The sequence below is a fragment of the Sapajus apella genome, unplaced genomic scaffold (genome assembly GCF_009761245.1).
Source record: "Sapajus apella isolate SASKATOON/1434 unplaced genomic scaffold, GSC_monkey_1.0 scaffold70, whole genome shotgun sequence".
NCBI classification, from domain to species: domain Eukaryota; kingdom Metazoa; phylum Chordata; class Mammalia; order Primates; family Cebidae; genus Sapajus; species Sapajus apella.
In genome coordinates this window covers 4,800,986-4,873,074 of record NW_022437010.1, presented here as the reverse complement: position 1 = coordinate 4,873,074, position 72,089 = coordinate 4,800,986, and the positions used below count along the sequence as shown (strand labels likewise).

Genomic DNA, 72,089 nt, shown 5'->3' with positions numbered 1-72,089 from the left:
AGCTTCATCACAAACCTTCTGCTTGTATAGTATCTATCTGGGCCCATCACATCGCCCATGTGGAATTTAGAGGAAAGAAGAATCAATGCAAATATACTGATGCTCATGCTGCTCAATGTTATTTGAGCAATAAAGTCCTTTGTCTCTGACCCATGCGTCTCATGTCTCCTGTCAACATCCATCAAACACCGACAGAGTGCCTATTAGCTTGCAAGTGGAATGAAGTCTCTGAACCTTCACAGTTTTTAATCACTAGTTAAGCAAAAAATAGTGACAATGTATTGTGAGATTTACAACATATGTAGAAGTTAAATACATGTAATAGAATAAGAAATGGGCGTGGTTAAGCAGAAATGTATTATTGCAAGCTTCTTGTATTATTCTATTATATTCTAATTATTCTATTATATTTTATTATTACTAATCTATTATAATATAATTATACAAATTAATATGTTAATTATATAATTATTGATAATTATATAATTAATAATATAATTGTACAATAATTATTATATGGTTTTAATATCTCTTATATTCTCTTATTAATATAATCCTTGGAGAGCACTACTCTCCAGAATTATAATACAAACCACAAATACAAGCCATGTATCTACTTTTAAATTTTCTAGAAGCCACATTAAGAGCATAAAAGAAATAGAGGAAATTAATTTTAGTATTATGTTTAACCTAGGATCTTCAAAATATTACAACTTCAATATATAATCAACATAAAAAATTACTAGTGAACTATTTATTTTACACTTTTTACATTAATCCTTCAAAAGCTAGTATGCGTGTTAAACCATCCACACATCTCAAATCATTTCAGCCATATTTCCCATGCTAATGTAGCCAATGGCTAGCCTACTGGACCATGCACTAGAGCAACCACTAACAATATAACATAAGGAGGTATAGCTAAAAAGCTGCTAGAGGAGATAAAATGGAACACCAATGGAATAATATATTAATCCAGAAGGAGGTGGGAATGAAAAAAAGCAAAGCGTAGACAGTACAAATAACATTTCTAGGCATGACAGATTAATCTCTTATCTTCTCCAGCTGGAATAGGGAAGAGCAAAGGAAGGCAAGGTAAATGGAGTAATGCAAACAGAGATTTAATTACAACCCACCAATGGTAAGCTTTGTGAATGTGGACAAGAAACCTAATCTTTCTTATACTGCATTTATTCCTTTACCATATAGCTTGTTTACCTGCTAATTTATTCATGTGGAGCAGTAGAGTGTTATAGTTAAGATAATGGATTTGGATATTAGCTTTGGATTTGAATCTTGGCTCTGCCATTTTGAGATCTTAGACAAATTGTTTAATTGCCTAAACTTCAGTTTCTTCGTTATCTAATTATACAGCACCTGTCTCAAATCCCCATAGAACACAGTGCCTAGCACCTTGGAAGCTCTCAAAAAGGTAAGTTAGTTGTTTCTTATTATTGTTGCTGAGTTAAATAACTCTTCAGTCTATGAACTATAGTCCAGACACCATTCAAGGCAGAAAGGATTCAAGGGTGAATGACAAAGTCCTTTTCCTCAACAGAGAAGCCAAACATATAATATCTGATTGCCTGTTTAAATGGCCGTTATGCAGCAGAAATAAGAAAGCAGACAGAAGCACTGGTAAAAATACAAATGTTGCTATATAAGTGTCTGTGTTATGATGTGTGATCTTTTTCCTTGGCAAAACACAGCAACCAAGCAGCCTGGAAAAATTATGGATATAGTTCTGATCCAGCCATTCTCTCCAAAAATTAGTAGGTTTTAGTCTACCAATGAGTGGGAAGTAAATTATTCTCATTTAACTTTCAAGAGTAGTTTCCTACTTGTTCACCAAGAAGCTCCAATCTTCTGAATCATGTTCAACACTGTTAGAAACTACTATTTTGTTGATATTTTCTTCACTAGCGTTTTTTCAAGTATCGTGTTTATTCACATATATGACCCAACCCCTAATTCTAATTTAGGCTGAGAATTATTTCCTAATGAGGGCTACTAGTTGTGCCTGTGTGTGTGAGTTGTGTGTGTGTGTGTACTCTTAGGCCAGGAATTAGTTTTATTCTTATTTACATGTTGTAAGCACTGCATACTTTATTAATAGCTGGCATCATCCTCAGAATAAACTTAAGTCTCTCCGTGTGTGTGTGTGTGTGTGTGTGTGTGTGTGTGTGTGTGTAAAAAGCACTCTGATACATGTACCATCTTTATCTTGTTTTGTTTTCAAATCTGAAACATGAATTTAATAAGCTTCATTTTACCAGTGAGAGGCTATGATTGCCAAAGTCATAGAGTGGTCATTGGTGAGACCAGAATGTAGACACAGGTCTCTCCATCTGACTCCACCTACCTCACACAACCACCTCCCCCTTATAAACTGTCCTCTGCTGGGGAGTGCTTGGGAGAGAGAAATTGTTGAGCAATACTATTTCATATTTGTTCAAAATATAAGAAATTGATTTTCTTATATGGTGTCTCATGCCTGTGATCACAACACTTTTGGGGGCTGAAGTGGGAGGGTCACTTGGGCTCAGGGGTTTAAGACTACAGTGAGCCATAATCACACCACTACACTCCAGCCTGGGTGACAGAGTGACACTATGTCTTTAAAAATAAAAATTTAAAAAACATATAAAGAATGGGTCACACAGCTTCAATTGCCTTTACCAAACATTCAGAAGCTTCCCCAAAAGACCATGTACTCTAATTTGCAGCTGAAATTGCAGCAGCAATCTACAATTGTGTGCTTGCCTTTAAGAGTCACAGTTAAAGCAATGTACCTGAATTCACCTTTTCCCACATGACTTCCAAGTTAGTCATCTACAAATATAGACAGATTACCCAAGCAAATGCAATGCCTTAGGTCAAGAATTATTTTTCTTTGTATTTATATATTATAAGCACTGTATATTTTATTAATAGCTGGCATCATCCATAGAGTAAATTTAAGTCTCAAACAAATCTCATTGTAGGCTTTTCTTCACCTGCACTAGGTCATAACAATGTTTATCCAAGAATAAAAGCGCTGTACAAAAAGGAGGTAACAATAAATGTGGGTTAAATTAAATTCTTAGGAAGGTCTAAACTCAACATTCTCCTATATTTTGTTTCTTTCCTTTAAAGTTGATTTCATAATAGAAAATAGGTGATAGCCTTGGACAGAAATTTACTAAGGAAGAAACACAAATGTCCAGTAATAATAATGTCAAAAAACGTCCAACTCTATTAGTGCTGAAAAAGAAAAACCCAGTGAACATAAGGAGGACCAATGTTTATGTAACATTTATCTGACAATATTTGACTAACAAAAAATATTGTAAAATGATAATGCCTAGCTGCTGATGGAATGGTTAACTTTTTTGATGTATCTGGAAAACAACCTAAGAGCATGTATCAAACTCCTGAAAAATCTGCTAATTCTTTCACCAAGCATTTCACTTTCAGGTATTTACCAGAGGGAAAAATAATCATGGCTGCACAAAAATATAACAGTAAAGCAACTCTGTAGCGTTATCTCCTATTAATTATCTTGTTATTAAGTGTCTATGTGTGAAGTGTTTAAATAAATTGTGGTCAACCCATACAGTAGAATACTATATAGTTATTAAAAGTCAAGTAATGGAAGAATTCTAAATGACCAATGGAAATACTATAGTATCTTATAGCATATTCAGTTGGTACAGTATGATTGCGTGTGTGTGTGTGTGTGTGTGTGTGTGTGTGTGTGTGTGTGTGTGTGTACTGGAAGGATATTTCACAAGTTATAAATAACAGTGATTTCTAGGCATTGAGATTATGGGTGATTATTTTTCCTATCTCTCCAGCTTCCCTGCCCCACAGAGGAGGGTTAACCTGTATATCCCCAAATCCTTCAATTAGAATATACTACTTTGAGAAAGAGAAGCAAAAAGAGGGGAAAAAAAGGAACTGTGATCTACTTTCAGGGGAAGATGACTCCCACACTCTGTTAACTTCCTGGGGCCAGACCCCTTGGGAGGGAAGCCCCTTGCCCTTCCTTACTTTGCCCTGCCTGCCAAATCCAAAGGTCCAGTGGCCCAACCAGAAAGGTAAGTTTGTGGGACTGTCCTCATCCTCTGAGTTTTGTCCATTCAGCCTAAAATATCTTGCTGAGTACCTATTGTGTGCTAGGCATGGGGCACCCAATAGTGAGGGGGGAAAGAGAGAAAGGAAGAGAAGGAAGGAAGGATGGGAAGAAGTTGTAGAGGAAGAAAACTTCCCTGGTTTATTTGCAGGAGTCTGATGTTCATCAAATGACTGATTCTGAGACATGCTGGGCAGAGGCAGGGTCATAGGGCTATAGGAGCTGAGTTTAGGGGGAGCTGCCCAGCCGGGGCAGAGCATCTTTCTTCAGGAAGCAAGCACTGAGTTGAACCCTGAAGGATGTACAGGCATTATGGCAAGAAAGGGGTAACGAAGAGCATTCCAGGACAGGCACTAGAGATGCCAGGGCAGGGAAGAGCAGGCAGCGAGGCTGGAGCACCCACAGCCAGGGAGGCTGGATGGGGAAAGACCAAAGAGTGAGAGGCCGCACAGACACATGCCGGGGCACCAAGAGGCATTGGCAAGGGCATCCCTTAGCAGATGCACCTTCAGACAGGATAGCTCTGGGTATAGACTGGAGAATGGATTTGAAAGTGGCCATGGTGGATCCCAGGAGACCATGAAGAGTCACATTTAGGGCAGTGACACATGGGGTGAAATGAAGTAGTGTATTTTCCGTTTTCACCTACAAATAAAGACATACCTGAGACTAGGTAATTTATACAGGAAAAAGCTTTAATGGACTTACAGTTACACATGGCTGGGGCTTCACAATCATGGCAGAAGGCAAGGAGGAGCAAGTCACATCTTACATGGATGGCAGCAAAGAGAAAGCTTGTGCAAGGAAAACTTCCCCTTACAAAACCACGTCTAGTGAGACTTATTTACTACCACGACATTTTTATTATGAAATTTTCACTGTCACAAGAACAACACAGGAAAGCCCTGCCCCATAATTCAATTACCTCCCACAACACGTGAAAATTTAAGATGAGATTTGGGTAGGGCACAGTCAAACCTTATCAAGTGGAAATACTATTTTTCAGTGACTTCGCCTTTGACTCTTCGAGAGGGAGTTTCCAATCTTGCACTTCCAAATGGTAACAAAGATCAGGTGCAGTGACTGTGACTCACCCCTGTAGTCCCAGCTACTTGAGAGGTTGAGCCAGGGTGTGAGGGGATTGCTTGAAGCCAGGAATTCAAGACCAACCTGGGCAAGACAGCAAGACTCTTTCTCTAGAAAATAAAAAATTAGCCATGCATGGTGGTTTGTGCCTTTCGTGCCATACTTGGGAGGCTGAGGCAGGAGGATCACTTGAGCAAAGGAGTCCCAAGCTACAATGAGCTATGATCACACCACTGCACTCCAGCCTGGACAACAGAGCAAGACTCCATCTCTAAAATGAACAAACAAACAATAACAAAAAATAAATTTAAAAAAAAAAACAATAACAAAAGAAAAACCAGCTTTTTGGGCAAGAAGTGACAGCTCAGGACCAGGGACTTCATGATATAAATTCCAGGTGAGCAGAGGTCACAGCCAATGAAGCACCGTTTTGCCTGAAAAGTACAAAGAGCTTCCCCTCCCACCCTCTGAACCCCTGCTTTGTTCATCAATAACCTTACAATTGGAGCCCACATATCCAAGTTTCAAAGGAAAAGCAAAGAGTTCAATTTGTGACTATGAAGCAGCGTGCTGTGAAATCATCTGACCCTTTGTTTCATCTGTGTACAGTGGAGACAAGAAAGGCGCCACTCATCAGGTGCCTCCAGGAGCCATCTGCCAAGCCTCTCTCTTCTGAACGGAGTCGTGTTTTCCACGGCTATTTTACATTTCTAAAGAGAAGCTATCATGTATCACGCAGGTTCATCTGTGTAGTCCCTCACTATGGAGGACCTGGCCCTGGCTGAGTCTGCACACTAGATCACAAAGAAATTTTGAGCTTTAAGGCACCTCCAGATATCTAGTTTCCTCTGAAAATAAAAATGTTAATAAAACAGTTTCCATTTATTGATTATTACTGACTTTTCTGTAAGTAAAATAACATACATTAAGGGAATATAACTTATGTGATCTACCAATACCACAGAGTAGAAGCAAGATACAGCCCAGGCCTTTCTGACCACAAAGCCCGTTCCCTTTGAGCTCCCTCCCCTCAGCCTTTCCCCTCTCCCTCCATATGACAGAGACAAAAACCTGGGTCAGACCTGCTTCTTGAAGCTACATGGTCCAAGTCCCATCAGTTTCCAAGTGCTTGGGGGTCATTTGTGGGATGTCACTACAGTGGAAGATAAGCAAACCATTGGACGTAGTAGGAAAGAGGCCATTTTCTCAGAGGCCAAGAATTTAAGACAAGAGTTTCACTGTCTGACCTTCAGTGGCCCTACTGTGTGTGTGATCCTGGATGCATCACTAACTGTGCCTTAGTTTCCTCATTAGGAGAATGAGAATCATCATACAAAAGGCCCAGAATTCCTGCTCTGAAATCCTTGGGTACAGATGTGTTTTATAAATCAGAATTTCTTTATTTCAGAAAGGTAATAGAGTTTACATTTTATAACACCCCTAACAGAATCTGGTACAATACCCATTAACCACAAATCAATCACATTAATAGTATGCAGTGAAACAAAGTAAATAGATAAAATTTTTCCACCAAAATAACTACTTTAATAAAAAAAAAAGTTCCCATCTGCAGACTTCGAAAACTTTCGGATTTACTTCAGAGTCGCAGAGCCAGGGATGGGTAGGGAGGTTGGACAAGGAGTGGAGACAGAGCTGTGTTTGCCTTGTAAGGCTGCTGTGAGGATGAAATGAGTCAGGGAATACACAGAAAGCACTTTGAAGAATGCCTGAGACATAACAGAACATCAGTGCATTTCAGATATTCTTATTCATTCCAAAAAAGGAAAAAAAAAACACAGGCTACTTCAAAGGCTATTATTTGTATGTCAAAATTACTGCTGGGGATGTTTACTACTTAAGGGAATTAGAAGAACAATTCAGGAGAATTCTGAAATAGACCTCATCAGACCTCTTCAGAAGAATTCTAGGTGGATCTGCCAGCCACTGCCAGGAGAGAGAACTCAAGAAAATCCCCGAGGGTCTGATCCAGGGAATAAGTAAGTTATTTTATTCCAGACACCACCTGCCAGTCCAGCAAAACAGGCTCTCCAATAATTTGTTTTAAATGTGACAAGTGCAAATCCCGTAATGGCAGCTGGAAGTTCTGGAATTCGACAGAACTGGAGTGACACACTGAAGCCAGAGCCTGGGGTCTTTTCTACAACAGCAAATGAGGACCCCTTCTTGATAGCATGTAAAAGAACTCTTCACATTCTTCGTCCTATTTTTGGTTCCCTCCCCAGTGTCTTTCCTTCAGCTTACTGAAATAACTTCAATCTTATTGAGACGAGATCTTGAGAGCATTCTCAATTTGAAGAGCAGAGTCGTAGCTACAAGTTGCTAATTCGTCCCATGCTGCAGAGGATTTTTATACAATGGACATTAGTCCTTTCATGCTAGAGCTCCCCTCTCTGCAGCTCAGAGCAATTTCTTCTACCTTAATCAGATGCAATGCAATGCATTGCTCTTTTCATCACTGGAAAATTGATCAAACTGATCTATAAGTGCTCACCTCTTTCCTGGCCCAGCGCATGTGTTCCTCACACCAACAAACATCATTTCTGTTCGTAGTTTGCCATAGTCTATGTAGACTTATTTGAAAACCAACTACTTTACGTAGTATGTCCTCAGAGTAATGAAATATTAATAATATTAACAAATGGGACAACAAGGAAATGAGGAAAGGATAGTGTCCCAGATTGGCCTGCTACACTTTGCCCATTGGAGCAAACAGTTATTGGTAACCCTGATGAGTTACCAGTCTGGAGCAAATTAAAGAAAAATAGTTTATTGTTATATACACAAGAAGCAGCCAGCTGAAAATATTTCAGAAAGCTTACTCCAATTTTCCATGTGAAACCCAAGAAGCTTTTCAAAAAGCAAAGTCTCTTCTCTTTTATTAAACAATTGTACTAAAAATGTTATTGTCTGTCTTTTCCCACTAGAAGGTAATCTCCATGAGAATAAAAACTTTGTTTTGCCGTATTCTTGGTGCTGGGAACTGTAGCTGTCATTTTGGGGGTGCTTAATAAATATTTGTTGGATAAATGAGTAAGAGAATCTGAAGCAAGTAGACAGATGAATTTTTCCTAGTTGTGTAGAAAGCATACAGTTGGTTTCAATATGTTTCTATCAAATATATACACAGAATATATGACACCAAGAGCCCAAGGGACTTTGGAAGCCAGCTCACACTTTCTGTGGGGTGAGTCTTCCAGAAATCTGAGAGATCATGAGAAAGACTCTACTGAAAAGCTTAGTACCAATTCTACAAAATATTTGTGTAGCCTGTATAATAAAGGGTTTGAAACTCGCTAAAGAGTAAAACCTCAGCAGTCAGCCAAGGGGTCTGTGAAACAGTGTTACACAGGAAGTAGCATGGTTTCCTGACTTCTACACAGGAGGGGAGCAGTTTTCAGGTTGCACTCAGTCTAGAACAGCAGTCCCCGACCTTTTTGGCACCAGAGACTAGTTTCGTAGAACACAACTTTTCCATGGATAGGAGGGTGGATGGGGACTGGTTTCAGGATGATTCAAATGCATTACGTTTATTGTACACTTTATTTCTATTATAATTACATTATAATATATAATGAAATAATTATACAACTCACCATAATACAGAATGAATGGGAAGCCTGAGCTTGTTTTCCTGCAACTAGATGGTCCCATCTGGGGGTGATGGGAGATTGTGACAGACGATCAGGCGTTAGATTCTCATAAGGAGTGTGCAATCTAGATCTCTCGCATGTGCAGTTGACAATAGGGTTTGCTTTCTTATGAGAATCTAATGCTGCTGCTGATCTGACAGGACGTGTGACAGGAGGCAGAGCTCAGGAGGTAATGTGAGTGATGGGGAGAAGCTATAAATACAGATGAATCTTCACTCACCTGCTTCTCACTCCCTGCTGTGCCACCCAGTTCGTAAGAGGCCATGGACCAGTATTGGTCTGTGGCCCAGGGGTTGGGGACCCCTAATCTAGAAGGCAAAAGCAGGATGTGACCAAGCCTGCCTCTTCCCACTGCAGTGTGGCAGAAAGCAAGACAGGACACAGAGAAAAAAGCAAAGAGACAATGCTATGCAAAGTGAAATTTTTGCCAAATATAATAAATATCTGAGGGAAATTAGAAGAGAGCAGCCGTAGTCGAATACAAACGACGAGGAAGGCACATTTGCCACTGGAGACAGAGTGCTACATCATCACTGTGTAGCATCAAAGAATAGTTAGGACTATCTGCCATCTACTGGCATGTGTAATGTAGATTACATTGGTCCTAATCCCCTTCCGTGTCCAAGGGAAATGGGATGCCCACCCAGATACTGAATCACTTTCCCAAGGGGGGCATATTCCCACAGCCCTCACCTCTATTACACACCAAGCACGAAGCTCTGGCCTTTTCTCCTGTGTGTGTGTGTACACACACACATACTGGCCGTGTAAGTCTCCTCTAAACTTTTGTGGGTCACAGAATGGAGAGGGCCGTCACATTGCACACTGCACAGTAAGCAATGCAGAATCTGTTCCTAAGGGACCTTTGCTCGTCCCACCTGCTGGCAGGCTGCTTCCCTCCACTCCACACCAGCCACTGACCTGCTTACCTCTCCTCCCCTCCTCTCCTCCCCTTCTCTCCTCTCCTCACTCCACTCCTTCCTTTTTTCTCCCCTCACTCCCTGGAGTATTGTATTTTCTCTTGTGGTGCAGCCACACCCTTACTTGCTTACATACATAGCTGGACTCCTGCCCCCAGAGTCTCATTTTTGATTCTTTAAGTCTCTCCTCAAACATACGTTTTCTCCTTAAGAACAGTTTTAGAGATGGTAATCTTGACAAAAGTATTTTTACTCTGCAAGAAAAGAAAGGCACCATCCCCAAGAAGACCTCTGTAAAAGGAAAGCAAGGCAGAGTACAATGGCTCACGTTTGTAATCCCAGCACTTTTGGAGGCCAAGGAAGGTAGATCACCTGAGGTCAGGAGTTCAAGACTAGCCTGGCCAACATGACAAAACCCTGTCCCTACTAAAAATACAAAAATTACCTGGACATGGTGGTACACGCCTGTAATCCCAGCTACTTGGGAGACTGAGTCAGGAGAATCACTTGAACCCGGGAGGCGGAGGTTGCAGTGAGCCACTGCACTGTAGCCTGGGCAGCAGAGCAAGATGCCACCTCATAAAATAAAATAATAAAAATATAGATATGCAGGAGAACAGCATGAGACATGGAAGAAGAGGAGGATTGTCCAGAAAGTAGAAATCTGAATGTGACCAGAGCACAGCTTCTTCAGCTGCAGCTTGCTAAGAGATTAGAAGTCAGCATCAAAGCCTGGCAGTATATTTGGTTACCATTACATAGACATAACCATATTTTAAATAACTATCATAAACCGATTCTAATTTTATTCTATAGTTAGGGAACAGGACATTCTCAAAGAACACTTTGATATCTTTATAAAGGTTCTAATTAAAGAACTCTTCAAGACATCTTTACAGGTTGATTTCTGAACTAGATGGGCCATAACTAATGATTTCAGTCAAATCCCATTTTCAGTAGACAGAACGAGTCAGTAGAATTCCTTAGAGAAAGTGGCTTACTCTTTTATCTTCTATGGGTGTGTTATATATGTGTTATATAAAATGCCATCTGTCATAAAAACAAAACATTTCATTAAGAAGATTTTTTTAATTGTACATTCTGCAAAAGGCCAAATTCTGTAAGCTAAACCAGAGGTCCTCAGAGTGTAGCCCCAGATCAGCAGCTCTGGTGTCACCTGGGAACATGTTAGAAACACAGGTTCTCAGGCCTCACCAGATACACAGAAGCAGAAACTCTGGGGTGGGGCCCAGCAATCTGTGTATTAACAAGCCTGTCAGCTGATGCTGATGCCCTGAAGACCACTCTAGCCTGAAGACCACTGTCCTAGGGTCACCATGCCCACAAGGCTCCTGATTGGTGCATATTGAATATTTCTTTTCTTTTTTTTTTTTTTTACATAGTCTGGAGTGCAGTGATGCAATCGCTGCTCACTGCAACCTCCCCCTCCCAGGTTCAAGTGACTCTCCTGCCTCAGCCTCCCGAATAGCTGGGACTACAGGCACACGCCACCACACCCAGCTAATTTTTGTATTTTTAGTAGGAATGTTTCACCATGTTGGTCAGGATGGTCTCAATCTCTTGACCTCTTGATCCACCCGCCTTGGCCTCCTAAAGTGCTGGGATTACAGGCGTGAGCCACTGCGCCCAGTCCATACTGAATATTTCTAAATGCTAGTGCAAATCCCTGAATTACGATTCCTTTCATTTCTAGGTCTTTTGAATCTCAAAAATCTGTAGCCCTGTCTTCAGATGACATGGTTTCTGGAATAAAGCCAATGTTTGAGTCCCCGCCCAAATTTATATATTGAAATCCTAAGCCTCAAGGTGATGGTATTAGAAGGACCTCGTTTTGGGAGCTGCAGATGTGGTCTCTGGAGATACAGGGAAGAAGGAGAACAGAAGTCTTGGCTTTGAAGAGAAAGTGCGATGACCCCACTAACGATCAAAACCATTAAACCAACCTCATTAAGGGTGGCTCCACCTCCCCAACCTTCCTGCTTTTTCTACCAAGCCAAACCAGAAATAAAACACGGCTCACTCTTCAGGGCTATTGCCTCTGCCTCATCTCCAGAGACCACATCTGCAGCTCCCAAAACAAGGTCTGTTCTGCAGGGGGACAGTTCACTGCTGGAATCCCAACCCTAACAGCAGAGCCAAAGCCAGAGGAGAGGAAAGTGAGAATAAGGCCAAAGCGTCACTCCAGATTCCAAATGTCATTTTGCAGCCCTCATGCTATCAACCACTGCCTGCTGGCTCCCGGCGGGTCCCTGGTCCATACACAGCCTGCATGGGGAGCCTACAGAAACACGGAGGCTGGAGATGGGAAACAGATGGTGGCCTGTGCTTCATCTTTCCCAAGTTTACATATTCACCTGGGGGTGGAGGCTGTTCTGAGGGTCCCCGAGAGGTAAGTTCATGCATCGCTACTGACCCTTTCCCTGTGAAAGCGGAAAGTCAACACGCATGCTACCCCACACCAGAACAGCCTCATCTGTAGATTCAAGGTCCCGGGAGAACAGTATTCAAATGCCTCTGCTCACTGCCTTTTACATCTGATTGTGGCTCCCGGGGAGCCTAAAATTTGAGAAGTGAAACTGAACATGCCACTGCCTTCATGAGGGTAAAGGAAGAACCTTTACGGCCTTTTTATTGGCCGGTTATTTTTCTGTGTGTTTCATACCAGCCCTCACCATGAAGGGTTTCACAGCAGCTCTCCTCCTCTGGACTCTGATTTCTCCCAGCTGCAGTGGAGGCGGTGGAGGGGGAGCCTGGCCCACACACACGGCCTGCAGTGACAGCGGCTTGGAAGTGCTCTACCAGAGTTGCGGTAAGACCTCGCAGTACAGCCATGTGTGTGTGGGGAAAGTAAGGCCCACAGATGTGAGCCGCTAGTGCTCGGTTGGGGTGGGTGAGGGGAGAGGGGAGAGGGGACGAGCAGCTGAACACTTTCTCCACCTGCAGCAGGTCTGGGAGGGCCACTGGGAGCCTTTGGGAGAAGAGGGGTGGGGCCAGGAGCAGAAGAGAGAATGGCAGAGTGACAAAGACTACGAGAAAGAGAAATTGAATCCAAATATAGCAATTTACTAACACCAGAGAACCCAAAAAAGAACAAAATGATCCGTGAGTCTACCAAATCATCAAACCTCACCAGTTGAAAATTAGGAAAAGCAGCTTCCTGTAGGCCCTTCCCCAACACTGTGTACCTGGGCTGTCTTTCCATGTGATGTCCTTTGCAAATGGGGTGAAAACGTGACTTCTGCCCAAAGAGAAGATTCCTGTCCCTCTCCGGACACTCTCAGAGCTTCCGGGACAGCAGCAGCTCTCATAAATTCAGCAAACACTTCACGCGCACCTATGGGTGCCAGGGTTTCTCAGTACTAGAGATAATAAAAGTGCATAAGCCAGGCCTGTCACCTCAGCGGACCAACCCAAATGCCAACAGATAAATTGCAATTCAGTGAAGAGAATGCAGTGAACTGCGGTAAGAAGTGTCAGAACCAACCAATCAGGCTGTGTCTAAGTCAGCTAGAGCTGCCATAACAAAGTACCTCAGACTGGGGACTTAAATAACACAGATTTATTTCCTCACAGCTCTGGAAGCTGGGCTGGTTCCTCCCGAGGCATCTCTCCTTTGCTTTAGGTGGCATCTTCTCCATGCCTCCTCGCGTGGTCTTCCCTCTGTGCACATCTGTGTCCTCATCTCTTCTTTTTACACAGACACAGTCATATGAGATTAGGGCCTACCTTCATGGCCTCAGTTTAGCTTAATCAGCTCTTTAAAGAGCCTATCTCCAACTGGGCACAGTGGCTCACACCTGTAATCCCAGCACTTTGGGAGGCCGAGGCAGGTGGATCACTTGAGGTCAGGAGTTCGAGATCAGCCTGACCAGCATGGTGAAACCCCATCTCTACTAAAAATACAAAATTAGCCAGATGTGTTGGTGCACACCTATAATCCCAACAACTTGAGAGGCTGAAGCAGGAGAACCGCTTGAACCCGGGAGGCGGAGTGAGCCAAGAACGTGCCATTTCACTCCAGCCTGGGTAACAAGAGTGAAACTCCGTCTCAAAAAAAAAAAAAGATCCTATTTCCACATATTGTCTCATTCTAAGGTACGGCAGTCCCCCCAGTCTGCTAAGAATATGTTCCAAGACTCCCAGTGGCTACCTGAAATCATAGATCATTCTGAACCCTACATATACTATGGTTTTTGAATCCAATAAATGAGACAGCTACTAAGTGATGGACAGGCGGGTAGTAGAGACAACGTGGATTCTCTAGAGAATTCATGTTCCTGGTGGGATGGAGCTGGACAGCAGGAGACTTCATCATGCTATTCAGAAGGATGCTCAATGTAAACTTATGAATTATTTCTGGAATTTTCTATGTAATATTTTTGGCCTGAAGTTGGCTGAGAGTAACGGAAACCTTGGAAAGTGAAATCTTGGATAAGGGGGCACTACTGTACTGGGGGTTGGGACATCAACACACAAATTTGAGTGTATGCAATTCATCCCATACAGGGCTCCCAAGTGGGGAGCAACTAAGGAACCCAGCCTGAGGATCACATCTGCTGTTAGAGGGACTGGCTTGTGCAAACACATGGCTTTGTGATATCTGTCACTTTGGAGGGAGGTGGGGGCAAAATGACATTTGAACTCTGGGAAGTGGGAAAGAGAAGTTGATTAAGCATCTGAATTGGTCCCACTCTAAGCTGGGGTATGACAAGGACGCAGTACTTGAGCAAGTAGCTGATCCTACAACTGCCACCCAAAGAGCTGCCCAGAGAGGTCCAGATGGTCACTCTGGTCGGCAGGGCCATTTGCTCAATTTGGACTTACTCTTTTAAAAAGAAGGGACATTGAAGTGCACAAAAAAATTAAAAATAAGTAAAAGAGGATGAATGGCTGGAAGTGCTGATCTTGTCACTCTCAGTTTTCCCATGGGATCAGGACCACTAGTATCCCATTCATTTTAGGTGCAAGATGAGAAGCAGGATGTGATATGAGGACTGGTCGGGATTGGTTTTTCCAGTTCATCCTTGCATAAAAGGTTGCCATGGCTGATCTGTCTCCCAGACTCACCCTCTGCCTACAGCCAGGCTGGCGCCTCCTTTCAAGTCACTGGCAAGAGGACTGGGCACGTCAGGGAAAGAGCAAGGACATATCACCTGTCCGTCTGAGGATGACTCTTTCCTCTGTAGGTGAAGTTGCTCCATGCAGTCAGTGAACGTCCTAGCCAAGCCCTGCTCCAGGCACTCAGAATAAGGGACGGAAGAGAGGCAGTTCTCACCCAAGGGTGGTGGGAAGCTCAGACAATTAAGCAACAAGATAAACGCTTTGTGTGAAGAGCTGTAGTGAAGGCAGGCATTGTGTACCAGGGGACGTGGTAGTCAAAAGATGGTGAGGTTGGCATCTGAATCTGCTGGGGAAGGAGTCTCCAAGCCTAAGTTGAAGCTTAAAGACTGAGGAAAATAGTAATGATAACACCTCATGTTGGTGGAGGCCACCATGCTAAGTGGTTTACACACATCATTCTTATCTTGCAGATGTGTAAACTGAGAGATAGAGATGTTATTAATAGATAACTTTTCCAAGACCACACAGCTAATAGTGGCAGAATTACACCCCCAGGGTCGCAGATAAGGTAAGGCATTGAGGAACTATTTATAGAATTAAAACAAATTGATCCCCAGCCTGCGTGACTCCAGAGCCCATGCTCCAGAGCTCCCTGAAGTCTAGAGTTTCATCAGCAGGCAAAGCGGAGTAAAGGAGGGGTGAGGGGAGAAGTTTGGCAGAGAGAACGACATGCGTGAAGGCCGGGAGATGGGACCAGGCTTAGGGTTCAGGGACCTGCAGCAGAGCTGAAGACACAAAGGGCTGAAAGAGGAAGTGGGAGATATGAGCAGGACCCCACATAAGGGTGGGCAGTGTCCCTTTGGCCAGGAGGAAATTGCATTTTGGAAAGATCCTTGGCCAGTAAACAGGAGTGTAGATTTTGAATTGGAAGCTATTTGAGGCTAAAAATAGGGTTTTCTCCAGGCAGAGCAATAATTCAGGAAGAAACCACTAAGGCCTGAGTTGGCACCATTTCCGCAGTCTTGATAACCTTGAGGAGAAAGGAAACTTCACAAGCAGTTACGGGGTTTTGAATACAAACTAGGAAGTAAGCATAATTTTCTGAAAAAGCAGAAGTCCTGGCCTGGCCAACTGCCAGTGACACAGGAAAGAAGAGAGCCACTGTCTTTACTAAAGCAAAAGGGGAATGAACACAGTAAGGGGCCTTGGGTTTGCTAAATCACAAGCCTCAAGCTTACAGAAGCCCAGGGACCCCACCCCATGCACATGCCACCAACACCCACCAATGTATTTATTTATGTGCTACCTCTAGCATATTCACAAAGATGTGAGGAGATGGCAGAGATACTTGTGATTGGAAGGAGAAACAGGCAGCAGTGGGAGAAGCAGGGTGAGGGGAAGCATAAGGGAAAGTGATATGGACTGAATGTTTGTGTCCCCTGGAGATTCATGTTAAACTCTAATCCCAATATGACAGTATTAGCAGATGGGGACTTCAGGAGGTGATTAGGCTATGAGGGTGGAGTCTTCATAAATGGGATTAGTGCCCTTAAAAGAAGAGGCCAGAGATCTCTCTCTCTTTTCACCACATGACACAATGAGAAGGTGGCTGTCTGTAAACCAGGAAGTGAGCCCTCACCAAGAACTTGCCCCTGGTGGCTCCCTGATCTCCGACTTCCAGCCTCCAGGACTCCGAGAAATCAACGTTGGCTGCTTAAGTCCTTCAGTCTATATAATTTGTTAAACCTATCTGAGCTGGCTAAGGGGAAATCATAAAAGGCAGAACAGGTTAGGACACATGTAACAGATGAGGTAGCAAGACATGTAAGAGCTCAGGATGTGGAGTCAGCAAAGCTCATTCAAATCTTGGGGCAACGTTCTAGATCTCAGGTTGTTGTTTGTAAAGGAGGGTGTATTAGTTTCCTGTTGCTGCTGTAACAAGTTTCTACCTGGTGGCTGAAAACAACACATGTATTCACTCATAGCTCTGTGGTCAGAGTCCAAAATCAATTTCACTGCGTGAAAGTTTTGGCAGGGCCTGGGCCTTGCTCCCTTATAAGCTCTGGGGGAGAATCCATTTCTTTTCTTTTCCAGCTTATATAGCTGCATTCCTTAGCCTGGGGCTTCTTCCTCCATCTTCAAAGCTGACAGTGTAGCATCTTGCTTCCTTCTGTCATCCCATGGCCTTCCTGTTCTGTTTCAAAGCCTCCTTCCTATAAGAACCCTCGTGATTAGGACCATTTCTCGAAAGTTAAGATCCTTAATCACATCTGCAAAGTCTCTTTTGCCATGTAAGATAACATTCACAGGTTCCAGGAGTTAAGATCAAGACATCTTTGGGGACCATTATTTAGCCTAATATCAATCGTGAGAATATATTACCTACCCCACAGGGCTGTGTGAGGATTATGTGAGAAGGGCTACATGAAAGGTGCTTACCATGTACTATATGCTCAATACATCTGTGCTGTTGATGACTTTACAATGTGTTTTACAACTGATGGAGGTATAACAGACTCTGAGCTTCCTTGAAGCCTAATCAAACAAGGAAATGACATTGCTTCTGAAATAAAATTAGTTTTTAAGATGCTCAGCTTTTCCTGATATAGGGATGAGCGATGAGGGGAATTTCTCCCCAGAGTAGATGACATCCTGGACAGTGTCTCTACTGAGATGCCATGGTGACTCACACCTGCTCTTTCTTACAGTGGCCCTTGGTGCAGGTCAAGAGCTCAGAATCAGGATACATTCTGCAAAGGGCCAAGGCAGAATCCTCCATGAATACAGCAATCACAGGTCAGGCTTCTTTGAGGGAGAAGATTAGATTGTGTACAGGAATGGATAAGCTGCATGTCCTGTGGGCAATCCTCCATAAATATCATTGTTGCTGTTGTTTTTGTTACTGGATTTTTGTAAGAGTCAGATAGCAGAGTTCTGAGCTGTATGTTTTTGGCAAGAGCCCAGTGTTGTAATTTCACATGCTTTGACATCAACCAGGCAGAGGAGGACCTGTGACACATGCTCAAAGGACTTATGTGCCCCTTTGGTTTCCCTGATACTCACAGGCTACCTGGACATAGGAGTGGTTCCTAGATGTCATGTGAGGCAGACACTTGAGAACGGGAGCCCATGGGCCAGACCCCACTCAGCTCCTGTTTGTGTATGGCTTGTGAGCTAGGGATGGTCTTTACATTTTTAATGTTAAAGAATTCAGAAGAAGAATAATACTCATGACACATGGAAACCTGAAATTCAGATTTCTGTGTCCATAATAAAGCTTTATTTGACACAACTGCACCCATTTTTTTAGGTGTTGTTTATGCTACTCTTGTGTTACAGTGGCAAGGTAGTGCGACAGTGACCACATGGCAAGGCTCCACAGAGCCTGGCATATCAATCATCTGGAACTGTATAGAAAGGCTTGCCAATCCCTGGTCAAAAGTAGGAAGGAATCCCTTAAGGGAGTCACCAGATCAGAACCTCAAGTTCCAGGCCTTCCTGATGATGCTGGCCATAGAGAGCCTGCATGGATAAGTGAACTCAATGGCAAACCCACCATGATTACAAGGAATTTATAAGATCTCTTTCAGAGACTTGTCATTGTCATAATAACCTCACCCTTCTGTATGCCATCTTAAAATTTATGAAGTCCTTCCATTGACAGAGCTTCATTAAATCCTTACAGAGGCAGACAGGACGTTTATCTCCATTTTCTCAATATAGAAACTGAAGTGTACACACATTAAGCATTTTAATAAAACAGTATACCTGAGCAAGGATGCAAAGCTGTATGTCCTTACGGCATGCTCAGTGACATAGAGCTGTGTCATAAAATTCTAGTAGGGGGTAAGCCATGCCATCATATCCCAGAAATACACGGTGAGACCAGGGAGAAGGCACAGCTCAAAAGATAAGTCTTCAGGTCAAAAAGTGAAAACCCCAAGCAGTCTGTGGACTGGTGAAAAAAAAAGAAAGGAGGATGGGGAGGAAGAGGAGATCAGGAAGAAAGGGAGGAGGTGAGGGAGAGGGAGAGAGAAGGAGGAGAGAAAGAGGGGAAGGAGGAGGAGGAAGAGGAAAAAGAAGAGAGGAGAAAGAAGAGGAAGGGAAAAGGCAGTAGGAGGAAGGAGGAGAACGAGAAGGGGGGAAGGGGAGAAGGAGGAGTAAGAAGAGCTGGGGAAGGAAAGAGAAAAAGGAGGAGGTGGAAGAGAAAGAGGAGGAGAGGAAGGAGAAGGATGAGAGGAGAAGAAAGATGAGAGGGGAGAAGAGAAGGAGGAAAAGAAGATGAAAGGGGAGAAAGAAGAGAAGGAGAGAAGGGGGAAGCGGAAAAAGAAGAGAGGGAGAGGAGAGGAGGAAGAGATTCCTCTGCTGATGGAAAAATTGTTTCCCTCCTGCCCCAACCCACCCCAGCCCCCTCCTCTCTACGCACATCCAGAGCTGGGCCAATTTGGCTCTTCCCAAGTATCCCTCAGGAACATACGCCGCCTCATAGGAGAAGGAGCCCCACACATCCCCATTTTTCAGCCATGTGTACCAAGTTCTTGTCTGTTTCAAGGTGGTGTCTAGAAATGACATCTTCCAAATTAAAAGAAGTTAATGCAGGGCCATTCTCTTATTGTTAAGAACAGCATATTTTATAGTCAGAGCCCTACCGCGCAGGAGGAATGGTAATTTCCTGGAGAAGCCCTAATTCTCCCACCCAACCGTTCCTCTGTAGGGTAGTCAGTGAGCAGGGAGGGGAGGGAGCCCTATTCAGCAGTGTGTGGAGGGCTGTGGGTGGTCCCTGTGGGACCTGGCAGCCCCCTGGAAGTTTCCAGGGTCAGTTTACCATGGCATCTGGTCACCAGGCTTCACACTTGCAATCAGCACCTGCTCTCCTCCCCTTAAACGCAGTCATCCTTTAAGTCCACCTCTGCCTAAATAGGCCTCCCATATTGCTGATGTTTGCTACAGGGCAGGTGCTTTAGCTGATCTCCAAAAAGCCTCTTCATTACAAAGTCTAAATCAAGTCACATGTGCCTGAATCATCCATCAAATTGGCCAAACAGGACAATTATCAGAATTCAAGAATGTAACACATCTCCATGCAGAATAGAGGGTAAGATGCAAATAGCCTCGCCATGTAGCAGAAACAACAGGGTATATTGACAAAATGTTCACAGAAAACATTTTAAAAGCTTCCCTGGGAGAAAACAGATGGGGATAATTCTACTTTTCTCAGAACCTAATAATTCTGAAGGAAATGGAGCAAGCAAGCACAAATCAACAGCATCAAAAAAAGAAACGAAAAACGTCACACTCCATCTAGCCACTTAGCAGTACTTTCGAATATTGTATACAGACAGCAGCTTCTCTCTTTATTTATTTTCCCAGATTAACAGGGATATAAAATTATAATTAGAGAAAAATAGACAAATAGAGAGACAAAGATGCAATTTCAAAGGGATGACTCTGGGTGCACAGGATCGAACAGCTGGCTGCCTTGAGCAGGGCAAGGCCTTTTGGCCCAAATTTAAAGACAGGAAGTTGATAAAGAAACACAAGAAATATCCACATTGCAGTGCAGATTTTTTAAATGCGAGATAAAAGTGAACAGTGCCAGAAGGGACACAAACCATGTAGGTGTGTTCCTGCAGCCACGCCACTGGGACCCTCCGGGTTTCCATTGGTGGGAACTTTTCACAACCCATCCTCCAAGCTGGAGTTAATTCTCCCAAGGACTTTTTAAACAAGATGCTAAGTAACTTAGTGAATAGGGACCTAGAGAGGGAAAAAAGCCAAGAGTCTGTGGTTCTAAAGAGGCCTCTTCTGCAGTCAGGAAACGTTTTCCCCAACACTGTTCACCACTATTTTCATCCTCAGGCAAAATCTCAATGGGCAGCTCTGCTCATGCTTTGGGAGGAGGCTCTTTGGAGAGGTAGAGATAGGAAGCTCTGTCCTCCAGCCCAGGAGCTATTTTTGTAGAACCTACAGCATAGCCAACACATTCCTAAAGCAGCAGCGATTGTGCGGGAGGGGGAGTGCGAAGACCAGAGCAGTTTCTTTTTTCTCCAGAGCAAGAGGAAGGCGAAGGTGGAAGAGACCATTCCCAGCTCCAGTAGTGCAGCCAGAGCTCCTGGCAGATCCGATGGCTCCAGGTGCCCCATGAGGCAGGAGCTCCAGGTGGACAAAGGTCATCGATCCTAATTAGAGCAGTCGGAAGGCACTGAATGGGAGCAGGGCTGAGGATGGAGTACATAGAGAGAGGTAGGTGCTCCCTCCAAAACCAAAACAAGAAATCCAGGCTTTCACTGAAATAAAAGCGTGACCCATCTGCGGCCTGTGTACCATTTAGGATGGTGTTCCTTCGTTTTCTGGGATGCCATGTTAGGTAATATCCTATGCCCCTGATCCACTAGCTTTGACTAGGGTTCTAGAGACACCAACTGGGCAGCAGAAGAAGTCTGCTGGGGTCTATCAGCAAACCAGTATTTGATCTCCATCTGTGAGGTAAGTGCGCAGTGGGTAGTGTGCAGGTCAGTGTCCACCAGCCCCGCGTGGGGCCCAGGAAGGCATCACTGTGTGTCCCTTCTTAAAATTCCAAGACAGCTCCTCCTCTAGTGCTCCCTGCCCTCAGAGCAGAAGTGAGTGGTAACCAACCCAGTGGCCAAGAAGAAAGAGAAAATCCCCCGCCCAGAAATCGGCACTCACCTTTGCAAGCACGATTTACAGCCTAATGTTCACACAGGGTGCCTGATCAGCCAGAATGCCCTTCCAAGGGCTCTCATGTTTGAAACCTGACACCCTCCCTTCTGGCTAGTGGAAGCTACACCAGCCTCAGCAGGAAATCTAGAACAGAATTATCAGGGTTTTTTTGTTTGTTTGTTTGTTTTTTGCCTCCTAACCATTAGAATCCGTCCCCGTAGCAGGGATCTTTCTTATTCAAAGGGCTTCTCTGTATGCTTTAGTGCTCAATTTAGTCTTCTTATATTGTAATTTTAAAATATCCTTTTAAACAATTCAGCACTACTTACACAACTAATAAATCAAAAATTTGTAAATTTAACAAATTAATATTTGCAGATATTCGTATACTGGCCACAAATTTGTCTTAAACATCTAATTGAATATAGCAGATTTTTTAAAATTTGCTTTATAAATTTCAAAAGCAGAAAAAGCACACACAAATTATCACAAGCTTATTCAATTCATTATTCTTTTTCTGAATCTTATTTCAAAATATTGATACTACGAGTTTACATTGATCTCTTTGTTATCTTTGTACTGACATTTATTTTTTACCTGTCCTCTTATACTTTCCCAAGATTACAGTAATATTTATCTCAGTATTTTTCTGGATGTCTAATATATTCCAGACCAAAAATTAAAACTATCACTTCAGACCATCTGAGGATGCAGATTTTGACTTACCAACCAATTGATTCTGGTGGCCAACCTACAAGTTGAACTCTCTTTCCTTAAACGTTACCTATTGCATGCTTAAGACCATTTATGCCTCTTCTACCCTGCTGTTTTTCTCGTGACATACTCTTTAAGTTGTGCTGGGTCAGTGTCTTGTAACTCATTGTACACTTATTGTATATTGATCTCATCTGCAGGTGTCATTGGAAACTCAAGCCTGCCCTGGCCACCTCCACATATCATTAGAGAGGTGATTTATAGTAGATTATGGTCTTTGTCTGCATGGCCAAGGTTAATCCTGACAATACTCAGCTAGTTCATGGTCTTAGAACTTGACACTGAGCTGTCTTTCCATTTGTGTATTCTGTGTGATCACTGGTGCTGATTTGACATTCTGCCTAATTTTTATATGCGACCGCTTGAACTGATCAGTCCTTCTGTTCTATTTTTCCCAAGACTATCTGGCTCATTCACAACTCTTTGTCCTTACTCCTACTTGCTTACAAAGATAGAAAAAACTGCATAGTTGTCTCTGATCTATCCATATGGTTGGAAATGCTTGGAATCTCCAAATAAGAATGAGGCTCCTTGCTCATCTAGTGCTTGGGACGTGACCCAATTTCCTTCTCATCTTTGTTATCACCCAGACGTGCCTGCTAAGTAATTCTTAAAGACAGAATCACGAGAGATGAGGTCTTTATAAGCTCAAAACAGCAGGCAGTTTTCCTATTTCTAGCAACTGCCTAGTATTGTTAATGCTGTTGGCCCCAACCAGGAGAGAACAGGACACTTGATCACCTTCCCTTAACCTACCCTCTACCATGCCATCAGTATAGTCACAGAGGACTTTGGTCTTTTTGGTCCGTTCTTAGTGGCTACAGATAAGAGGGAAGCACACCCCAGCGTGGGGTGAGACACCGGAGTGGTCATCAATCTGAATGTCAGCTTGATGTCCTGTGAGGCTGAGTGATTGGTTTGTAACAGTCTGCCTTGGGACGGCTGATAAAACATTGGGTTGCAGGGAGCTGTCACACGACGACCTATTTTTCCACAAGCCTGGTGCTCTGCAGGCACAGAGAGAGGTCAGCATTCTGCCAGTCCCTGCCCACAGGCAGACGGGGTTCCCTTATAGGACTGGAAAATGTTCAGGCAAGATAGAGCTTCAGGGCTTCAAGCCAAGTGCCTCCTTGTTTAGAAAAGAAACATCTGAGCCAGAAAAGCAACGTGTCTTAACCGTGGTCACAAAGCCAGGCAGCCAGTAGCAGAGCCCAATAGCACAGCAGCCTCCCAGGCAAGCTCTGCTTCTTATTCAAGCATATAAACCATCACGTAAAGCAAACTTACCCAATGTCAGGTGAAAGATGCCACATAAACCAAGACCAGACCCCTCCTGCACATCCACATCGCCAAAGCACAAAGGACCCTCTCTCTAGGCAGCCCTCCTCTTAGGGCAATCTCCCCACGTCCTGTTTTGCCTAAGACCCTACAAAATAAGGCCTTTTGAATATGCAAGAGACCACTGGGGGCTCCTTTATAATGTTGAGAGGATAAGCAATTCCATAAATGTGCTATTATTGTAAACTTTACATAGAAATGACATTTTCATAGGGCAGCGAAGGTGAGAGCTTGTTTAGAGTGTGATAGGAGCCTCATTAAGGACTCCAGCAACCTTTAGTAAACACATAATCATGACAGGGGATGCCTGATGAAAATACAGCAGGTCGACTGGACACGGTGACTCAGGCCCGTAATTGCAGGACTTTGGGAAGCCAAGGCAGGCAGATCACCTGAGGTCAGCAGTTCGAGATCAGCCTGGCCAATATGGTGAAACCCTGTCTCCACTAAAAATACAAAAAATTACCCAGGCATAATGGTGGATGCCTATAATCCCAGGTACTCAGGAGGCTGAGGCAGGGGGATCACTTGAACCTGGGAGGCAGAGGTTGCAGTGAGTGAGATCACACCATTGCACTCCAGCTTGGGGGACAGAGCGAGACTCCATCTTGCAAAACAAAAAAAAGGAAAAGGAAAAGAGAATATAGCCGGCCACTTGGGCCCCTAACACCCAAAGCTTGATGCCAGAGCCTGCTTCTTCTGGTCTTTTCTCCAAATGTAGAAAAGCTTGCTGCATACAACCAACTTTATCCATCAGATAAACAAAATCCTTCCGCTTCTGTCCACTGGGATCACTGCCACGGGTCTGGATCACCAGATGGAGGATATTCCTAGAGGGAAGTATTAGGAGCCTCAAGTCTCCAAAGAATAAATTCTAGAGGGCATGACAGATAGCTGTCACTGTTTAATGACATTACAGCCTAATCTCAGAAGCAACATCCCAATGCTTTCGCATTGTTCTACTGCTTAGAAGCAAGTCAATGTGCTGCTCCAGGAGAGGGGATTGCACAGGGCACTAGGAGGGGATCTCTGGGGCCATATTGGAGGCTGCCCAATGCAGAATGGCAGATAACAATAACACAGGGAGGAGGGGCTGGTGATTGTACTTAAAGCATTCTCATGTCCTTGACCTGGTCTTTTTCAGGGAAGAGAGTAAAGACAATGTTTATTTATGCATGATCAAAAAGTTCTAGAAATATGGGCCCAACAATGTGAATATACTAAAGACTTCTAAACTGTACACTTGAAAATGGTTATGATGGTAAATTCAATGTCACAGGTGTTTTGCCACAATAAAAACAAACAAACAAATAAATACATAACATACTTTATATGCCAAGGTTTTTAAAATAGGTAGAAAATAAAACAAAGTTTATTTTTAAGATTTATTAAGATATTAAAATTCATGTTAAAATTTCAAAGGTACAAGACTAGAAATATAGCATATTTCTACAAGACTAGAAATATAGTACATAATTTCCAAACTATAAATAAAACAATTAAAACAAAAGAAAAAATAAAACATTCCAATTAATCCAAACTAATGCTGGAAAGAAGGAGGAAAGGCATAAAGAAAGAAAACCCAAAACAGGATAAAAGAATTATTAAAATATCAGAAGCTTGGCTGGGCACAGTGGTTCACACCTGTAGTTCCAGCACTTTGAGAGATCAAAGCAGGTGGATCACCTGAGGTCAGGAGTTCAAGACCAGCCTGGCCAACATGGCAAAACCTCATCTCTACCAAAAATGCAAAAATTAGCCGGTCATGGTGGTGCGCACCTGCAATCCCAGCTACTTAAGAGACTGAGGCAAGAGAATCACTTGAACCTGTGAGGCGAAGGTTGCAGTAAGCCAAGATAGTGCCACTGAACCCCAGCTGCCAGAGCGGGACTCCATCTCAAAAAAAAAAAAAAAAAAAAATCAGAAGCCTTAATAGATATAAATGAACTATATTAACCTGATTTTACAAAACAAAGAATGGCATTGCATTTTAAAAGTTGGCTATCTACTCTTTAAAGAGATACATCTAAAATATAGATCTACAGTGAACAATTCATTTAATGGTGAATCATTTCCTTTAAAATCAAGAGTAAGACAAATATGCCCATCACCACCACTTGTATTCAACATTGTACTGAAGGACCTCACCAGTGTAGTAAGACAAGAAAAAGAAGATGTTTAAGGATTTGAAAGAAGGAAACAAAAATATTACTATATGTATACGATATGACTGTCTACACAGAAAAACCTAATCTACAAATTACTGGAACTAATGAAAATTGAATTAGCAATTCACTTGGGGATTAATTTACTACACTATTCCAAGAAATAGCTAGCATGCATGGCTTTAATTAATTCATTTTCACGAAGATAGAGTATATCATTATATGTATCGACTACTATTGTGTCTCTTCTCCTTTTGATAAAAATGCATGTTGTTTCCACTTTTTTGCAAATACAAACTGTTGTGAACACCTGTTATGTATGTCTTCTGTGTCAGAAAATGTTTGTCAGCCCAGAGCTTTTTTTCTTTCTCTATTTCTCAGCAGCTTAAGCCTGGGCAAAGGTATTTAGACTAATTGCTCTAGTTTTATCAGTTTTGTCTAGTAATGTTTCCATGCATACTAACAGTTTTTAAATGTTATGGTCTGAAGACACATGAACAGATGGCAAAAAAAAAGACTGAACAGTATCCAAATGGTTACAGCAATGGCGTTACAGAGAAGGGCATAGTGTTGAGCCAGGCCTTCTTTAATCTTTGCTGTGAAGCGGAAGAAACTCACATGTTGTGTTTAACTTGTGTGCAGGTCTTCGGGGACAGGATGGCTGTGAGTGTTCAACAGGTTCACTCCTCTCCTTTATGAAGAGTGCAATTTCCTGTCTTATTTTTCGTGGCAGTTTGCTGTCTTTCAATATATCTTTAGCAAAAGCATTTTTTATTCCTCTAATCAGAAAGGGAATGCTAGGGTGCGTTGATTCTGGAGGCAGAGAAATGAGTCCTTTCCTTGCTTAGGAATTTATTTTGCTAGCAGGGGGACCAAGCCAATAGCAGCTCTGCTTTTCCCCTCCAGCATCCACCTGTAAGAGCTTGTAATCTTATATTATTCATGGCCCTGGGATCCTATTCCCGGAAGGTCTATGTTTCATGAAGATAAAATACAAGCAAGTTCAGAGTTTCCCATAGAAACACATCCCTCCTTCCTGTCCAGGAGAGCTTTATTGCAGAGTTGGGGCATCCAGCAGACCCATTCTGGCCTCATCTCACTGATGTAAGAGAGGCAGAAATAAATGGAAAATTGGCTTTGGGAATGAAGAATATGACTTCCCTGATTCCAGTTCAAGACATCCGGGTGGGAACTCCCACTGGGTATCCACTCTGCCTTCCTGGGGAAGCTCCACGGTATAGTCAGGAAGGAAGCCTGGGATCCACACCCTGGAGATACTGGATCTCTTTTTCTCTGTGGAAGCCCGAGTTTATGCACTTTCTTATACACTTTCTCTTCCTTCAAGGGCTTCCCAGTTGAGACACTCCTCCACCTTAAATCCAGGTGGCCACATTCAGAAGCAGTGTCATGCTGGCCCCTCAGCAACATGCTAACATAGAAAAGGAAGGTCTCTACGAGTCAGCTCTGCCAACAGGATTGCTTCCTAGGAAAAGTGCAAATTGATTTTTTCCTCCTAGGGAGTTGGAGGCAGCCATGGACAATTCATTACCACATGCAGGGAGAGCAGGGAGAAAAATAAGCTAAGTTGCTCTCATACTAGAAAGCATTTAGGAAGCAAACCCATAAATATGGACAATTATTACGTGTCCATTAAAAGCTAATTAAAAAAAAAGAATTCATTCTTGTTCTGTAGGGCTCTGTGTATGGCCAAGATTCTCTCCAGGGCCCTGAACATTGCAAGAAACATTTGCACTGGCAAGGAAAGGTGCTGGCTTCTATTTTTGTAGAAACAGGGTCTCCCTATATTGCTCAGGCTGGTCTTGAACTCCTGGGTTCCAGTGATCCTCCTGCCTAGGCCTCTCCAAGTGTTGGGATTATATGCATGAGCCACTGCACCCAGCCAGGATGTGTATCTTGATTATGGTGGTGCTTACATGCAGTAAAACTGCATAGAACTACATGAGCAAACGTGCATTCATGTGAAAACTGCTGAAATCTCAATACAGTCTGTGGAGTGTACTAGTGTCAATGACGAGCTTTTGCTATTCAGTTATGTAAGATGTTACCATGAAGGGAAGTGGGTGAAGGTACACAGGACACTTCTGTACTCTTTGGGTGGCTTCCTGTGTCTAACATTATTTCAAGACAAAAAGGTTTTTTTGAAAAAATGGCTGATGCTCTTGAGCCTGAGGCTGTGCATCTCCCACAGTACAGGCCCCGAGTCCCCAGAATCTGGGCTCCACTTCCTTGGTCTCTTAGGCACCTGAGAAGCCTGGCATAGGAAGGAAGCATGAACCCTAATATAGTGCTCAGTTCCTCCTCCTTTTACAAGTGAGGAAACAGAAGCTCAGTGGGGCGAGATGAGTGCTAACCGACACCTCGATTTACTGTCGGAGTTACATGGGAGCATCTATTCTTAGGAACACACTAAGACAGCGTGCCCTAAAATGGTCAGGCTAGAAGGCAAAAGCAAGGCAGGGCTGGGTTTTGTTTTGTACAGTATGTGTGTCTGTGTGTGTGACTGCGTGTGTGTCTGTGTGTGTGTCTGCGTGTGTGTCTGTGTGTGTGCATGCTCGTGTGTGTATTTAAGGGCTGCAAGGCACAGACTGGTTTGATGTCGCACTACGGTCATGTATGGTGTAGAAATTCAATTCCACATCATGGGCAGGTGTTCAATAAAATCAGCAAGAGGGTGAGCATGTCTGAGCTTACCCGCAAGATGAAGGCTTGTGATGATGATGGAAACTCTTTCTGACCCCAGCAGCTGCAGAAACTTGTATTTTGCCAAGGAAGCCTCCTTCTTTGGAAATATGTAGGAAGAAGGCAGAAATCTACCTTTCGGGTACCACTTTAAGCAACAGAGGAAAGAAAATTATCTTGCTTTTCCACTATCCTTCCAGGGGTAATTCTAGGACCTTTAAGGTTCGTCCATGTCTGAGCAAACACCACCTACCTCTGACCTCCGGCTTTAAAGAAAGAAGCTGGACTGACTGCATTTACATGAATCAAGATAAAAGTCACAAAACCACAACTGGCTTGATTTCACAAAGGGCTTTTGTTGGCAAGCGTAAAGTTCCCAGAATACACAGTCTTTAGGACTTGAGTTTTTTTGTAGATGTTGTTCTCCGTGCCTGTGTTGGTAGACAAGAGTCAACATACAAAGGGTCCTACTCCAGCCCTATACAAGATTTGCAACCTGCACACTTTCCATAAATCCTCTCTGCCTCAGTCTCCTCCATTCTAAAACACAGATAATAACAGCATCTTTCTTATGGCTTTTGTGAGGATTTGAGCTGATACACATGTAGGGCTTAGAGCAGCACCTGCGGTGGGCGGGGGCAGGGGAAGAGCTATAGAAGTGACCACCGTTATTACACCCATCTGTAATTACTGGAAATATTTGGAAATATATAGGAATATACTTAAGATGAACGTCACAAAAGTGCCTCCACAGCTTCCAAGGCAAAGCACTGGCACCTGTACACCAGGTGGCCATCCCTGTCACCCACACTGGGTTAGACATGCCTCGCGTTCTCTCAGGGTGCCTCGTGGCTAGGCTGCGTGACAGTCATCTGTTTACCCCCCTTCCTCCTGAACATCAGGGGCTGCGTCTAAGACTAAATCGTCTTCATATCCTGCATCTGGCACGGTGCCTAGCAAACAGTAGGAGCTCAAAAACCTTTACGATTGGACCAATAAACAAATATCAGGTCTTTTGTCTCTCTTGCTGAATTAGCATCCCTCCTTCCATTTTCTCTGCACCTACCAAAAATAAGAAAAATCAAATTGCTGCTGTGTTCTGCCAGCTGCTCTGATTTCAGGCACGTGTCCTGAACAATCTAACTGGAGGAATATTTACCCCCCAACTCTGAGTGCTGAGCACTATGTGGATGAAAGTCATCTTTATGGCCTATTGTATTAGAAGAAGTCACACTGAAGTTAAGATTTATTACAAGGGCAATGTGTTAGCAAAACATTTGAGGAGATTAAGGAGCAAGCTGATGGTTTCCAAAATCAGCTGAATGACTGCTAAGGTGATGCGGCCCCTTACTTTCTGGGCCTGATAGTTTATCCACCTTCCTCCATTCACTCCTCCGACACTTAAGCAGCTCCCATGGTGCAGTGCAATGAGCCATGCAAGGTGTTGCTAGAGTGGGAAGTCAGAAATAGTGAAGGGACTTTTTTAGCTCATTCTCAAATTCTTACAGAGATATTTTTCATAGAGTTTATTTCTTAGAACCTTCTACTTCTCTCCCCTAAAACCAGGTTCAAGCAATTCTCCTGCCTCGGCCTCCCGAGTAGCTGGGATTACAAGTACCCACCATCACGCCTGGCTAATTTTTGGATTTTTTAGTAGAGACAGGGTTTCACCATGTTGGCCTGGCTGGTCTCGAACTCTTGACCTCGTGATCTGCTCACTTCTGCCTCCCAAAATGTTGGGATTACAGGCGTGAGCCACGGCACCCGGCCAAATAAGTTGTTCGTTTATAGCCTGTATTTGTGCCTGTATTCAGGAACACAGACAGCCTTTCCAGAAGAAAATCAGTGCATAGGAAACAAAGAAAATGGATGAGTTGACTTTCCATCTCCAAAAGTCATGACGACTTATGGAGAGACACGGAACACACACACAACACAACACAACACAATCTTCTCAAGTCACAGCCACAGAAGAACCACACCCAAAACTCCCGAGAGTGTGAAACTTGACTGTCTTACAGACCGAGAAGGGAGGCAAAACTTATTAGGCTACAAAAGATGCTGCTGGTCTCTTAAGTAGTTCCTTCATTGACGCCAAATGTCTTTTATTTATAATCATGTCTTTTTTACTTTTTTTAATTTGATGCCTGTTTGCATTCCCACCTTCAAATCAGTGCTCTCCGCCCAAGCACAGAGCTCCCGCGAGCCTGCCGGCAGCCCAGGACTCCTGCGCACACCAGGCTCTGTGGTCCTGGCTCCCCCAGCCCCACGCCACCCACTCACATCTGCCAAGCTCTGCTGTTCTTCCATGTTCTTCTCCACACTGGGAGTTGTTTGCCGGCGTGTCCTGTCTCATGCTCCCATCCTCCGCCAGCTCTCCTTGCTCATCTTTTCAGCCTTGTTCCCTTCATCCCTGAACTCCCATCTCAAATCTTTTCATACCTAAGATCGTGTTTGGCAGAGAGTCGATGCTCAGGAAATGAAAGAGAAAAAAAAATGCTTTTAGGGGCTGTTGCAGGAATCCCTCCTAAGCAGAGTCGTGCCTCTCTTGAAAGAATTCTTGAGAGTCGCTTGGGTAACTGCCAAAGTTCCAGCTCCTCAGGACTGAGCGAGGGGAAAACACCATGTCTCTTTTGTAGTGACAGGAGCCAGAGACATGAAAAATGGGAAAGGGGCCGGGAGCATCTCGCCAGGTCATAAAGGTCTGGGCAGAGGGAGCTGCCTCCTAGCTCTTCATAAATTCTGTAGACCTTGTGAAATGGTTTATAAGGAGGTTTCTTAGGACATCTATGAAGGGGTTAAACTTTGAGCCTGAGTAATACCCAGTAGACATGGGATCTCACATTTAAGATTATATATCAGGAAATTAGCAAAAAAAAAAACCAAAACTTGATGTGGCTTTTAACAGTGGGTTTCTAAGTAGGCAGGGCAATAGAATCACCTGGGGAGTGTTTACAAACCAGGCAGCACCCAGACTTGTTAAATCAAACTGTCTGGGTGGAGCTCAGGCATGGGTATATTCACTGCCCTCTCCTAGTGACTCCAACATACGGCCACATTAAGAACCAGCAGCGAAGAGCATCCCAACCATGAGATGGTGTTCCACCAATCCTGTTTATATCTCAAGGGCTGGGAGGCCCCAACTGACATCTAGGTTTCATCTCAGAACTATCTCTTTAACTTAAAGCTGGGCTGAAGGCCGGGTGGGGTGGCTCAGGCCTGTAATCACAGCACTTTGGGAGGCTGAAACAGGTGGATCATTTGAGGTCAGAAGTTCAAGGCCAGCCTGGCCAACATGGTGAAACCCCATCTCTAATAAAAATACAAAAATTAACCCAGTGTGGTGGCATACATCTGTAATCCCAGCTACCGAGGAGGCTAAGGCATGAGAATCCCTTAAGCCTAGGAGGCAGAGGTTGCAGTAATCCAAGGTCATGCCATTGCACTCCAGCCTGAACAACAAAGCGAGATTCTGTCTCAAAAAAAAAAAAAAGAAAAAGAAAAAAACTGGGCACAGTGGATCACACCTGTAGTCCCAGAAGTTTGGGAGGCCGAGGTAGGATGATCGCTTGAACCCAGGAGTTTAATACCAGCCTGCAGCAGAACCAGACCCTGTCTCAAAAAAATACAAAAAGATGTATGAACTTAAATGAAATCATTTTAAACCTGAGTGTTCTCACGTTAAAAAGAAAAATGATTTTTAAAAGTTGGTTTCATTTTCTGCAACTGTAATGAGAATAGTCAATATTACAATATCTTCTTTCTAACTGACTCCATTCTCCTTTTGCCCAATTATTAACTGTCTATTGTGTGCCTAGCACTGGACAAGATGCTTTATATACATTATTTCCCTTAATTCCTAACAAAAAAACTTCTGATGCTTTTTCCTCTATTCCAGTTTCCTTTGGGTTGGGAAAAGCAGCACCTGTGCAGAGAGACAGTGACATGTGCCATCACAGTGAAGAATTTTAGCAAAATTGGGAAGCTTGTTGGATCTTGTCACTCTCTGTAAGCAACTTGAATCCTAGGAGGACCAGGTCCCGGCACACATGTCTGGACTCCATCTAAAGTTCTGCTTCTGTCTTTTGTCTGCCTCACTCACCTGCTCCAGGGTGAGAGCCGCACAGCATCCAGGGTGCAGTGCTCAGGGCTCTGGAGGCTGAGTCTGGAGATGTGAGGAAGTCACTTCCCTGCCTGAGATCTCACCCTCTTCCTTAGCAAACAGGGATGTTAGAACTAACACCCCATGCCCTGGCCACTCTCAAGACTTAATGAGAGAATCAACCATTCAAATAACATTTGAGGACCTCCTGGTGTGTTTGGTTCAAATCCAGCACCATCCATAAGCAAAGACTAAGGCAACCTCAGCTGTTACCTCCCAGCCGGTTTGCCAGTTCCTGCTCACTCAGCCATCATACTCCACCGCATCAGATGCCAAAGACAACAAACACCTTAGCTTTTTCTTTTAAACCATGTCTAGTTCATGACTTCTGGAAGCAGGAGGAAATTCCCTTTCAGAATTTGCAGCATGTCAAGAAAAGTCCCAGAGCTGTCTTTGCAGCTGTACAGTCAAGTAAACCACCCTGTGCGTCCCGGCCCTGTTTCTGTTCCCTGTCAAGAGACAGACAAATTTGTAAGAAACGCAGACATGAAATACAACAGGTGTATCGTGGTTGTGTGGGAGTTACCAATGCCATAGTTCCCGCTGTCCCTAAGCCAGACTCTCCCTTCGAAGGAGTCTGCCTGCTGGTGAAATCCACATTGGCAGTGGAGAAGCATGTGCTAAAGTCTAATCTTCCATTATAAACAGAGAACAGACTCGCATTTATCCTTTTCTATCCCACATGGACCGACTCCAGATTAGTAACAGAAAGTTAAACAATTACCAACACCAAGCCAAAGAGGCAAGTTCCTGCGATGCTTTTAGACTTAGGGGAGCTCTGGTCGCCACTTCACCAACAGTAGGGGTCTGGGTGAACTGACCTGGTCAATACTCCTTTTTTACCTCGATTCCACCACAGCTAGCAGAGTGTCTAGCACATATTAGACAGTTAATAAACATACTGTAAGAAAGAATAGTGACACCATTACTAAGACGGTGTTTAAAATGAAGAGGGGCCAGGCAAGGTAGTATAAAGTGAATTCATGAGAAACCTGCCTTGCCCATAGAAGACTATAAGATGTTGATTTGTGTTTACTATAAATGAGAGATTTAGAGTACACATAGAGTGTACATGCATCTTTTGTTGAGTTTATTATTCAGTGGTGTGCTATCATAATCAGATGGTGGAAGTACTATAATTCCGATGATAACAGAAGCATCTCTGATTTGTCTTTCTATCCCCAAGACCTAATCCCCTTCCTACCACAGGTTAGTGAATGATGAGCCAACCTGCTCTTCCTCTTGCATCTTCCAGCCACTAAGACACACTGTCTGTCACCCATAAGACAGGTTCCAGTTCCCTCTCACCTTCATGTTAGGACCCTACGTTATGGGGCGCCATGGCATCCTCTTGGTAACACACAGTAAAATTGTGCACTTATTTTTGGTGCACTGGTTTTATTTTGTTTTGTTTTGTTTTTTGATGGAATCTCACTCTGTTGCTCAGGCTGAAGTGCAGTGGCACAATCTTGGCTCACTGCATCCTCTGGTTCAAGCGATTCTCCTGCCTCAGCTTCCTGAGTAGCTGGGACTACAGTTATGTGCCACCACACCTGACTAATTTTTGTATTTTTAGTAGAGATGGGTTTTCACCATGTTGGCCAGGCTGGTCTTGAACTCCTGACCTCGGGTGATCCACCTGCCTTGGCCTCCCAAAGTGCTGGGATTATAGGTGTGAGTCACCGTGCCTGGCCAGGGCACTGTTGATCTAGTCCTAAGATGCAAAGATCAGACATCACCACCTCAAATAGCTCACTATTTTCCTCAAGACATTTGGCAAGATATTTTGGTTAGAAGCCTGTCTTCCATGCCACACATCTCTTATGGTTTCTAATGTTTATATCATGATTTAAAAAAAAAAAAAGCCATCACCTCCTATGCTGATGGAAGCCAAACTTAGGTTATTCTGGGAAAGTGGAACTTAGAGGCCAGAGGGGCATGCAAGATACCTACTCCTTTTCTGCCAATAAAAAGGCCTCCTATTATGAATTCTTTTTTTTCTTTTTCTTTTTCTTTTTTTTTTTTTTTTTTTTTGCAGTTAAAAGCAGATAAGATAGGAATCCAGAATTTTGAATTTAGCAGCCCAAACATACCTTCTCACTCAAAAACACATTCACCAAGGTTGCCAGGCAGCCGCAGGACGTTGCAGCTTTTACCATCTCAAATCACAAATTGAAGATATTCCATTGTGACAGTGTTAATTTTATGTTTGTTGCATTTGATAGCGATAAACACGTGTAAGTAGTTTGAACACACTATCTACATATCTGAGATGAAGAAACAAGAAGCCAGTTCATACGTATGACCTGAACGTGTGAGTCAATTACTGAGGAAATGCTGGCCAAAGAGAACTACTATTATGAGATAATGACCTCCTGGGGAGCCTTGCTGTGCTACTCCATGGTAATAAGATTTGACAGGTAGAAAAAAGAAGAGATCAGGACGTAATAGAAAAACACAGCTAGAATACATTTAAGACATTGTAGGTTATTTCTTTTCCACAAAGGCAGGGAGGGGGTATGAGGGGAGAAGGCAGAGGGAACACAGTGGCGTTAAGGACAGAAAAGAAGAAAGTTAATTTTGCATCATGCTCGTGATGAATTTCCAGCAATGGGATTTTACTGAAGCCTTATGCATCATCTTCTTGTAAAGGTCTACAGTGACCCTTGAATGTCATCCTACAAATTTGCCAAGAAAATTAAGACACTCTAGTCAAAATACAGCCATGAAGGAAGACAGACTTCTAGATCCATGCCCAGCTAAGCCTGTATGATAGACAGAATACAAGCTGGCAGAATTGGTCACCAGCCAACCTAAAAGAAGAAATCAAAAGCAAGGTCTGTTTGTTATTTTGTTACATTTGGGAAAGAATTCTGGAAGATGCAGAGGAATATCCACTACCATTTGGCCCAGGACCAGCAGTTCAACCACACTCAGACACTCTGTCCCCAGTGCCAAGTGGTTCTGTTTCTCTAGAGAACCCTAACACACCCCCCTTTATTAAATGGCCATCCAGTACTATTTTATTGAGCAGCCAGAAGCAGACCAGCTTTACTCACATTCTGTTAACTCAATTTTTCCTTCCTTCCATAAACTGTTTACTAGGGACAGTGTTGCCAGTGCAGCTAAGCTGCGTGTGAATGGTAAGGTCTCCTGGGCCCTCTACACCCTCTCTCTCTCCTCAGGTCATGCCTCTATCGGAAGCATGCTTGTAATAGCTAATATCCTCCTGGGGCCAGGGTGTGTTCTACCAACAGCACATGCAGGAAGCAGTACCAGCTTTTAGAGAAATGTGGGTCGCAGGGAATGAACCATGGAAGTTAAGGTGTGTTTGAAGAAAAGTCAGCGTTCTGGATCTCGGGATGGTAGTTAGATCTAAGTATTGGTATGAGGAGAAAAAGAGAGAGGGAGAGAAAGGGAGGGCGAGAAGGAGAGAGAGAGAGAATGAGAGACAGGAAGAGAGAAGAGGAGAGGAAAGGGTAGGAGAAAGGAAGGGGAAGAGAGACTGCCTTTACAAAGCAGGAAGGACACTGCAAGCTTGAGGTTGCACTTGGCCATGAGAATGGGGAAGGCTGGTGGAGGTGAGGTTGGAGGGGGTCAGCTCCTTTTCACAGGGACTCTGCTGTAAGAATTCTACCCTCCCCTGAGAGGAGGAAGACCAATTTCTAACCATTTTTAAACCCAAGCAATAGTACTGTAAGAAACAGACACATGCACATGTACACACACACACACACACAAGTGATTGTGAAACTGGTGACATCTGAACAACTCTGTGGATTGTACCAATGTCAGTGCCCCAGTTTTGGTATTGTCCTACCTGTAAGATCTTACCGTGGGGGAAGATGAGGAAAGGCATATGAGACCTCTCTATCTTTTTGCAACTTCCTGTGAAAATACAATCATTTCAAAATATAAAGCTAAAGAAAAACCTCAAGTAGAGCTAGAATATGGAAACTGGGACTAGCCACATAAGAGCTGGGCCCTCCCCTATGCCTCAAACCACCCAGCCAGCAACGCAGAGGGTGTGGAGCTACATCCATGAACTCCAGGATTTGGGGACATACATCCAAGCTTTCGGGCTGCCTGAAAACAAATCAAGGATTGGTCCAGTGGAGTGCACCTGGGGCCCCACCATCCTCTGCTGAGGAATTTCACTTCTAGAGACTCTGCCATTGGATTTTGTCTTCTTCCTACCGATTCCAGTTGCCAACCCACTCGTAGCTATTAATAGAAGCCACTCTGGCAAGGTTGTCCTCCCCTCGACAACTGCCCAGGTCTGGCCCAGCCTAGGCCACTAACAGAGAGCAGAAGGCACAAAAATACCTTTAGAGCTGAGATTTCTTCAAACCCTGCTCACTCTAAACCTGGCTTGTTTATCCAATTCTATTTTACTTTATGAACGTCCAAGAAAAACTTTCTAGGAGAAATTTGATTGTCGCTGCCCTTAGTATGCAAAACAGATGCTGCTGGCTGCTCTCCTGGAGCTCCTCCTCACCTCTGGCAGGGTTCACATGCTGCTGGTTTGAAGAAGCCTGCCTTCCAAGGCCCACGTGGCTGGGGGAGAGGGGAGCAGGCGCAGTTTGGGGTGTGCTGGGTTCATCCACTATAATGCTGTCCTCCCTTGGGCTGAAGCCGTAGAAGTCAGCAGGACAGACAGCAAGGGAGTGTCACATAGAGGCCAAGGAAGAAATAGTGAAAATGAACAGTCTTCTATTGCATGATGAAGGTTTGACTTCTTTCCTCGGCTCATTTGCTGAAATACAGTGAAGTATCCGGAGGAAACACTTATCTGTGCCCTTGAATTCCCAGAACACCAACTCTGATTAACTTTCCAATGTTATTGTTTCACAAAGTCCAAAGCTAGATGATCCGTCTTACATGTGTTAAAAGTTACTGAGGCAAGCCTCCAAGGGAAAGTCTCTCCACTCTCGGCCCGCCTATCACTCTTCACACTGTAGAAGGAGAACTACTTTAAAATGCAACCTACCGTCTTTTATTTTGGGAGGTGATTCTGAGTCATTTGTAGCATAGATAAAGCCTGGAAATTGATAAGTCGATTGTTTAAAGCAGTGATCGCCACCAGGGATGAGTTTGTCCCCCGTGGATACTTTGGTAATGTCTAGAGATATTTTTGGTTGTCACAGCTAGAGGGAATGGGGGTGCTGCTGGCATTTGGTGGAGAGAGAGCAGGGATGCTGCTAGACATCCTAAGATGTGCAGGACAACACCCACCGCAAAGGATGCCCAAAACAAAATGTCAACAGTGACAATATTGAGAAATCCTGCCTTAAGGTTCTCAGCAAATTTACTGCAAATAATCACTATTATTTATCCAGCAAACAATCACTGGAGATCTAAAGTCATCTTAAGACATTATGCATAGCCCTGGCACCGGGGAGTCAGCTTTGCAGCATCTAGTGGAGGAATGACAGAGGTATACAAACAAATATAATGTAACATAGAGCATTCAAAATGCCTGAGTGGAAATGCAAATAAATGCAGGGAAGGATATGAGTTTAAGAGATGGGTTTGGGGGAGGAGGAGGAACCAATGTCACTTTCCCCAGAGGACCACAGACTGCATGTTTACACTCAAAGATATCACTCTTGCATATAAATTTGAAATAACTGCTAGGAAAGCTCACCAAACCCCTAAGCACTTTTTAAGCAATCTGTCTTTCTGCTTTTATATACAGATCCTCAGAGAGATGCAGCCTACAGCTTTCTTTGTGACTTTGTTCCTTATTAAGATTATTTTCCTAACAACAATGTGTTTCTAGCACCAAGAAAATGCTCTGCTTCCTTCTCCCACCCTTAGTTGATTCTTTCTATCCATTCCTTTAAAATATTGATAAACAGACAGTGTAATTCTGTAGCTGCTAATTAACAACGTAATACATACTTAGCCTCTTTTATTTTGCTTGGATAGCAACTTAAATTTACCCACGATTTTGAGGATGCACCTTCCTAAACATCTGTTCACTGGCATCTATCTTTTTCAATACAGAGTGCCAAGGATATAGCAGGAACTATCAACTCCAACCCCCTGCTCCTATTTTCCAGGCTGAAGGAAGCCCTGGGATACCACAGAGATACTTAGGAAGGAGTCCAATGAGCATAAGACAAAAGGGCTCTTCCCTACCCTTAGGAGAACTAGTGACTGGACCAAAGGGGTTTTGATCAAACAAAAGTGTACTTACGTTAGATTTGCAAGGCTGAAATTGCCTCGTGATCATTTCCATTGCAGATATCATAGACAATGATGCATCTTCCAGGTCAGCAAGTGGATGATAAAACTGTCTGGAACACTATCATTGGCAAATGTGAGCTCATAGCGAAGCTGAAATGGAAATCAGTTATGAAACAAAACTACCAGATGCCATATGACTGCACATAAAATATTCTGGGCAATCTTACAAATCAAATAAGTACCATATGTAGTTGAGGTTCTACTTTGTGAGTTTCACTGCACAATACCAGGGAGCAATTTGTTTGTTTGTTTGTTTTTAACTCTGGCTTTGAATCTTGACTCTGACACTCTCTAATGTGGGGATCCAGGTAAGTTAATACAATGTCTCTGAGTCTATATTTTCATAACAGTAAAGTGAGGTACATTATACCTATCTCTTCAGATTATTGTTTATTCTGCAAGTCCTGTCAGGAAAACGAAGACCATATCTGTTATTTTAACAGAGAGAATTTGATATAGGGAGTTGGTTAGAAAACCAGTTGCTGGAGAACCAAAGAAAGGACCTCTGAGGGCTGAGAGAGCAAAGGCAGAGATTGTGGTGATTAGAAACTGGATGCTTGGGCCAGGTGCTGTGGCTCAAGCCTGTAATCCCAGCACTTTGGGAGGCCGGGGCGGGCGGATCACGAGGTCAAGAGATCAGGACCATCCTGGCCAACATGGTGAAACCCCATCGCTATTAAAAATACAAAAATTGGCTGGGCGTGGTGGCATGGGCCTGTGGTCCCAGCTACCCGGGAGGCTGAGGCAGGAGAATTGCTGGTGGAGGTTGCAGTGAGCCGAGATCGTGCCACTGCGCTCCAGCCTGGCACCTGGTGACAGAGTAAGACTCTGTCTCAAAAAAAAAAGAAAGAAACTGGATGCCTGGCAGAAGGACCCGTGGAGCTGAGACACAGACTGCTAAGGAAGGGGTGGCAGCTTCTGATGTGCTGTTATTGCAGTAGCTTAGGGCCCAACAGAGCTGAGCCTTGGCTGATGCTGGGAAAGTGCAAAAGAGAGCAGGAAACTGGAGCCAACTGCCACTGCCAGGGTGATGGGCCATCGCCACTGACACTCTCACCAAGCACTCAAGAAGGAGCAAGTCCCTTCTTCAAGTCCAGCCTCTGTCTCCCTGGTACCTTGGCTGGCAGACAGCAAAAAAGAAACGTGATTGCCGAGAGCCCAGTTAAAAAGCAGAGGAGAGAGGGCTGGATTTGGAGCTGAGAAACAGCTCCACTATATGGCCCACCCATTCACTCATCATGTACACTTATGAAGTGTGTACTGTGTGTCAGACTGTGAGGCTCTCTGGTAGGTGCTGGGGAACCTGGAGAATTAAAGGGAAAAACACCAGGAAAGTGCAAAGCTCAGCTATTAGTACAAGGTAAACCCTCTGTTAACAATAGCTTTCCTGTCTCCAGCCCAGTGGGAAACATAGAGGAAAAGGAAATGGAAAACAAAACAAGAAACTAGCTCTGACATTCAAGGAATCTCATGTTTAGATTAAGTGTTGTGGGATAAGCCCCATAGCAAAGTACAGAGTGATACATGTTTGTACACTTTACCGAGAACGCCAGACATCTTTGTTTTAAGAATTCAAGGAAGCAAGAGAATATTTAGGGGCAGGAAAGCCTTCACAAAGAAGATGGGAATGATCAAGACCCAAGATTTAAACAATGGCCAAAAAGGCTAAGACCACTGCGAATGGGAGAAGGCACACAGGCAAATCAAACATGGTGGAAATGTGCTGGTGTGTAGGTTGCCACCCTGGTCTCAAGGAATGGAGGATGGATTGTTGATGTGGAGCATGGATATTGGAGCCAGTGGATCATTTCTGGATCTATTCTGATGCATAGCCAAGCCACTGGAGCTTTGTGAATGAGCAGAAGTTACATGTGGAAAATATTATCCTTATAGCCCCATCATATCTAACTCAATACCTTGTACATAGTGGAATATTTGGGAGTGAGAAATATTACATTAAATGGGGTGAGATGGGATGGGATGGGATAAAATGGAATTACAAAGGCAGGTCTTAACTTTGAAAATCTTTTGAGAAAATATTTCGAGCCTAATTATTTTTTTTCTTTTCCTTGAGACGGAATTTCCCTCTTGTTGCCCAAGCTGGAGTGCAATGGCATGATCTCAGCTCACTGCAACCTCTGTCTCCCAGGTTCAAGTGATCTCCTGCCTCAGCCTCCTGAGTAGCTAGGATTACAGGCGCATGCCACCACACCTGGCTAATTTTTTGTATCTTTAGTAGGAACAGAGTTTTGTCATGTTGGCCAGGCTGGTCTCGAACTCCTGATCTCAGGTGATCTGCCTACATCAGCCTTTCAAAATGCTGGGATTACAGGCGTGAGCCACCGCACACAGCCTGAGCCTAAATATTAATGTCTACTCAAGCCCTTCTAACTTTTGTATCTCCCTCTGTTTTAATAATACTAATAGACACTTTATTAAAATATTTGTGCAATCTATGAGCAATTTTAAGACCAAACATTCAGGAACTAAAGTAACTCAGGCAATGATAAAAATTTTCTATGATAAAAACGTCAACAAGTAAAAATATAACCCAACTAGCAAGACACTGTTCATCCCATGGATGGAAACCCTGTCATCAGAGTGAACCTGACATTAGCTGTGAAGACACTGGGGGCAGCTGATGAAAATATCATGGGCTTATTTTTAAAAGTGTTGGGCAATATGCTTTTGAATAAATGTAGTAATTCATGTGAAAACAATCTTGGTGCAAATTTTGGACATGTTTGCATAATATATAAAATGTGCTCACAACTATTGTTTTCTTCTTCTCAGATCCATTGCAAGATTTTGGCTTTTCTATAGAAAAGTGTTCCAAGGAATTAAAACCAAATGTCAACATTAGATTTGGAATTATCCTGAGTAAGTTTTAAAAAATGATTAGCATGAAATAAAGCATTTCACAGCCTCTTCCGACCCCACACACCCAATGACTTATGTTAACTATAATGACTGGCTAAACTACTGTACCTTCACCACTCTCTGGAATTAACTCTATTTACATCTTCATTTTCAAATCTCTCTCTGGGTAAAATCCAGGTAGGGTAGAACTCTCATTTAATGCTGTACTTTTGTGTTTAAAAGACTCCAGACCCTCATTTGGACGATATAAGCCCCTGAAATCAGTACACCCAGCAAAAAATGAAAATATTTTGAGATTAAGTATCAATGTCTACTCAGCCTCTCCTAACTTTTGCTTAGTTAGCAACAAATAAATCTACTGCCAACAGTATGGTTTGTCATCTCTGTTATTTTGTATCCCAAATAGCTCATACAAGTTCTTAAACCTGGACAAAGGCAAAGAGGGGAGGTAATATTTTCTCCCCAACCCCAATCAACCAGCTAGAGTACTTTCTGACTGTTTAATTTTCATGTGATCGTGCAATTACAGTTAGTCAATATATTTGCTATAGCTACTAGACTATCTCCTTTTCCAAAACAGTTATATCAAAATCGAAGTAGAGAGGTTTTAAAAACTTAGCATGTGGAATCATTTGAGAGAAATGGAACGTTCGCGGAAATCAAGAACACTCACGCATCTTTGTATTTCTAGAATCTCACACAGTATCTGGGCTCTAGCGGCAGCTCGAGAAATGTTATAGGGAGAGAAAAAGAGAGAAAAGAGACATGGAAGAGTAGATGGAACATGAAAGGGAGGAATGGAGAAAAAGACAGAATTGGAAGCCACGCCCATGGAACCCGCTGCCGCCTCCTGTACCTGCGCTGCAATACCTCCTGGGCGACGGCAGCAGGTGTATGCGGGTGTGACCACACCGCATCGCCACCATGGGGAACAAATGACACTATGCAACTGGGAAGTTCCAGAAGCCAGACCTGCAGACATAACTTTAAAAGGCCATAGCATCAGGGTGGGGAGCTCAGCTGATTAGCTACCTTGCTCCAAGCAGGTATTTTGAGAAACGGCCAACTTTCATACCCAGGGTCCCATCGTAATCCCCTGAACACTGACTAAGGGCTGTTTTACCAAGGAAAGAAAACTGTTCCCCACAGAGAGCAGAGTAATGGAAATAAAAGGTTCTTTAACTCATACACTGTGAATGCCTTTGATACTCAGTGAAACACACAGTAAGAGTAAAGCTGTTCTCCTCTTTCCTCCAGGAGAGGACATCAAAGAGCTATTTCTTGATCTAGCTCTCATGTCTAAAGGCTCATCTGTTTTGAATTTCTCCTATCCCATCTGTGAGGAGGCTCTGCCCAAGTTTTCTTTCTGTGGAAGAAGGAAAGGAGGTAAGTCATCTGTCTTGCTCACTGCTGGCAAGGGCCTGCAGAGAGAGCTACACAAACTTGCATCCAAGGCCAGAACACCCGGATCAGAGCCCGGGCTCTGCCCCTCACCTTTGGACGAGCTTATCCTCACTTATCAGCATGTGTCACATAAAAATAACATTCCACAGGCCCATTCCGTGAGGCCTATGTTACAGGGCTGTTGTGAAAATCAAAATGAAATGACACATATGAGATGCTTGAAAACAGAACATTGCTACTGTGAGTAGCAACATCTTATAAAAAGGGCTGGCAGCAGAAAGAGTCAAGAGCTTCCAAAAACTCACTGAGGTTCAGAGTGCTTCCAGGTTTTCCCTCCACAACTTCCATAGTGGGAGGGTGTCCTTAATATAGTCATGGACTTCAAAAAAGAGAAAAAAATGAAACTTACATCACTGCCTTTCCCATGTGGGTCATTGACTAACAGGGGCATTAGGTAGTTACACTCAAAGTACAGAGGCAGAAACTCCGTTATATTAGCTACATTTTCTCCAGTGCACCAACACTCTACCCCCGCCATACAGCCTCAAAGAAAGAGGAGGTAACCTTTGCCCACCTGTCCCTATCTCTCCTTTCCTCCTTGTCTTCCCAAGGCTCCACCAAGGCTCCGAGACTCCCGTGGTGTAGTTAAAACCTGGCTCTATTCTCTGACTGTCCTTCCCCCAGAGTGGTTCTGCCGAGCTACTCTCCCCTCCCAGGGTCTCCTTCCTACTCCCATTGGCTAAGGCAGAGCATACCCCCAACATACCCTCACCCCACAGCTCAGAACTGCCCCTTTATCGAATTCCCCATTCAAGAGAGCTAGAATTTTAAACAGTCAAGTTCCTTGTGAAATGGCGCAATTACTCCTTTTAAATGAAAGATCTAGAAGAAATCGGAATCTCCTTCCTACACTGAGGCATGCAGACAAAAAGACAACAAGGAATTTCAGGGAGGGTTGACCAGATGGAAGCCGGGGGAACTCTGCTGGCATCTGCAGAGGACAGACAGCTTGGCTCCCTCACCACCCTCACCATCCTCCCGAGCCTGCGGCACACCGCTCCATTCTAGCGTTTGCCACGCTGAACTGTCCTGGTTTACTCCCACATATGCTCCACGTTGGACACGAGCTGCTTGAGGGTAGGGTCATATCACCTTTGTCTTTTTACACTCAGTATTTCCAATGTGGCTGACATACAGAGAGCACGAATACAGACACACACAGAACAAAATGGCTAACATGACTGAGCATTCGTACCAGGCCCTGTTAAAGGAGCTTTAGATCCAGTAAGTCATTTGCTTCCCACCCCAACCTTACAGGTTAATAGGGTATTGATATTCCAACTTTATAAATGTGGAAACTGAAGCACAGAGTTTGGGAACTTGCACCAAGTCACAGAGCCTGAGGGATCCACAGCTTGAACCCGGGCAGGCTGACTCCAATCTTAGCTTTAATGAATGAATGAATAAAAGAACAAACAATACAATAAATGAAGGTGTCTTGCTTTTGGACAGGGGTTTATTTAAAATTATCATTTAAAAAATCTGACTTTGTTTCGTATTGGGAACTTTTTTATTCTTAGCTCACCCACCTTAAAATGATAAGTCCATTTTCCTCTCTCAACTTACTGGAAAGATTTCTGATTAATCAAGAATGTTCATGCATTTCTCAGAATGCTGAACTCATCATTAGTCCATCCCTGTTTAACCTTTTCCACCTGCCCGCAGCTGGGCCGACCCTGAACTCCTCACCCACAATCGGTCCTTTCTCCCTCCTCCCCTCCCTCCTGCCCCTTCCTCCCTCCCTCCCTCCCTCCCTCCATCTCTCTCCCTCCCTCCCTCTCTCTCCCTTCCCTTCCTCCCTCCCTCTCTCCCTCTCTCTCTCCCTCCCTCACCTTCCTCTCTCCCTCCCTTCTCTCCCTCCTTCCCTGTCTTCCCTTCCTCCTTCCCTCTTTCCCTTCTTCCCTTCTCTCCCTCCTTCCCTGTCTTCCCTTCCTCCTTCCCTTTTTCCCTCCCTTCCTTCCCTCCCTTCCTCCCTTCTCCCCCTCCTTCCCTCCCTCCCTTCCTCTCTTCTTCAGTCACATCTTGCTCCACGTGCCAGCCATACATACTTTAGGCAGTTTCCTTAAGGCCTTGTTTGCCACTTTCTTTTCAGGGCCTGCATTTTAACATATGCAACATCGTTTGGACGGTCCCCTTAGCATGCGTGGCCCACTTGCCATTTGCTTTTTATCCAGATCTAGCTCAAGTACCTCTCTCTCTGTCTCTAGCTTCCTCCAGCCCCAGCAGATAAAGCGCTCCCTCTGGGTGCTCTGGGAGCATCATGTTCCTACTGCTGCCGCAGCCCTTACCCCAGCTGGAATCGAATTTTATGGTTAGCATGTGTGTCACTCTCAATTAAACTTCGAACTCCTTGAAGGAGGGCATATTTCTTGCTCCTATGTGTCTCTGCAGACATGGCAAAGAGAGCTGGCACAAAGTAAAGACACAATAGATACTTGTTTTATTGCATTTGCATGTGAACATATGATGGATTGAACACAGGTATAAGGTGAACAGAGTTCACCTTAAAAATGACACTTCAGGCTGATTACGTGTGGCATAAAGACACAACATGCATCAAACCTTAGCGCAGAGTACATTTTCCTGGTCCTCCAAGTGTAAGAAAACCTAGCTATGTTTTCCTGTGTATGGTTTTAATAGGATTGAGAAAACAGAAGAGAGATGGTTCCCTAAATCAGTTTGAGGTGTTCAGTTCAGTTTAGTAGCTCAAAAGGCTGACGTTTTTCTTATTTGAATGCTGGGCAGCTCTGCAGCCATTTATTTGCTTTATTTCAATGGGAGTGGTGACTGCATAGGCAAGCTGAGAAGCTGGCGTTGGGGAAATTGCCAGGAAACTTCATATAGTGTCAAACGATCAGAAAAATGATACAGAAATGCTGCATGAACAAATAATTATATGAATGACATAAGCCAGAGAAACTAAAATCTTAAATTCAGAGGCTTCGTGGATTATTAAACTTTTTAACCCACCCACAAGCCTTCTGCAGGAGTGATTCTATTCCAAAGAATTGATTAATACTAAGACCAGAGAGGGGAGAATGGCACTTGGGAGAACTAAAGTGAATCCAAATCCAAGCTCAAGCTGCTGTCAACATGTTATGCATAAAAAGGAGTCTCTCTGGGGCTTGCAGGTCCTTCTTAGCAGAGCAGTGAGGAAACTGAATGTCCATCGTGGGTGGCACATTACGGTGTTACTCACATTTGAGCTGTTCGGTGTCCTTGCCATGGCCTCGCTATGCATTCTTCTACAAACTGCATCTCGCCGGCTTTTCTCCAACCCAGATAAAACTATAAAATGGGTCAGGCTTAGTGAGATGGAAATGTTGCCTCCTTTTCCCTCTGCATTGTCCTCAGCTCACTTTAAGGCAAGCATCACATTGGACTCAATGACCAACTGATGTTCCTTCAGTGTCATTACTTACACTGTGATTGACGATTTGGGGGAAATAGCGTATATGACCAATGATAGGACATGGACTAAGTAGGTCGTTATTCAGCCAAACAAAGGTACAATATGCTGTGATTTTCAAATGATGCTGTAGGTTACTAAATTACATGAAAATACACTTGTAAAAATAATATGTGACGAAGAAGCATGCTATAACAGCATAGTCACTATTGAATCCTGTTGTATAAAATGCGTGTAAGTCTATACACCAAACAAAACTCTGAAAGGTTGAGACTGCTTATCTCTGCAGATCTTTATTTTCATCTTTCTTGAAAATCTCACTTGCTTTTATGATAAATTTGCAAGGTTACTCTTTTAAATGTTAGTTTATCACTGTAGGAAAGAATAGAGAGAATAAATTCTGTTCCCCTAGGAATAAATCTAAGAGTTTTCAAAGAGAATTACAGCCTGTGTACTATTCAATGATATTTGGAGTTGAATAGAAAGTTCTGAATCAAAGAGTTGTGTAGAATATCAAGGGATCATCTAACAGCCATCCTCTTGCCTGGGATACCCACAGCCCCGTTTACTCAGGCTATGGGCTCCCTGAGATGGAGACACAATCCGCCACTATTTTACTTTCTGCTCTGTTAATGCTGCCTTAGTCCTTCTGTCTCCTCTAACAGCATCAAGTCGTTTAGATTTATTTGCTTTAGTTGATCTCCATGCTTTCAAGCAGGCTCCGTAAGCTAGACATTCAATTCTAAGACTAAATTGAGCTTCACTAAGTGTCCTTAATGACCACACCTAATTCCTAGTCTGAAGGAGGGAAGCTGCAGCCAGCTCCCTCAATCCTCGAAAACAATAATGCCGATAGAACCCCTGTGTGGTTCGGGAGCCTTAGACTGGTCTGCAAACACCAAGCGTGCCCTTACCCCAGTGGGTCTCCATCTTGGTTGCACATTAACTACTCCTGTGCTTTCCCAAGCAGTGACCACAAGCCACAGGTCGCTGCCGAGCCCCTGAAATGTAGCCAGCCTGAATAGAGTTGTGCTGTAAGGGTAAAGAACAGAGTCCGTTTCAAAGCTTTAGCCAGAGAAAAAGAATGTAAACCGTCTCTATTGTTGTTGCACTAGTTGTTGAAAGGTTAATATTTGGATTCTACCGAGTCAAGTAGAATTTATCATTAATATATTACTTTAATTATTTATCAATAAGATATGAATATTATATTAAAATTAATTTCACCTTTTAAAATGTGGCTACTAGAAAACATAAGATTATATGTGTGACTCTCTTCATATTTTTATTGGACAGTGTTGCATTATCATCTCCCTTTATAATTTTGAGGGTCCCAACATCCAGGTGATACCCCAGACCAAAGAAACCAGAATCTCCAGGAGTGAGAATCAAGCCAAGTGGTGACCAGAAGCACTCTGTGTTGAGAATATAGGAGGGAAAAAGTTGTTTTTCCCTATAGACAGCCTCATTTTAACAGATGAGGAAACTGAGTCTCAGAGAAGTTAAGTAACTTACCCAAGGTCGCAAAGCCAGCAGGCGGTAGAACTGGGTTTCTGTCCGGCTCCAAACCCCTCTGCTATGCATCTTCCTCAAACATAAAAAAAGCTTTGCTAGAGAAGAAGTAACTTTATTTCAGCCCTCCACTAAGACGGAAAAAGATTTAAAGGGCATAACAAAATTATAGGAATCCAAGGATCATCTTTGGACATAACCAGCCATTATTATAAGGCAGTGGTTCTCAAAGTGTGGACCTCAGACCAGCAACATCAGCATCATCTAGGAAATTATTAGAAATGGCAAGTTTTTGGTCCCTACCCAGACTTACTGAATCAGAAACTCTGGGGTTGGGGCTTAGGGATTTGTATTTTAACAAGCACTTTGGGCCACGTGTTGGCAAACTTTTTCTGGAAAGGGCAGGATAGTAAACATTTTAGCCTTCACAGAACATATGGTCTCTGTGGCAACTGCTCAGCTCTGCCCTTGCAGAGTGAAAGTCACCATAGACAATATAAGAACGAATGAACATGGCTGTGTGCCCAGATTACATGAAGTGAGGTGTGTCTATATCTGCTGCATGTATTTTATAATTGATTTTGCTTTGTTTAATTTATTTATGGACACTGAAATTTAAATTTCATTTAATGCTTACATATAGTGAAATAGTATTCTTCTTTTGACTGCTCAATCCTGCTCTAGGTGGTTCTATGGCAGGATAACTGTTGTGAACCACTGTTAGAAGATAAGTCAGAATCCAGGGCTCTTAGCCAGAGTTACTGAGCACAGGTACGCTGACGCTGTCACTAAGTGGACACTTGACCTGAGCTGCAGCATAAATTCAGATCCAGGACACAGAGGATAATGCCACACCTGTGCTCTCACTCTGCTTTATAAGACCAGTGCCGACAAATCAGATCTGGGGCAAAGGGGACTTAACAGAAAGCCTGGTCGGAGCGGCAGCTAGCAGGAGGAAGAGCACCTTATGAAAAAGCCAGAGAGTGGACCTGGTGGCCTCCTTCCCTCCCCACAGCTGCCATGGACAGTCTGGAAGGCCATTTAATTTCTCTGTGTCTCAGTTACTGCATCTATCAAATGACAGTGACCATGATTCATTATTGGGTAACTGTGGAGACTAAATAAGATAGGTGACGTGTCTGATGCATTAGGAATCACAGCACTGAGTCCCTCTGGGCTTCCTCCCCTACCTGAGGGACGTTGAGGCAGAGGGTAGGAGCAGTTTGTAAAAACTGCAGGGCTGATTTCTAAATTCTGGTGGGTCTGTCACAGAAACAGGCCAGAGGTGAGGTTTCAGACCCAAACTGACTCACTCAAGAGCCAGAGAAACAGCCAGTCCATGACATTTCACACTGCCAACCTGCTCAGGATCCCAGAGTTTCCTGACCAGTAACTGAACAAGTCTTTCGTGGCTATGTTGTTATGTTCTGTTTTGTTTTCTTCCTTTGATCTAAGGTCAACCTCTAAAATGTTTATTTTCTGCCACTGGCTTGACTTCCCCCCAGAATGCATAATCTTAGACATGTCTGCTCCCTTCAAGGGAACCTGACATCTATCTAAGTATGGCCTGTCACCCTAGCCCACAATTGTCTGACATGGGGACTTTTCCCAAAGTCTGCGTTTGTCAGAACTCACCAACACCACACGTGAGACACCCACAGCCTTGTCTAGCCTGGAACAGAGTCAAGTTCACTCTAGTTTCTTTCAGTCTCTGATTTATCAAGCATTCAGTGCATCTTGATGTCCACTCTCAGTGAGGTTCATTTTGTTCAAGCAGTTTCCTAGAATATCCCACGTCAGGAAGATGAGAGTGAAATGTTAAATAGAGCCAAAATTTGGTTGTAAGATGTACTGTGGAGCCTGAAACTTAGGTGTCACCCTGGGAAGCAGGAGCAAGACTTCATGCGTGCTCTGCAAGCTCCACCCCAATAAAAATTGGGGAGAAATTACCTAAAGGTGGCTCATGTTTGGGCTGTCAAGACTATATTGTGTCGGACCATGGAGACGTGAGATTCTCAACTGGAAGTGAACCTGGAGATTTGGGTAAAGACTCAGATTAAAGCCATAAAGTAAATAGAATGAACACATGATTTTCTTTCTTTTTCAAAATTGTTTTTTTTTAAATTTCCAATTTCTATTTTAAGTTCAGGGGTACATATGCAGGATGTGCAGATTTGTTACGTAGTTAAACATGTGTCATAATGAATAACTGCACAGATCATCCCGTGATGATCTGTGATACCATCCCATATCACCTAGGTATTAAGCCCGACATCTCTTAGCTATTTTTCCTAATGCTCTCCCTTCTCCCATCCCCCACCCTCCAACAGGCCCCTGTGTGTGTTGTTTGCCCCAGTGTGTCCAAAGAACACACAATTTTCACACTTGATAATAAGAGACACATCAACTGTCAAACCTGGTTCTGGCCAAACCTCTATGAGTTCTGACCAGGGTAGGTCAACCCAGGCAAAGTGGCCTTGGTTCCATAGCACCAAGTGAGTAATACGCTTTCAAAAATAGTTTGTACATTGATTCACAGATTGACTTGCAGATATCAATTGTACACGACCTACTGCCAAAATCAATTGAAATTAAAATAAAGTTTTAGGGGAGTTAAATACATCAACTGTGTGTGTGTGCATGTGTGTATACACTGGGTATGTATGGTTATAAATTAGAGGATCTGTAGGTTAAGGAATCTTTGAGACCTTGAAAGCTGTGATTGACGTAGACCAACACAATGAAAAGCTGAGAGGACTTGATGATACCGTATTCATGTCAGGATCCCAGAGAGCTGCAGAAGACAATGGTGCCCACAAGAACTACTGATTCATGGTGAATCCATGCCTGTGTGAGCCACTTCTCAGTATGAGCAAAATCCATTAGGAAACACATTCAACAGATAAACCTACCTCCCTGTGTGCAATATGCAAGCTAGAGAAAATCATTAGGTTTAAACTTGATTTTGAATGCATTAATTTTTAAAGCTTGCAATAAAAAGAAATATTATGATGACACCTTTTGCAATCTGAAGAATCCTCTCATCGAGAAAATAACTGGTCCCTGGTTTATTGTTTGTGTAAGTCTGAACTTTCCTACACTGTTTGACCAAAGTGAGAAATACATCATAATTAGATGAATTTCAATATACAATAGAGCAGACCCCCGAGAACTGTATTTAAAGTCTGGCATAATATTGCCCGGAAGGCAGATACTTTTCTGACAGCAGCTAAGGGATTCTATTATAATGCTCACTGATTTTACATATACAAATAAGTCAAAAGTCTAACCGCAGTGGGTGCTCATGGTTACCCAACCTCCCTTTCTTTTCACTACTTTCCTTAATTAGATGTTTCTCTTCTGGTCCTAGTTCATGCTGAACAGTTGGACCTGCTGATCCTCCCAGCATCATTCATTGCAGAGCCTTCTCAATCTCACTGTCTGCACCAATTCAAAATTCTGTCTTCACAATAATATCTAGATCAGCAATCAGATTCCATCAGTTAGATTGCTATGGCCTCCTCTATTTCTGTTTCGATGTGCTCCTTTCCACAGATCTAGGAAATGAAGGGAATTTGGGAGGAGTGCTGGGAATGCAATCTGTTTACTGCCTAGATTTGGAAAAAATCCACAAACGCTTTCTGCAAAATGCCTTACCCCCTGCACGGCTGGAGTAGAAGACAGGGCTGAACTACCTTCCCAGCAGGTGCTACCTTGAAGAAATTAATCTATGCTGATGACCTGACAACCTCTCTAAAGTATGCCCCCAGCTGTGGCCCCACTACCATGGGCTCAATGATTCAGTTGCTTCGTGTTCACTACACGTACATCAGCAAATGCAAGCTCCAGGAATTCAGGCATTGATTTAGGCTATAAGAGAAAGGGAATAAGCAGCTTAACAGAAGCCTAAATTTTAAAGTACAGTAGTCCCCTCTTATCTGATAAGGACATGTTCCAAAACCCACCCAGTGCATGCCTAAAGCCATGAATAGTACCAGATCTTATATTTACTATTTTCCCCATACATACACATGCCTGTGATAAAATTCAATTTATAAATTAGCCAAAGTTAGAAATTAACAATAACAACGAATAAAACAGAACAATTACAACAATTTACTATAATAAAAAATATGTGAGTATTGCCCCTCTTTCTCTCTCTCTTTCTCGCTCTCTCAAATACTGTAATATATTCAGGCCACAACTGATCACAGGTAATTGAAACTGCAGAAAGTAAAACTGCAGATAAGGGGGACTACTGGCTCCTGTATGTCTTTTCTTGGGTATCACCTATGTTATATTTGTTTGCTCACCTTTGATTTCTGGCCCATTTTAGACTTCCTGCTCCTTCACAAGCTGCAGGCTTTCCATACATGCTCTTTATTCCCAACGTCCTCCAATCCTAGCTTCGGGTCCTGTCCTTCAACTGCTGCCAATAGCCCCAGTGACAAAGTGGCTGAGATAGGGACTCATGTGTCTTGGCTCCTCTTCTTGTGGATGGATCTATAGACCTGTGGAGGGAGTGCTGGCTTTCTGTGCCCTAGAAAACTGCACTGTTTCTCCTGCCATTATTATCCCCGCTGTCATTTTGTAGCTGCAGGCAGCATGCTACCAAAACCAATATTATTCTGGAAGCATTTCCTATCCCCTGACTCATCAGACGGCAGTGCTGCCTCTGGAGAGTCGGGACCTTAGCCCAGTCCAGTGGTTCTCAGCCTTTAGCAGGCATCAGCATCACCTGGAGCACAAGCTCAACCACAATTGCTGGGCCCACCCCCAGGGTTTCCAGTTCCATATATCAGGCAAGGAGTCCGAGAATTTGCATTTCTTACAAGTCCTCAGGTGAGGTTGATGATGCCAGTTCAGGAACTACATGGTTAAGCACAAGATTTTGAAGCCAGACCTACATAGCTGAACCTTTGCTGCCACTTACCATTTATGTAACCTCTGACAAGTTACTTAACCTCTCTGAACCTCAGTTTCCTCATCTGTACAATGAAGAAAATACAAGTGACCTCATGGGATAGTCATAAGGATAAAATGGGATAATACAGATAAAGCCCATAGACTGGTGTTCTGCACACAGCAAGCATCCAGTAAGTGATCCATGACAGCTACTTTGTGCAGCTGATGACAGGCTTCTCAAGCAAGGGCTCTGAGCCCCTTGAGTCATCATGCATCCCAGAGTGGAAGTCTGCATCTTTACAAGGCACATGAAGAGGCAGTGGAGTCCTTGAGGCTTAGAAGTTTAAGACCTTTTCCCTTACAGGTGGCAGGAAGATGCCTTTGGTCCAAGCCTGTATATTTTCTGATGGTTGAACAAGGTGAAGTTTCCCTGGCCCTCTTGTCCCTGTGGGGAGAGAGCACCATTTATATCTCTCATAAAACTGGAAGTTTCAAACACCATCATCTTCCCTTCATTCTTTTCTTCTTTTCATGAGATTATTCCTTGTCTCCAGATGTCAGTGGTTGATTTCCTGCTTGTGATTACCAGGCAGCTGCTGCTGCAGCAAATTCATGGAGAATCACCAAAAACAGTGGTTTACTTATTGCATTAGCAAAACTCCTACCCTTGAAATGCAAAAAAACAGAACTAAAAGCAGCAGCCACCCTACAGAGGGTACGAGCAATGACTAAGCAAAAGAGCACTTTTTCTTGCTAAACAAAATGAAAGGAAGCGTATAGGGGTTTAATTTTTTTTTTCTTTTTTTCTTTTCTTTTCTTTTTTTTTTTTTTTTGAGACAGAGTCTTTCTCTGTCACCAGTTGCCAGCCTGGAGTGCAGTGGCGCAATCTCAGCTCACTTCAGTCTCCGCCTCCTGGGTTCAAGCAATTCTCCTGCCTCAGCCTCCTGAGTAGCTGGGACTACAGGTGTGTGCCACCATGCCCAGCTAACTTATGTATTTTTTAGTAGAGATGGGGTTTCACCATGTTGGCTAGGATGGTCTCGATCTCTTGACCTTGTGAACCATCTGCCTCGGCCTCCCAAAATGCTGGGATTACAGGCGTAAGCCACTGCGCCTGGCCACATGTTGGTTTTTAAGGAATTCTAAAGCCCTGGGTGCTTTCTCCCCATCCTCAAATTCAAGCACGTTTGTAAATGACCCAACCATGCTGCAGCTGTACTTTGACATCAGTCAATTTTTTTATGTTCCTTGAGCCCAGTATACTAAGACTAAGAATGACGTAGGACCAGAAATAATTTTGATTTTTTAAGACAAGCTTCTTTACAAATCCTTGACTATTATGGAATTGCATAAATCCAACTCAGTAATTCATACACTTTGATGTAATAATCGTTTAGGAAGCTAATTAAGAAAGCCAACTCACTGCTCCCCCATACCTCCCAATCGGATCCCAGAGCCGCTGGTATTTGCATTTTAGCAAACTAAACATCCCGAGAGCCCTGATGTGCATGAGCCCGGAGCTCCCCACTCCCCACCTGCCCCAGTCTGAGAAATGCAGCCCTCTGTGATGTCTGTTTAGCTTGCCAGTCACATTACTCTTTCCCAGGGCTGTCCAGGTTTCTGAGGATCAAGTCAATTTCTTCTCTTTGCTCCCATAATCATCTACTTCACCAATAGTGGAGCTCCTGTCTGATTACTTTGGTTTTCCAGTGAAGGTCACAGACAGGTAGGGGGCAGTGGATGGTAAGGGCCTGTGTTGTGTTGAGTAGCAAAAAGAGGTATACAATATTCATGGACAGTGGGGAAGAAATTTACTTGCAAAATATAGTAAGATTTCTAGACAGTGTTGAGTGCTTTTTTTTAGGTTTGTGCCCACAAATTTAAAGATATTCCAGCCATCCCAGATGTATATTTTCTTAGAGACATTCAGTAGTTCCAATGCTAGTGAAGGTCGATGGTTGGGTTGGAGTTTCACTGGACGAGAATGAAACTGAGAGAAAGTCAAGGCTGTTGGGTTAGAGGCAAGGAAAAGATTATAATAATAGACCATAGAATCTAGGGAGGGTAAAGAAGAAAGTGAAGGCAGAAGGGAGTTGTCGATAGTAACAGTGGGGGAGTGAGTTGAATGGAATTTCTATTATTGCAGTCAGGGTGCTAGAATTGGTGAGCTGGCAGGATATGAGGACGCCACATGGCAGAAGCCTTGACATTTAGATTTCAGAAGTGGTGCATTTTTGTAGGCTATGAAATATCCAGGGTTGACATGAGAGATGGTGGTTGAGGTGTAAAGATGGAAATGATTGTTGGAGACAAGGGAGTGAAAGAGCTGAAACATCATGGTACTTAGTGGACCATCCATGTCAGTATTGAGATCAGCAAGAAGGACGATGCCTTGCCCAGTCCCTCAGTGATTACTGCCTCCCCTGTGATTCCCCAGCACTGAAACCTGCATATTCTAAGCATCATGGTTAAGAGCACACATCTAAGGGTCAGACTATCTTGGCTTGAATCTGAGCTTTTCTTCCTATTCATTGGGCAAGTAACTTAACCTGTCTGAGCAGTACAGGTTGGCAGTGTAACTAGTATGTGCAGACGGTTCAGAGGGACAGCCTCCTGGCATTCATTTGTCATGCTGGTGCTTTGCCCAGCCTGAGGACGAAACCCTTGCATTGCAACTTATGCTAATGGTGCCCCTAACAGATATACACTGCAGTGGTTCAGCTACTGGAACATGATTTCTTTTTTGGAAGGCATGCTTTTTTCTTAGTAGATATTCTCTGACCCAAACCAAGACAATCAGAGCAGAGAGACAAAGATACCCCTTCCCAATCTGTTCTGACAAGAGGGGGTTTCATTGCAACTCACCAGTCTCTAGAGCTGCCCACTTTCAGTCTGGTATTCCAGCCTTCTTGCCAATTCTGTGACTCCTAAATGTCCTTTCAAGAAATTACTTTTGCTTTTGTTGGCTCAATTGGGTGTCTTCAGCTTGCAACTCAAGGATGTTGCTACTACGGGCATGAACAACCCAAGAGCACTCCTGCTGGCTGTCAGGATTTGGACACAGTGTGGCTCAGGAGCAGAGTCCAAGAACAAGGACTGCTGTGCCATCCCTGTCTGGTCTGGCTGGGTTCCCTTTGGGATGTTTTATACCTGCTCTTTGATTCTACAAATTGCTGTATGGTGGCACAGTACAAATGACTTGACCTTAGAAGCAGACAGACTTGGGTTCGAGACCCAGTTCCCCTCCTCGCTAGCTAAGTGATGTTGAGCAATTTGCCCAACCATCCTGCAACTCAGCTTTTGCACTTGCAAAACAGAAATAGCAATGCCTCCCCATAGGGCATTAAGAGAACTGGAGAACTTGTATGCAAAGCCGCTAAGCAGAATGCAGTCCCCAGGAAGGGTAGAAATGGCAATTAGTTATTAACTGTATTATTGTTCACCCAGATGTAAAAAAGAGTAACAGAATGTACATTCACTTGGTGGATACTGAAATATGCAATGAGACTAGGTTTTGGGGCTTCTTTTATTCATTCTAAGACAGAACTTAGAACTGTTAAGTTCTGTCTGTGCCTTTTTTTTTTAACTTTTGTTTTAAAAAATGGATGAATATGACTCTTTGAGGAGCAACACTCCAATGACACCCGCTCAGTTAATGCTCCCAGGTTTGCTCATTTGTGTTCTTCACCATTAAGGGGTCCTTTGCTGGACTGAGAGGTTTTTTATTAAATTGGTCTCTTACAGTTTACAGCTTCAATTGGGGCTTTTTTAGGGGCTTGTGAAGTTCTTGAGATAACTGCAAGTAACTCATTAAACTGTCTTTTTTGGTAACCTGATAAAATAACACCTAAAATTACATTTTCACTCCATCCTTTCTCAGATCCTCTCCAATTCTGAGATTCCTTTAATTAACATTCTCACACTCCAGGTCTATAAAAAGAGCCCCAGTATATTTACATCATTTCTTCCCTTCCTTTCATGTACAATCTTCATCAGTTTTTAATATGCAATGGATTAAAGAAATTCACCAATTCACCTCCCTGGTTCTGAACACTTGAAGTCATTTCTGAGTATCAGATTTTTTTTGGACCCAGACCTTTGGCTGATTGTCATTGAGTGTCTTTTTGAAGAGAAAATTGGTTTTTAAATTGTGGAAATGAAAGGTCCCAAGGGTTTTGGGTGACATCAACTTGATATGAGGGCCTGTGTCTTTTACTGTTTTTTTTGTTTTTTAACAGGGGCTGGCTCTGTCACCCAGGTGGTGCAATCTTGGTTCATTGCAACCTCCGCCTTCCAGGTTCAAGCACTCTTCCCACCTCAGCCTCCTGAGTAACTGGGACTACAGGTGCATGCCACCACATCTGCCTCATTTTTTGTAGAGATGGGATTTCGCCATGTTGTCCAGGCTGGCCTCCAACTCCTGAGCTCAGGCGATTCACTCACCTCGGCCTCCCAAAGTGCTGGGATTACAGGCATGAGCCACCATGCCCAGCTCATCTTCTAACTGCAAGTTCGCACCCTTTGACCACCATCTCCTCCTTTCCCGTACCTCTTAGGCCCTGCCAACCACCTATCTACTCTGTTACTATGACTCTGGCTTTTATTTTTGGATTCCACATCTAAGTGAGATCATGCCATGTTTGCCTGCCTTGTTTCATTTAGCATAATGTCCTTTAGCTTTATCCACGTTGCTGCAAATGGCAGGATTTCTTCCTTTTTAAAGGCTGAATCATATTCCACTGGGTGTATAGACCACATTTTCTTTACCCATTCATCTGTCACTGTTGTTTTCACATCTTGACTACTGCGAATAATCCTGTGAGAAATTCCCACTGTCAGTGGGAATGTAAATTAGTACAGCCACTGTGGAAAACAGTGTGGAGATTCCTCAAAAAATTAAAAATAGAACTTCCATATGATCCAGCAATCCCACTTCTGAGTGTATATATATATATATATATATATATATATATATATATATATATCCAAAGGAGATGAAATCAGTATCTGGAAAGGATATCTGCACGCAGGGAGGCAGTGTCAACCTGGGAGGATGTAGCCCTCATCTGCCCTCCAGGTGAGGCCAAGAGCAACGTGGGAGGGAGCTCAGAGTCTGTGATGGCATCTGGTGCATGGAGGACCAAGGTCAGGGGCTAGAGGCTGGAGAGGAAGGTGGGAGTATGTTCCAGGCCCACCAAGAGCATCGCGGCAGGAGGAGGAGGGAGGGAGTGCATGGCTTTATTCTAGTGAGCTCTGTATACAGTTTTTATTCCTCTCCCTGCCTCTGGGTATTTCCCGAGAGACCCAAATCAGGAGGATGGGGAAGGCCCAGGCACTGCTCCTCATCCCGTCCCCTCTGCTCTGTAGCTTTGCTTTCTTTAGTCTCTGATCCTCCAGGATATAGTGCTTTCTGTTCCCTTAAGACTTGGAGCTGGTAGGTGAGGGCTCTCATTTAAGGTAATAACAAACTTGCCTGGGGTAGAAACTGATAAGAGTGTCCACGGCCTTCAGTGCAAATGTCACTGTAGCCAGATCCCAGTGGGTCCTAAAGGCTGGAGTTTTCTTCAAGGTTTCCATGGATGCCAGGCAGTGTGGGTAGGTAAGCTCCAGGCTAAGCTAGGCCTAATCGTAATTTTTTAGTATTTTTCAGTGTCTCTTAATTTGGCATCTCTTCTAGTTCCCGGGCCATTGAACTGTTATCCTCCGAACCTCTGAGTTCTTTGTGTGTCTCCTGGAGGGGTCCTCCCGGGACTCAGTGTTGCAGGCTCGGCTGCTCCGTTTCATAGGGAGTTCTGTGGGTCCTCACCATACAGTTGCACAGAGTGTGCCTGGCTCAGGGTTGAATGGGAGCAGAAATCCAGCTTGTGCCCCATTGGATCAGGGCCAGATTCCCAGGACTGGGCTAGGTCCCACCAGCCAATGCTTTGAGTGGTCTGTGCCACATCCTCTCAGCCCCTGGTGAAACCTGGCTCCTGGAGTGGGCATCAGCAGGGCCCCTGACGTTACTCCATGTCAGGGGGCTGCCCCTCTGCACACTTTCCTGCTTTGGAGCAGGGCAACTGGGAAGTGCGGGGATGTGAACTCCTGAAGCCTCCTGACCTTGAGAAGGCCCATTCTGCGGCACCCACTGCAGTTCCCCAGGGGTCACAGGGGATGTGGCTCTAGCTCCCTGTGCTGATAATCAGTTCCCTGGTACATCTCTTACAGCCTCTAGAAAGCAAACATTCCCCTAGAAAGCAGCAGCATCTAGAAAGCAGGCTTTCCCCATCACCCTTGCTTCCTGGCATCATGGCCTAGTGTCCTACCTTGCCCCAAGTCCTTGATCCTGGCTTTACTTGGGGGTACCCCAAACTAGGAACGTTTTCTCACTTCCTGGTGCCCCTTTTTCTAATGTATTATACCAAGGCCATAGATGAGCTAGTGGTGGCCTAGCCACCTTGCTGCGGATACATTTGCACCTGTTTCGTGTGATGAAATGGTACTCCAATGCCCTGGAGCCTGTACCTTGACTTTTATTCCAAAGACCAGGAAGGAGAATTGTCATGCCCTGGATTATGTCTTTGGATTCTCTGAATCTCACATTCTGGGAGAAGACAGGAGCTGAGTGACAGGGACAGGAGGTGAAGACCACAGCTGTGCTCCGAGGGGAGGAACAGGGCATCCGAGAAAGCCTGTGAGTTTTAGAAAAGAGGGACAGGAGGGAGGAGGAGCGAGGCACAGTCAACTTCTGTCTTTGTTTTCTTCATTCAGTTGGGTGGAGAGTTACTGTCCCTGAATAGTGCACAAGTGTGGAATAACCTACAATAAATCAAGTCAACTCGCATAAAGCAGATTTGAAAACTTTGGGACTCTTTGGCAAGTCAAATGACCCTTTTGTTGGAGGATTATTTTGGTTGCTCCATAGTTAGAACTTGCTCAACTTTATTTCTAAATGTTTCTTGGGGATGCTCAGCATTTGGTCTCACCCCATTGGCTGTGCAAAGGGTCGGCGTGTTCTGGGAATAGTTCCTGTGGTATTTTTGGAGTCACAACTGGACTTTAGAACTTATAACTGTATAATTTGAGTTTGGATGGCTTTTTCTATACATGAGTTAGCTTAGTTTTGCTTCCAGGTAACTCGACTTTGGTATCTTTCCCTGTCCATTCAATGAGGCTTGTGAGATTTTATTTTATGGCCTTTCACTACCTAAAGAAATTTAATGTTATTTACAACTTGAAAACATTCACTGTGTACTTGTAATGACTCGTTTATGAAATTAGAATTTTTCCTGGGTTTCTTCACTCATGATCCTCTCCTTAGACCTCTACAGAGTGATTCAGAGATGTGCTCATTATCTCTACCCTCCTTTTTTCTTTTTTTTAGAGAAGGCTTACTCTGTTGCCCAGGCTAGAGTGCAATGGCATTACTGTAGCTCACCGCAGCCTTAAACTCCTGGGCTCAAGTGATCCTCCTGCCTCAGCCTCCCAAGTACTAGGGACTACAGATGTACACTACCATGCCCAGCTAATTTTTAAACTTTTTGTAGAGACGGGGGTCTTCCTATGTCACTCATGCTGGTCTCAAACTCCCAGCTTCAAGGGGTCCTCCTTACCTCATCCTCTGCAGCAGCTGGGATTACAGGCATAGCCACTGCACCCGGCTAACCCTGCTCATTCCTACTTTTTTTTTTTTTTTCTTCAGAGACAGGATTTCCCTATGTTGCTCAGGCTGGTCTAGAATTCCTGAGCTCAAGCAATCTGTCCCCCTCAGCATCCCAAAGTGCTGGGATTACAGGTGTGAGCCACCACACCCGGCCTCTCCCTACCCTTTTAATTTCTGATAGAAGCTGGTTTTCTTTTCATGACAAACATGATGAAGGACTCCTTGCCATCTTGCCATCTTTCTCTGCCAAGAATGGGCACAGCACATGGGCTGTCATTGACTTCTAGCCAAATCACTTCTCCTCTGGTTAGAGGGCATGCAGGTGGTGGTTTTATGGGGAAAGGCGACAATAATGGCCCAATGAGGCAAGCGCTTGGGAGTAATGATACAATCTCCTAAGAGAAAGACTATTCTCTTGCCTCACATGTGTGAGCAAGTGCATTATCTGTAGAGTTCTCAGAGTTGTTGGACTTCTATGAAAGCATTTTAATTAAAAACCTATAGAGTTTGAGTTTTCCCCATATTATACACAGTTTTGGGACTTTTCACATGAGGTCAGACAAGGCATGCTGGTTTTCCAATTGGGGATTCTGCAGCCTAGTAATGGCCCCCCAAAAGTCCAATCCCCAGGAATTGTAAATATGTTACTTTACATGGCAACATATAAGGTAACTCTGCAGATGTGAATAAATTAAGGACTTTGAGATGGGGAGATTATCCTGTGTAGCCCAGGGGGCCCAGTGTAATCACAGAGGTCCTTATAAGAGGGAGGTAGGAGGTCAGAAAAAGGAGAAGGGGAGGTAGAGATGGAAGCAGACAGTGGAGTGATGCCACTATGGGTTGACATATGCCACAGCCTCTAGAAACTGAAAAAGGCGAGGAAGCAGGCTCTCCCTGGGCCTCCAGAAGGAACACAACTCTATGATACTTTGATGCTCATTTTCTGATATCCAGACTGTTAAGAGAATAAATTGATGGTGTTGTCAATTGCTATGTTTGTGGTAATTTGTTACAGCAGCTATAGAAAGCTAATACAGTCGTCTTCGATTAAGAAAGGAGGGCCCAGGTGGTGAGCCTGAGAAGGGCCAAGGATGGTGGCTTGTTTGTATTTGTGCTGTCCACAAAGGGCCCTTCAGAACCATGACACAGATGTAACCTAGGTTTTATGCAGAAGAGAAATTGCTTGGGTTTAGGGCTGGGCCAGAGGGTAGAATTTCTAACATAAGCTCACAAATGAGCTCAGGATGGACTATTCAAAATATTTTAGAGCAGTATAGATGCTACTAGGTCAGATCTGTGCAACAGAACATTCCACAAAGATGGCAATGATCTGTGTCTACACCATCAAATACGGTAGCCACCAGGCATGTGTGGCTATTCGGAGCTTGAAGTATGGCTGGTAGGACTGGTGCACTGAATTTTTAATTTAACTTAACTATCAATTCTTTAAATAGCCACATGTGACTTGTGACTGTCACATTGGACAGTGCAATTCTAGATCAGCACTAAGAGAAATGTAATGTAAAACACCTATGCAACATTAAATTTTCTAATAGCTACATAAAACAAAAAGGAAAAGGAAATAAGTGAAATTAGTTTAGTAATATATTTTGTTTAACACAGTTATTAAAAATATTACCATTTCAGGATAGAACCAATTTTAAAAGTCTTAATGAGATATTCACACTTTTTTTTCATATTTTGCACCAAGTCTTCAAAATCCAGTGTGTATTCTGTCCATTTTACTTTGGACTGGCCATGCTCCTAGTACTTAATGGATGCAGGGGCCAGTAGCTACTGTCTGGATGGTGCCAACCATTTAGTCATTGACGAGGAAGCCAGGCCTAGCAGGGGAAATGACTTGCTTTCAGCGGCATTCCTTCTGCAAGGCCTGTCTGTCTGCTGTCCAGGCTCCCCCTCTGAGAGATACATAACTTCCAGCAGCAAAGCGGAAAGAATCTAAGTTTTTTTGTTCCACTTACCAACCAATTCCAAAATTTTGTGGACAGATACTTAATGCAACACTCAAAATACAACTTATAAATTGGTGGGCTGATTAGATTCCTAGAAATCTAATTAGCTCCACTATTGGTCTGCTGCCCTCTCTACAAACTTACCTACACCTGAACTCATTCTGCTCTGCTTTCTCTCCTATAATTGTGGGAGTGGTTCTCATGCTTCTCTCAAAGGCAAGAGGGGATGTTAATGGCCTTCCTCTCCACCTTCTTCAACCCTTCCTGTCTTCAGTTATTCCCTCTTCTGCATCTTCAATCTCTCTTTCTACCAGATTATTCCCTTAGAACAACAAATATGGTACAGTATCTCCCATCCTGAACAAAAAACAAACCACTCTTAATACCACACTCTCCTTCAGTTATCTTTTTTTTTTTTTTTGCTTCCTCTTATCGCAAAACTCTTACTTTCTCACCTCCTTATCTCTCTTCAGTCCACCCCTTCCAGGCATCAGTATTCACCTCTTCAGTGTTCTTATCAAGGTCACCAAGTGACCTCCATGTTGCCAAATCCACTGCACAGTTCTGTTCTCATCTTGCTCAGACTCTCAGCAGCAGCATTCAGCGTGGTTGGCGATACCCACCTGTTTTTAAAACAATCTCCTGGCTTCCTCCATCTCTCACTCTCTGGCTACCCTCCACTCCGCCGACCATTTCTTCTTAGTCTCCTTGGCTGGCTTCTCCTCAACCCAACATCTGAATGTTGGAGGCCCTCAGGAGGTCCTGTCCTCTCCTCTGTTGAAGAATTCTATCTCCTTGGGATGAGGAGGGCATCTCATCCTGTCCCATGTTGATGACTCCGATATAATTGGCTCCATTCCTACCTTTTCCCTAAAATTCCCGATTTGTAGAGCCAACTGCTTCCAAAGATTCTTATTAACCATTCCCCAGAAGTAGATCTCTTTAATCATCACACACACACACTCTCTCTCTCTCTCTCTCTCTCTCTCTCTCTCTCTCTCTCTTCCTCACCATGTTCCCCTAATCTCAATAAATGGCACCCCCTTCTACCCAGATGCTCAAACCAAAACGCTTCCTGGCCCCACTCTATATTCACTCATTAGTCGGTGCTGTCTCCCAGCACAGCCGTGATCTCATTCATGTTCTCGACCTCCACCACCACCGCCCTTCACCAATTCATCATTTACCTCGGCCACAGAAGAGCTTTCACACTTGGCCTCTTCTCTGCATTCTCTACACAGCAAAATGTCTCTCCAAAACATAAGTTAGCTATTTTCACATGATTTTCAACACCTTCTCCACTGCCTCTGGAATGAAATCTGAACTCCCTACCATTTCCTGCAGGTCCTGAAATACCTGTCACCCCTCAATCTTTCCAAGCTCTTCTCAACACAGTACCTCTTGCTCGCTGTGCTTCAGGAGACCCATCTCCCTCTGTTTTTCCAGTTTCCTAAACTCGTTTCCACATCAAGTCCTCTGTCCTTATTTTGTTATTCTGAGGTGATCTTTCCCCAACTCTTTAAATGCTTGGCTCATTCTGCTCCTTCAGGACTGGCCTCAAATACCGTCTCCCTAGAGACACCTCCGTGACCTGCCACCCTGTGGAACACAGCACCTCCCAGTTCCTGGCATTAGCAAATATTCATAGAGTGCTTCCCAGGCATTGTTATCCGTGCTTTTTATTGATTAACTCTTTAAATTCCCCACCGCCCTAGGAGGTAGGTACTGTTACTGTCATTGTCTTACCCATCTTGAAAAAAACAAAAAGGAAACTGAGCCCAGAGATAACAACTGTCCAGGGTCAACTAATCTCAGGATCGAACCCTGCGCAACCTGGCTCCAGGCTGGCCCTTCCCCACCACACCCTCCTGCCTCTCTCATGTTACTTGTGTCTCATTCTAGCTCTTGTTACAATCTGGATATTGTCCTGTTTAGTTATTTCTGTATCATCATTCTCCTCATTAGAATATGCATTAATCTATTTTCGTACTGCTATGAAGAAATACCAAAGTCTGGGTAATTTATAAAGAAGAAGAGGTTTCTTTACCTACATAGCTGGGAGGCCTCACAATTATGGTGGAAGGCAAAGGAGGAGCAAAGGCATATCTTACACAGCAGCAGGCAAAGGAGCACGTGCGGGGGAACTGCCCTTTATAAAACTACCAGATCTCATGAGACTTATTCACTATCATGAGAACAACACAGGAAAAATCCACCCCCATGATTCAATTACCTCCCACTGGGTCCCTCCCATGACACACGGGAATTACGGGAACTACAATTCAAGATGAGATCTGGGTGGGGACATAGCCAAACCATAACAGAATATAAGCAACATGTGGACAGACTTCTTTTTTTCATCCTGGGATCCCCAGGGCCTGCCACGTGGTAGGTGCCCAACCAATATTTGTGGCATGAATGAATGGTAGGTGTAGGTCAGGAAATGAAAACATTTCTAGCAATAGCTGCTCTTATTTTGGTGCCAACAACTGTCACACATCTATGTGACCACAGACCTTATGAATTAATCATTATTTTAAGTGATTGAATAACATTATCCATGCTTTATATATTTTTTCAGAGCAGATTTACTATGCTGGCCCTGTCAATAATCTTGGAATTGAAATTCCTCAGGTAAGATATTACTTAATTCTTGTATGAAATACTTTGCTTCTTGAAGAAGACGAGAAGGAGGAGGGGAAGGAGGAGAAATCAAGAAAGGAAGAGATGAAAAGAATTAAACAGTTTAAAACGTATAGGTCATCCCTGCAAAAACCCTTTCTTAATCAAACTTGTGCTTCACAGTGGGCACTCGAAATTTCTCGACACACTGGCTTTGTCATTTTGGCATTTAACATTTTACATGTCAGTGAGCCTCAGGGAATCCTCCGAGTACAAACCTCCCGCTGAGAGGGATGCCGGCGTTTTGTCCAGCAGGATTGCAGCGTCTGTGGGGTTCCATATGGCAGTGATGCTGGGCTGTGTGGGCGGCACCATGCAGGCACTGGGACTATGCTCAGGAGGCTAGCGCTTCCGAGAAAGGAAGATGCACGGTCATGAAGGCGTGAAGGTCCCCCAGTTACTGTCCTCGCAGTAACTGTTACTCATGAGCTGCCACTAAGTCAATAAATCCCACATCTTTAGCATTTGCTGGCAAAGCTCACAGCTAAGAGTAGAATTTTCCACTAAGTCCTTTCTGTTCAAGATAATGTGACGTTATTAAATGGCTCAATTTATATCACTCTGCCATAAGTAATACATGTCCAATATGCTACCCCGCAGAGAATCTTATGGAAGAACGTGAAAAGGACCACAAAAATGTGATCTTTTTAAAATCATGCTGATGTATTCGGTACATGTGAGATTTGGTTACATGTATATAATACGTAGTGATCAAGTCAGGGTATTGAGGATGTCCATCACTGAATACATTTTGTTAACACTAGTCACCCTACTCTGCTATCAGACACTGAAATTATGTCTTCTATTAACTGTGTGTTGCACCCTTCAACCCACTTCCCTTTATCCTCTCCCTTCTCCTCCGTCTCCACTCCGGTATCTGTCTTTCCACTCTCTATCTCCATGTGATCATGTTTTAGCTCCCACAAGTAATTGAGAATAAGCAATATCTGTATTTGTGCCTGGCTTATTTCACTTAAGATAATGACCCCCAGTTCCATCCATGTTGCCACAAATGACAAGATTTTATTCTTTTTTATGGCCATATAGTATTCCATTGTGTGCATATACCACATCTTCCTTATCCATTCATCTATAGATGGACACTCAGGTTGATTCCGTATCTTTGCGGCTGTGAATAGTGCTGCAATAAGCATGGGGCTGCAGGCACAACAATGAAACCATTGTCAGCAGTTTTGTTTACAGCCTCCTGTTTTCAGCTCTCCAAAACCTGTATATGGCTGAAGAAAACGGTCTTTTTCTCCACAAAGAATCTCTGACTTAGTTTCACCGCTGGTTTTGTTTCCTTTCTGTCCTGGCCTCCGGGTTCCTATGTCAGAGCGCCATCTTGCTACCATGTCGGATTTCCACTAGCATTGCTCTTGCAGCTGGGAAGTCTCCAGCCTTCTCCCTCTGGAAATCTCTAGAGTGTTCCCTTCAGGCCTTTCAGTAAAATATGAAAGCTTTGCAAGAAGAAAAACTACACCTCTCTTTACTTCTAGTATGAGGGGCCTAACCCCTCCCAAAGAGCTCCTTTTTTCTTTAACTCTTTGCTATTTGAATTCTTTTTCTTTCCTCATTTTCCTTCTGACCCTCCTCCCCACTAGAGACTGTCTTAAAATTTACTAACAATTGACTTTCATTTTTGCATTGCTGGCTTAACTTTAAACCAGTTACTCAGCAACTGTTATAAAATGGAGGGGAAAAGAACTTCTTAAAGTCGGAAAACCCCTTTGAAAATAAGCTGAGAGTCCAGGCACAGTGGCTCACGCCTGTAATCCCAGCACTTTCGGAGGCCGAGGTGGGTGGATCACTTGAGGTCGGAAGGTCGAGACCAGCCTGGCCAACATGGTGAAACACCGTCTCTACTAAAAATACAAAAATTAACCAGGGGTGGTGGCACACACCTGTAATCCCAGCTACTCAGGAGGTTGAGGCAGGAGAATCCCTTGAATACAGGAGGCAGATGTTGCAGTGAGCCGAGATGGTGCCACTGCACTCCAGCCCGGGCGACAGAGCAAGACTCCATCTCAGAAAAAAGGAGGGAAGGAAGGAAGGGAGGGAGGGAGGGAGGGAGGAAGGAAGGAAGGAAGGAAGGAAGGAAGGAAGGAAGGAAGGAAGGAAGAAAGGAGAGAAAGAAAGAGAGAAAGAAAGTTAACCAGATACATAAAAAGCTTTATTTGAATCACCTGTGGCACGTGAAGAAAGTGCAGAACTTATGTTCTTCAATCAATAACGGTATTGAAGCAGATATTTCCCAGTGTGAAGGCATCGCATGTGTGGCAAAGACAGCTGGAGGCTTTAATCCCAATATGGGCTCCTACACTGGCTGCAGATCAGCCACAGCCAGCCCGCAATGCACAGAGGCTTCGCTTTCTTAATATGGGACAGACACAGTTCAAAGCCTTTTGGTTGTAAAATACCTGCCCCATATCCCCTTCTCTAACCAAATCCTCCAGAGATGGACTCTGGGCTAATGGCAATTCCCACGTGGCCAAAAACACTCCCACTCAGCGCTCAATTTCCAGAGCCTTGGTATTATTTTCTTCTGAAGTCATCCAACCCTTTGGCCTGCACTGAAGCCCTGCCTGGTGTCCTCTGTCTATGCCTGCTATTTTCTGAACGAGAATTTAGGGGATCCTTTGAGCTCCCAAAGCATGTGAACAACTCACAGGCACAGCCTGACCCATGTATTGCCAAAGGTGCACCTACAAATTCCTCACTTGCAAGCTCCGTGCCCTCCTCTACAGCAGAAATGCCGCTTCGCTCAGTTCTTCCCTGTCCCGGCCCCCTGGCCTCCCAGCACATGCCTCCCCCTGGCTCCAGCCTGACACAGTTGCCTAAATACTCTTATCTCTCATACCAGAGTCTGTGATATCCATAATTCATAGTCTTGAACCCCTTCCTTCAAGTACAACAGCTTCTCTTGACTCATAACGTAGTAATGAATAATTCATGTGGTATTCAAAAAATTTGTAGGTGTGTGCTTAAATGCACGTAGAGGCTTCAAAGAAAAGTACATGAGGAGGAGGAGGAGGATGAAACACAATGAGATATGAACTTGAGCCGGTCTTTACTCATAATTAATTCTCTAACATTTAGACTACTTTGGTTACATTCCTAACACTTTTAAAATCACGGCTGCTCAATATTTGAAGAGTATGACTCATGGGAGCCTCTAGAATCATGAGATCACACCCAAGGTGCCATCCAGGGCACAGCCTGGCTCTCTTGAATAGAGTTTCAGTGCCGGGGACTCCACTCTCTTTGGAAGCTTTGCTAATTGCTAGAAAGTTGCTCTCTTAACAAAAGCCACCTCTCGTGCTGCTTCTATCAGTGGGCTCACCTACTCCTTCCCTCTTGCTTTGTACAGATTAAATTCTTTCCTCCTTTGGGTGACAGGCAGTTCAAAGATGTACCAGCCACCTCCTGGCGTCCTCTGCCACAGTTCCTCTACCCTGCTTGTGACCCTCCCACCACCCCAGAACCTTTTCCTCTCTAGACTGGTGTCTACAAACCCATGAGCGTTCTGTGGCTGCTAGGGCATGAGGCAAGGGTGCTGGCAGCAAACAAAACAGGCATGGCTCTTCTACAGTCCTCATGAGACCTGGCTGTCAGACAGCTTCCACCAAGCTGACTACAAAGGAAGGGAGACCCCCGTACGGTGTTGCTGCCAGCAAGGAACCCCGAAAGCAGCCATCCTTTCTGTGACGGGCCATTTTGGTTCTGTGCTAGTGAACTGCGCTCCCCAGGGTCTTCTCTGTCTCAGTATACAAACCTTTCTCCTTCCAGTCGCTCAGGCTGGGAGCCTTGGAGTCACCTTTAACCTGTCTCTTTCTCTCCCACTCACTTGCATTTTCTCAGCAGATCCCATCAGCTGTTCTTTCAAAATCTCTCTGGCACCCAAACGCTTCCCGCACCTCCACCTCTCCTCCAAGTCATCCTCACCTCTCACCTGGATTCCTGAGGTCGCCTCCTACCTGGGCTTTTCAGCAAGGCAGCCAGAGGGATCCTACTGACACAGGCGCCAGGTCAGGCCACGCTCTCCTGACCCCGGTCCCTTTCAGGGTGGAAGCTGATGTCCCCACCACGGCCTTTGAGGTCCTGAGAGTCTGACCTGCAATGTCTCCCTGACCTCATCCCCCTCCATCCACCTCTCCCTGCAGCCCCGCTGGCCTCCTTCTGCCTCTCTAAGGTGGGGTCCCAGCCCATAGCAGGACTGCACCTTCTCGCATCTGCTTCAGGTCTTTGCCTAAAGATCGTCTTCTCAGCAGGGCCTCCTTTCACCACCCTGCTCAAAATTGCAGACCAGCACTCGCCTTGACCCACCTAGTGCTCCCGTCCACTTCCTTCCTGCATGAGTTCTCTCCATGACATGAGCATCTGACACACCACACGTAGTCACGTATCATTGGATGGTCTGTCTCTCCCAGAGATGCTGTAAGCTCCGCGGGGCAGGGGTTGGCTTGTCTTGTTCTCACTTTATCCACAGTGTCCAGAACAGCACCCAGCACATGGAAGATTCCCTGTAAATATTTGTTAAATGGTTCATTACACTGTGGGTCACATGTCTAATACCTGACCTGTCCCCCTTGCAGGGAGAATACCAGGTTCTGCTGGAACTGTATACTGAAAAACGGTCCACCGTGGCATGCGCCAATGCAACCATCATTTGCTCCTGACCATGGCCTGTAGCAAAACTCACAACCGGCTCCATCTTATGGGACCTCCAAGCCTCTCCGACTGAACCTACTGCATAGGGAAAAGCAGCCGATGACAGAGAGAGGCTCTACAAAGAAGCTCCCAAAGAGTGCAGTTGCTAATTTCAGTCCCGGGACCAGATATCCCCAGACTCCACAGATGTAATGAAGCTCCCAAATGTATCTCTTTCTAAGGAGCCTCTTGACAGTCCCTAAGCAGTCTCGAGCATCCATCCTTTAATGGATCACCTCACACCAGACTCACCTCCTTTTCAGCTCCTTAGGAGTGCCTCTCCCCAGTTACCAAGAATAAAGAAAGCTGGCCACCATTGTTCATTGTGGTCTGTTCAAAGAATCTTAGTACAATGCTGTAGTTAAAAACTCATTTCCTGCCGGGCGACGTGGCTCACACCTGTAATCACAGCACTTTTGGAGGCGGAGGCGGGTGGATCACGAGGTCAAGAGATCGAGATCATCCTGGCCAACATGGTGAAGCCACGTCTCTACTAAAAAATACAAAAACTAGCTGGGTGTGGTGGCTTGTGCCTGTAGTCCCAGCTACTCTGGAGGCTGAGGCAAGAGAATTTATTGAGCCTGGGAGGCAGAGGTTGCAGTGAGCTGAGATAGCACCACTGCACTCCAGCCTGGTGACACAGCAAGACTCTGTCTCAGAAAAAAAAAAAAAAAAAAAAGAAGAAGAAGAAAAAAGAAAGTCATTTCCTCCAGATACAGTGCTGGGTGCTGGTGCAGCAGAAGCAGTTCCAAAAAATTCAGGAGGATGACAGCCTGCCTAAAATTAGAGCACTGGGAAAACGTGCCATTGCTTCTCCTGGGCAGGCCCCCACCCTTGAACCAAGAGGACCAAGAAGCTGATGCAACCTCAGGAATAGGGACATCCAAATCTCACTTATCCAAACACTCATTTCACGTTCATTCCCCAAAGCATGATTATACCTAACCTCAGCACACGATGGCTCTCATTACTGCACTCACTAATTAATGCAAGGAATAACTACTGAACCCTTTTTTTTTGAGATGGAGTTTTGTTCTTGTTGCTCAGACTGGAGTGCAATGGCGTGATCTTGGCTCATCACAACCTCCAACTCCCTGGTTCAAGCATTTCTCCTGCCTCAGCCTCCCCAGTAGCTGGGATTACAGGCATGTGCCGCCACACCCAGCTAATTTTGTATTTTTAGTAGAGATGAGGTTTCTCCATGTTGGTCAGGCTGGTCTTGAACTCCCGATCTCAGGTGATCCAGCCACCTAGGCCTCTCAAAGTGCTGGGATTACAGGCTTGAGCCACCGCACCCGGCCAAGAACACTCAATGTGTATCAGGCACTGTGCTCGTAGGATGTCTTCTTCAATGCTCTTCATAAGTGAGCATGTTGCTAATCCTACCGCCAGAGCCATTTCTGCAGCCCTGTCTTCTCTCCTGAGACACACTGATTACATGAGGGGCCCCATAGCCCCTTCATAATCCAATGCCCCTCTCCTTCCAGTGTCCTTGCTGGCCCTCTTGCTCCTGCTAAAGGGGTGGAGTAAGATGAGTGAATTGACACTGTCATTCATTAAAGTGTCACTGTATTAGAGATTAAAAGAGGAAAAATTCCATAGCTTAAAAACCAGCAGTTGCCATTAATCACCATTTGTACATAATTAAACCACCTAGAACAGCAGTTCATAAATGCCTGGTGAATGAGAACTTTAAAACCAGCATCTGGGGTTTTCTGGGTTATGAAGAGAAAACATTACAGCAATGTCCTCCCCTAGGCCCATAGTGCTTGAGAGAAAAGACATGTGTGGCCATGCCAGGATCAGGAGTAAACCTCTGAATGGACATGGGGTGACAGTGTTATCCACAAGAACAGCAACTTCCGCCTCCCGGGTTCAAACGATTCTCCTGCGTCAGCCTCCTGAGTAGCTGGGATTATAGGCACATGCCACCACACCCAGATAATTTTGTATTTTTTGTAGAGATG

General features: G+C 44.0%; 1 protein-coding gene and 1 long non-coding RNA gene across 2 annotated transcripts; one reads left to right on the top strand and one right to left on the bottom strand.

Annotated features, from left to right (window-relative positions):
* The first annotated feature begins 12,396 nt into the window (after positions 1–12,396).
* On the top strand, positions 12,397–70,440 carry LY86 (lymphocyte antigen 86). Its single transcript, XM_032250039.1, has 5 exons — positions 12,397–12,621; positions 41,739–41,825; positions 43,083–43,211; positions 65,312–65,364; positions 70,008–70,440. Exons 1-5 carry the CDS (start codon positions 12,486–12,488, stop codon positions 70,089–70,091), a joined length of 489 nt encoding a protein of 162 aa, XP_032105930.1. The 5' UTR covers positions 12,397–12,485; the 3' UTR covers positions 70,092–70,440.
* On the bottom strand, positions 32,404–39,058 carry LOC116531317. The gene is made up of 3 exons (XR_004260362.1): positions 38,896–39,058; positions 36,528–36,581; positions 32,404–33,142 (listed from the first exon to the last, which is right to left on the bottom strand). It is a non-coding gene; the product is annotated as an uncharacterized LOC116531317 (long non-coding RNA).
* Positions 70,441–72,089: the final 1,649 nt, after the last annotated feature.

Excerpts from the sequence above, each read along its gene's own strand:
- LY86 (XM_032250039.1), top strand. The coding sequence starts at position 12,486 with ATGAAGGGTTTCACAGCAGCTCTCCTCCTCTGGACTCTGATTTCTCCC. Across the intron at positions 12,622-41,738 it reads AGTGCTCTACCAGAGTTGCG|ATCCATTGCAAGATTTTGGC; the intron begins GTAAGACCTCGC and ends TCTTCTTCTCAG. Across the intron at positions 43,212-65,311 it reads CTGTGGAAGAAGGAAAGGAG|AGCAGATTTACTATGCTGGC; the intron begins GTAAGTCATCTG and ends ATATTTTTTCAG.